Genomic DNA, 70,905 nt, shown 5'->3' with positions numbered 1-70,905 from the left:
AATCGGTCTTCATATTTTTCCCTTTTTTCCCATTTATTTATTATTTTTTTAATAATTAAAATAATTAAATAAATATTTTTTAAATTAATAATTAATAACAATTATTTTAATTAAAATAATTAAATTAATCGTGTGATTTTGAGGCGACGTGAAAATTTTTATGCTGCGGCCGCCCAAGGCGCGCGGGCGCACAGCGGCAGTGCCCGAGCAGGCGCGGGCCCACGCCGGCAGTGCCCGCGCTGGCGCGCGCGCGGGCGCCCGTCGGCAGTGCCCGCGCGGGGGCGCCCGTCGGCAGTGCCCGCACGGGCGCGCGCGCGGGGGCTCCCGTCGGCAGTGCCCGAGCGGGCGCAGGCGCGGGCGCCCGACCGCCCTGCCTGTGCCCGCGCAGGCGCGCGCGCGCGGGCGCCCGTCCGCCCTGCCTGTGCCCGCGCAGGCGCGCGCGCGCGGGCGCCCGACCGCCCTGCCTGTGCCCGCGCAGGCGCGCGCGCGCGGGCGCCTGTCCGCCCTGCCTGTGCCCGCGCAGGCGCGCGCGCGCGGGCGCCCGTCCGCCCTGCCTGTCAGGCGCGCGCGCGCGGGCGCCCGTCCGCCCTGCCTGTACCCGCGCGGGCGCCCTTCGGCCCTACCTGTGCCCGCGCAGGCGCGCGCGCGCGGGCGCCAGTCGGCCCTGCCTGTGCCCGCGCAGGCGCGCGCTCGCGGGCGCCAGTCGGCCCTGCCTGTTCCCGCGCAGGCGAGCGCGCGCGGGCGCCAGTCGGCCATGCCTGTGCACGCGTAGGCGCGCGCGCGGCCGCCGGCCGGCCGGCGGGTTCTTCCGGCCGGCGGCGTCTTCCGGCCGGCGGCGGTTTTTTCCCAAATTTTTTTCAAACTTTTGCGACGCATAATATAACTGAATATAATAAAATAAATATTTCGCGATACAAATACGATGCGTAAAAAATTAAAAAATTATTCTAATGTGACATCATATTTTTCCCTTTTTTCCCTTTTATTTATTATTTTTTTAATAATTAAAATAATTAAATAAATATTTTCATAACTCAAAAATAAATTATTTCGACAAAAATTAATTAGTCATGTGATTTTGCGGTGACGTGCAAATTTTCGGCAGCGTCCGCAAAGGCGCGCGCGCGCACGTCGGCAGCATCCGCAAAGGCGCGCGCTCGCACGCGGGGCTGTTTCCGCAAAGCCGCGCGCGCGCACGCGGGGTTGTTTCCGCACCGGCGCGCTCGCGCACGCGGTGCTGTTTCCGCACACGCGCCGGCAGCGTCCGCACAGGCGCGCGCGCGCACGTCGGCAGTGGCTTCCTACACGGGCGCCCGTCTGCTGCCGACAGGCCTGCGCGCGCGCACGTCGGCAGAAGTCGGGCAGGCGGCGTCTGCCGCCGTCGGCAGTTTTTTCCCGATGCTTCTTAAATCTTCTGGGAAGCATAATATAACATAATATAATAAAATAAATATTTCGCGATTCAAATACGATGCGTAAAAAATTAAAATATTATTCTAATCGGTCTTCATATTTTTCCCTTTTTTCCCATTTATTTATTATTTTTTTAATAATTAAAATAATTAAATAAATATTTTTTAAATTAATAATTAATAACAATTATTTTAATTAAAATAATTAAATTAATCGTGTGATTTTGAGGCGACGTGAAAATTTTTATGCTGCGGCCGCCCAAGGCGCGCGGGCGCACAGCGGCAGTGCCCGAGCAGGCGCGGGCCCACGCCGGCAGTGCCCGCGCTGGCGCGCGCGCGGGCGCCCGTCGGCAGTGCCCGCGCGGGGGCGCCCGTCGGCAGTGCCCGCACGGGCGCGCGCGCGGGGGCTCCCGTCGGCAGTGCCCGAGCGGGCGCAGGCGCGGGCGCCCGACCGCCCTGCCTGTGCCCGCGCAGGCGCGCGCGCGCGGGCGCCCGTCCGCCCTGCCTGTGCCCGCGCAGGCGCGCGCGCGCGGGCGCCCGACCGCCCTGCCTGTGCCCGCGCAGGCGCGCGCGCGCGGGCGCCTGTCCGCCCTGCCTGTGCCCGCGCAGGCGCGCGCGCGCGGGCGCCCGTCCGCCCTGCCTGTCAGGCGCGCGCGCGCGGGCGCCCGTCCGCCCTGCCTGTACCCGCGCGGGCGCCCTTCGGCCCTACCTGTGCCCGCGCAGGCGCGCGCGCGCGGGCGCCAGTCGGCCCTGCCTGTGCCCGCGCAGGCGCGCGCTCGCGGGCGCCAGTCGGCCCTGCCTGTTCCCGCGCAGGCGAGCGCGCGCGGGCGCCAGTCGGCCATGCCTGTGCACGCGTAGGCGCGCGCGCGGCCGCCGGCCGGCCGGCGGGTTCTTCCGGCCGGCGGCGTCTTCCGGCCGGCGGCGGTTTTTTCCCAAATTTTTTTCAAACTTTTGCGACGCATAATATAACTGAATATAATAAAATAAATATTTCGCGATACAAATACGATGCGTAAAAAATTAAAAAATTATTCTAATGTGACATCATATTTTTCCCTTTTTTCCCTTTTATTTATTATTTTTTTAATAATTAAAATAATTAAATAAATATTTTCATAACTCAAAAATAAATTATTTCGACAAAAATTAATTAGTCATGTGATTTTGCGGTGACGTGCAAATTTTCGGCAGCGTCCGCAAAGGCGCGCGCGCGCACGTCGGCAGCATCCGCAAAGGCGCGCGCTCGCACGCGGGGCTGTTTCCGCAAAGCCGCGCGCGCGCACGCGGGGTTGTTTCCGCACCGGCGCGCTCGCGCACGCGGTGCTGTTTCCGCACACGCGCCGGCAGCGTCCGCACAGGCGCGCGCGCGCACGTCGGCAGTGGCTTCCTACACGGGCGCCCGTCTGCTGCCGACAGGCCTGCGCGCGCGCACGTCGGCAGAAGTCGGGCAGGCGGCGTCTGCCGCCGTCGGCAGTTTTTTCCCGATGCTTCTTCAATCTTCTGGGACGCGATTCAAATACGATGCGTAAAAAATTAAAATATTATTCTAATCTGTCTTCATATTTTTCCCTTTTTTCCCATTTATTTATTATTTTTTTAATAATTAAAATAATTTAATAAATATTTTAAATTAATAATTAATAATAATTATTTTAATTAAAATAATTAAATTAATCGTGTGATTTTGAGGCGACGTGAAAATTTTTATGCTGCGGCCGCCCAAGCCGCGCGCGCGCACGGCGGCAGTGCCCGAGCAGGCGCGGGCGCACGCCGGCAGTGCCCGCGCTGGCGCGCGGGCGCGCGCGCGGGGGCGCCCCTCGGCAGTGCCCGCGCGGGCGCGCGCGCGGGGGCGCCCGACCGCCCTGCCTGTGCCCGCGCAGGCGCGGGCGCCCGACCGCCCTGCCTGTACCCGCGCAGGCGCGGGCGCCCGACCGCCCTGCCTGTGCCCGCGCAGGCGCGCGCGCCCGACCGCCCTGCCTGCGCCCGCGCAGGCGCGCGCGCTTGGGCGCCCGTCCGCCCTGCCTGTGCCCGCGCAGGCGCGCGCGCGCGGGCGCCCGACCGCCCTGCCTGTGCCCGCGCAGGCGCGCGCGTGCGGGCGCCCGTCCGCCCTGCCTGTGCCCGCGCAGGCGCGCGCGCGCGGGCGCCAGTCGGCCATGCATGTGCCCGCGCGGGCGCCAGTCGGCCCTGCCTGTTCCCGCGCAGGCGAGCGCGCGCGGGCGCCAGTCGGCCATGCCTGAGCCCGCGCAGACGCGCGCGCGCGGGCGCCCGTCTGCCGTGCGCGCGCGGCGGCCGGCCGGCGTGGTGTGCCGGCCGGCGGCGGCGGCGGCCGGCGGGGTCTTCCGGCCGGCGGCATCTTCCGGGTGGCCGGCGGGGTCTGCCGGCCGGCGGCGGTTTTTTCCCAAATTTTTTTCAAACTTTTGCGACGCATAATATAATTGAATATAATAAAATAAATATTTCGCGATACAAATACGATGCGTAAAAAATTAAAAAATTATTCTAATGTGACATCATATTTTTCCCTTTTTTCCTTTTATTTATTATTTTTTTAATAATTAAAATAATTAAATAAATATTTTCATAACTCAAAAATAAATTATTTCGACAAAAATTAATTAGTCATGTAATTTTGCGGTGACGTGCAAATTTTCGGCAGCGTCCGCAAAGGCGCGCGCGCGCACGTCGGCAGCGTCCGCAAAGGCGCGCGCGCGCACGCTGGGCTGTTTCCGCACCGGCGCGCTCGCGCCGGCGGGGCTGTTTCCGCAAAGCCGCGTGCGCGCACGCGGGGCTATTTCCGCCCCGGCGCGCTCGCGCAGGCGGGGCTGTTTCCGCACACGCGCCGGCAGCGTCCGCACAGGCGCGCGCGCGCACGTCGGCAGTGGCTTCCTACACGGGCGCCCGTCTGCTGCCGACAGGCCTGCGCGCGCGCACGTCGGCAGTAGTCGGGCAGGCGGCGTCTGGCGCCGTCGGCAGTTTTTTCCCGATGCTTCTTCAATCTTCTGGGACGCATAATATAACATAATATAATAAAATAAATATTTCGCGATTCAAATACGATACGTAAAAAATTAAAATATTATTCTAATCTGTCTTCATATTTTTCCCTTTTTTCCCATTTATTTATTATTTTTTTAATAATTAAAATAATTAAATAAATATTTTAAATTAATAATAATTATTTTAATTAAAATAATTAAATTAATCGTGTGATTTTGAGGCGACGTGAAAATTTTTATACTGCGGCCGCCCAAGGCCCGCGCGCGCACGGCGGCAGTGCCCGAGAAGGCGCGGGCGCCCGTCGGCAGTGCCCGCGCGGGCGCACGAGCGGGGGCGCCCGTCGGCAGTGCCCGCGCGGGGGCGCCCGTCGGCAGTGCCCGAGCGGGCGCAGGCGCGGGCGCCCGACCGCCCTGCCTGTGCCCGCGCAGGCGCGGGTGCCCGACCGCCCTGCCTGTGCCCGCGCAGGCGCGCGCGCGCGGGCACCCGTCCGCCCTGCCTGTGCCCGCGTAGGCGCGGGCGCCCCGCCGGCCTGCCGGTGCCCGCGCAGGCGCGCGCGCGCGGGCGCCCGACCGCCCTGCCTGTGCCCGCGCAGGCGCGCGCGCGCGGGCGCCCGTCCGCCCTGCCTGTGCCCGCGCGGGCGCCCGTCGGCCCTACCTGTGCCCGCGCAGACGCGCGCGCGCGGGCGCCAGTCGGCCCTGCCTGTGCCCGCGCAGGCGAGCGCGCGCGGGCTCCAGTCGGCCATGCCTGTGCCCGCGCAGGCGCGCGCGCGCTGGCGCCCCCTGCCGTGCGCGAGCGGCCGCCGGCCGGCGGCGTCTGCCGGCCGGCGGCGGCGGCGTCTTCCGGCGGCGGCGGCCGGCGGCATCTGCCGGCCGGCGGCGGTTTTTTCCCAAATTTTTTTCAAACTTTTGCGACGCATAATATAACTGAATATAATAAAATAAATATTTCGCGATACAAATACGATGCGTAAAAAATTAAAAAATTATTCTAATGTGACTTCATATTTTTCCCTTTTTTCCGTTTTATTTATTATTTTTTTAATAATTAAAATAATTAAATAAATATTTTCATAACTCAAAAATAAATTACTTCGACAAAAATTAATTAGTCATGTGACTTTGCGGTGACGTGCAAATTTTCGGCAGCGTCCGCAAAGGCGCGCGCGCGCACGTCGGCAGCGTCCGCAAAGGCGCGCGCGCGCACGCGGGGCTGTTTCCGCAAAGGCGCGTGCGCGCACGCGGGGCTGTTTCCGCACCGGCGCGCTCGCGCCGGCGGGGCTGTTTCCGCAAAGCCGCGCGCGCGCACGCGGGGCTGTTTCCGCAACGGCGCGCTCGCGCAGGCGGGGCTGTTTCCGCACACGCGCCGGCAGCGTCCGCACAGGCGCGCGCGTCGGCAGTGGCTTCCTACACGGGCGCCCGTCTGCTGCCGACAGGCCTGCGCGCGCGCACGTCGGCAGTATTCGAGCAGTCGGCGTCTGCCGCCGTCGGCAGTTTTTTCCCGATGCTTCTTAAATCTTCTGGGACGCATAATATAACATAATATAATAAAATAAATATTTCGCGATTCAAATACGATGCGTAAAAAATTAAAATATTATTCTAATCGGTCTTCATATTTTTCCCTTTTTTCCCATTTATTTATTATTTTTTTTAATAATTAAAATAATTAAATAAATATTTTAAATTAATAATTAATAATAATTATTTTAATTAAAATAATTAAATTAATCGTGTGATTTTGAGGCGACGTGAAAATTTTTATGCTGCGGCCGCCCAAGGCGCGCGCGCGCACGGCGGCAGTGCCCGAGCAGGCGCGGGCGCACGCCGGCAGTGCCCGCGCTGGCGCGCGGGCGCGCGCGCGGGGGCGCCCGTCGGCAGTGCCCGCGCGGGCGCGCGCGCGGGGGCGCCCGACCGCCCTGCCTGTGCCCGCGCAGGCGCGGGCGCCCGACCGCCCTGCCTGTGCCCGCGCAGGCGCGCGCGCGCGGGCGCCCGACCGACCACCCTGCCTGTGCCCGCGCAGGCGCGCGCGCGCGGGCGCCCGACCGCCCTGCCTGTCCCCGCGCAGGCGCGCGCGCGCGGGCGCCCGTCCGCCCTGCCTGTGCCCGCGCAGGCGCGCGCGCCCGGGCGCCCGACCGCCCTGCCTGTGCCCGCGCAGGCGCGCGCGCGGGCGCCCGTCGGCCCTGCCTGTGCCCGCGCAGGCGCGCGCGCGCGGGCGCCCGTCCGCCCTGCCTGTCCCCGCGCAGGCGCGCGCGCGCGGGCGCCCGTCCGCCCTGCCTGTGCCCGCGCAGGCGCGCGCGCGCGGGCGCCCTTCGGCCCTGCTTGTGCCCGCGCAGGCGCGCGCGCGCGGGCGCCAGTCGGCCATGCCTGTGCCCGCGCAGGCGCGCGCGCGGGCGCCAGTCGGCCCTGCCTGTTCCCGCGCAGGCGAGCGCGCGCGGGCGCCAGTCGGCCATGCCTGAGCCCGCGCAGGCGCGCGCGCGCGGGCGCCCGTCTGCCGTGCGCGCGCGGCGGCCGGCCGGCGGCGGCGGCCGGCCGGCGTGGTCTGCCGGCCGGCGGGGTCTTCCGGCCGGCGGGGTCTGCCGGCCGGCGGCGGTTTTTTCCCAAATTTTTTTCAAACTTTTGCGACGCATAATATAACTGAATATAATAAAATAAATATTTCGCGATACAAATACGATGCGTAAAAAATTAAAAAATTATTCTAATGTGACATCATATTTTTCCCTTTTTCCCTTTTATTTATTATTTTTTTAATAATTAAAATAATTAAATAAATATTTTCATAACTCAAAAATAAATTATTTCGACAAAAAATAATTAGTCATGTGATTTTGCGGTGACGTGCAAATTTTCGGCACCGTCCGCAAAGGCGCGCGCGCGCACGCTGGGCTGTTTCCGCACCGGCGCGCTCGCGCCGGCGGGGCTGTTTCCGCAAAGCCGCGCGCGCGCACTCGGGGCTGTTTCCGCCCCGGCGCGCTCGCGCAGGCGGGGCTGTTTCCGCACTCGCGCCGGCAGCGTCCGCACAGGCGCGCGCGCGCACGTCGGCAGTGGCTTCCTACACGGGCGCCCGTCTGCTGCCGACAGGCCTGCGCGCGCGCACGTCGGCAGTAGTCGGGCAGGCGGCGTCTGCCGGCGTCGGCAGTTTTTTCCCGATGCTTCTTCAATCTTCTGGGACGCATAATATAACATAATATAATAAAATAAATATTTCGCGATTCAAATACGATGCGTAAAAAATTAAAATATTATTCTAATCTGTCTTCATATTTTTCCCTTTTTTCCCATTTATTTATTATTTTTTTTAATAATTAAAATAATTAAATAAATATTTTAAATTAATAATTAATAATAATTATTTTAATTAAAATAATTAAATTAATCGTGTGATTTTGAGGCGACGTGAAAATTTTTATGCTGCGGCCGCCCAAGGCGCGCGCGCGCACGGCGGCAGTGCCCGAGCAGGCGCGGGCGCACGCCGGCAGTGCCCGCGCTGGCGCGCGCGCGGGCGCGCGCGCGGCGCCCGTCGGCAGTGCCCGCGCGGGCGCGCGCGCGGGGGCGCCCGTCGGCAGTGCCCGAGCGGGCGCAGGCGCGGGCGCCCGACCGCCCTGCCTGTGCCCGCGCAGGCGCGGGCGCCCGTCCGCCCTGCCTGTGCCCGCGCAGGCGCGCGCGCGCGGGCGCCCGACCGCCCTGCCTGTGCCCGCGCAGGCGCGCGCGCCGGCGCCCGTCTGCCGTGCGCGCGCGGCGGCCGGCGGGGGTATCACGAGGCGCCTATCACACAGCGCGTCGTGTGGCTAGTAGTCCGCTGACTACGTCCGCCAATACCTCCGCTCGGCACAAATGCAGCGCGCCGAATATATCAGAGTCGGGAGGAACAAATCACAAAACAGTAAATTGCGCACGCGGATTCAGAAAATCAAATTGCATTGAACTGAAAATGCGTATACAATGATCAACGATGCTAGAGCAAGGGGTTCGACTTGAGGGGGACTCCAACACGTCACTAAACCAAGCTTCTTGAACTCATTCCCCCCTATAATAGGCTTAAAAAAATAAATCCTATCGTCTAAACTAGACACTAGGAAAGCTGAAATTTGCAACTCAAGAGGCGTAACGTCCCCTTGAGGAATCTAAACAACAGAAAGCAAATAACAAAGCAGTAACAAAGCAATAAAAGGCCTACACCTAGGACTCTAAGACTAGTTGGTTGTCCAGCGTCTGTCGATGAAGGCTGAGTGGTCGGCCATGTAGAACGGTTGAGTGGCCGAAGTGCGCGTCACGGGGCCTAGTGAACGGGCAGCCCGTGACATTCTCCCCCACCTGAGATAGCGACGTCCCCGGCGCTACGGAAGCCTGGTACGCTTCGACAAGAGGTAGAGTTTGCCTTTAGGTTCATCACTCGCTCCCAAGTGTTCTCCTCGCTGCTGCATCCCCTCCATTTCACCAAGTACTCTGTGTGGTCTTTCTTCACGGTACTCGTCACTCGGTGATCTAGGATTGTTTCAGCCACCTTCTCCTTCGTCTTCTTCAATTCGAGTTGTGGGCGGCTGGGTTGATTGCGGGTATCGTCTTCCTTGTCTGCTGAATACTTCTTCACTTGGCTGACATGGAAAACGTTGTGGATCTTCCACCACGGCAGCAACTCCACCTTATACGCCACCGTCGCAATACGCCTAATGATAGGCAAAGGACCAACATATTTCTGCATCAACCGAGGATCTCTCCACCTTGATGACTTTGACAATTTCGGATTCGGGACCTTCATCAGCACCAGGTCTCCCGCATTGAACTCAATGAAGCGGCGATTCTGATCTGCATACTTCTTCATCCGCTTCTGAGCTGTCTCCAGGCAACTTCTAACGATATCAACATTCTTCTTCCACTCCTGGGAGAAACTTCGAGTAAGAGGGGATCTCACACTTTGGGGAATGTCAAGAGTGTGAGGAAGGAGCGGCTGCTGCCCAGTAATGATTTCAAAAGCGCTCTTGTTGGTGGTGGAAGAGCTCTTTTGAACATTGAAATATAGCTGAGCGACATCCAAGAGCTTCACCCAATCCTTCTGCGTACCTCGCACATAGTGCCGAAGGTAGTCCTGCAACGTAGAATTAAAACGTTCTGTCTGACCATCGGACTGTGGATGATAGCTCGAGCTCATGGAAGGTGTGGACCCGAGAAGTTTGAACAACTCGGTCCGGAAGATGCCAGTGAATCGGGAGTCACGATCACTGACAATATCTTTTGGCAGTCCCCAATGCTTGACGATGTGCTTGAAAAAGAGATGAGCTATCCCTTCTGCTGTAACGTGTTTGGGTGCTGCGATAAATGTAGCATATTTTGATAAACGATCTACCACGACGATGATAGAGCCTAAGTTCTCGACCTTAGGCAATCCAGAGATGTAATCCATGGAGACGCTCTCCCATGGACGCTTTGGGATGGGAAGTGGTTGCAGCAGACCGACCTTCTTCTGATGGTCTGCCTTGTCCTGCTGACAAATCAAACAAGTGCGGACATGCGTCTCGACATCGTCCCGCAGCTGTGGCCAATGATAGGCCCTCCGCACCGAAGCAAACGTGCGCTCCTGTCCTTGGTGTCCCGCCCAAAGTGTGTCGTGGCATTCGGAAAGAAGTGATTTCCGTAGGTCCCCGCCTCTCGGAACGTATACGCGGTTTCCCTTGGTCATCAGCAATCCATCCTCGATCCAAAAGTGTCGAGCCTTGCCCTGCTCGACAAGCCGAATCAGGCGTCGCGCCGCGGGATCTCTTGGTAGTAACTCCCGCACCTGATCCTTCGTAGAGATAGCAGCCGCGCTAGAAGAGAGCGCTGCTATCGACTCCAAGTTCGCCAAGTCCGCCCTGCGGCTCAAGGCATCTGCTAACTGCTTCCTAAGCTCCACAAGCTTAGGTTGCGGCATTCTGTACGGTGCCCTAGCGGGCGGTCTCGTGCCAGGCACCAACTCAATCTCGTGATCCACTGCCCTCTTCGGTGGTAGCTTCCGAGGCAGCTCATCTGGCATCACGTCTTCAGACTCCCCCAACAGTTCCTTACTACCGCCCGGGGTGGGCCCTGACACCTCTTCCATCTCTTCAAAACAAAGGGTACCCAAGTAGGAGATCTCATCCTGCTTGTGCCCCTTCTCAAACTGCATGGCCGACAAGTTCTTCTCTCCAGTACGTCCGGCCACGGTAGGAATGACACACGGCTTCGCCCCCAACATCATCAGCGAATCGGCATGAGGTAAGACAGCAGTGCGTGTATCCCGTAGAAATTCAAGCCCAAGGATAAGCTTGAAGTCGTCCATTGCCACAACAGAAAGATTGGTCTTGCCCTCATAAGCACCAACCTTAATCAGCACAGACTTGGCTACACCGGCAATGGGTTGTGCAGCCGAGTTGATCGCCTTCACACGCCCAACTCCCTTCTCCAGCACGAGCCCGAGTCTCGCCACTTCGGCGCTCGCAAGGTAGTTGTGAGAGGCTCCAGTGTCGATCATGGCTCAAATCGGCTTGCCATGAATCTTCACATCAACGAACATCAACCCTTTCTTCCTAGGAATCCGGGGCTGAACTTCTTCTTCTTTCTTCTCCGGCTGTTCCACAGTAAGAGCCGGGATGGTCTTTTTCGCAAGGGGTGGCACAACTCTCTTTGCCGCCACCGTAGAGAATGTGTTGCACCATTGGTTTACGGCCCCCAAGTTGTCCTCATCCTCCTCCGTGTCGTTCTCACCACCTGCCTCTGCTTGTGGCTCCACACTCTTTGAGGACGACACCTTGTCGGTAAAGGTCGTTGCCAATGCGTTCAACACCTGTCTTTTCGGGCAATCCCGATACATATGCGGACCATCGCAGATCAAACACCCTCTCCTCCTCTCGGGTGCTCCCTGCCTGTTCTCCTGGGGCTTGTTCCTGTCTGAACCGCCCTGTGAACCATTCTGAGCATGGGGCCTCTGGTCCCCCCCACCTCTGTTAAAGTTATTCCTGAACCATCTCGTCCCATTCGACTTATCCCGCTCAGGACTAGGCGTTGCCTGCCTATCCTTCTTAGTCTCCAGGTTGAAATCTGCCAGGCGCTCGGCCGCTATAATAGCCGAACTCAAATCAGTCACTCGTTGCCTCTGCAACTCATTTCTCGCCCACTGTTTCAAGCCTTCCATGAAAGTGAACAGCTTGTCTGCCTCCGACATGTCTCGGATGTTCAGCATCAGCGCTGAGAAAGCTTTGACATATTCCCGTACGGAACCTGTATGTTCAAGCTTTCGCAATGCCCTCCTGGCATTGTACTCCACATTCTCGGGGAAGAACTGCTCTCTGATCGCCTCCCGTAGAAGAGCCCATGTGTCGAGCTGTATTTGATGTGCCTGGATCTCCGCAAACTTGGTCCGCCACCACAGCTTTGCGTCACCAGTCAGGTACATGGTCGCAGTCGCAACCTTCCTTGCCTCGTCCCGCACGTCTGCCGCAAGGAAGTACTGCTCCATGTCGAAGAGGAAGTTCTCGACCTCCTTCGCATCACGCTCACCGCTATAGGCCTTCGGTTCTGGTATTCGAAGCCTAGCACCGGGGTCGTGAGCAACCATAGGCGTGCTACCCACTGCACGCTGGAGCAGCCCAATCTGAATGGACATCTGCTCCATGTCACGCCGCATATCGGCAATGCTGTCGTTTCCGAATACGCCAGCCATCTCCTGAATCACCTGCCGACATTCGTCCAACTCCGAATTCAGCACCGTGATCTCAGATTCTAGGGAAGAGACCTTCGTCTCCAATTCCACCAACCGGGAGTGTCCGTCCTCCGGGTTCTCAGCTCTCTCGCTGGATGAGGCTGCGGCATGTCGCGGGCTTTCCGAATCTTGCCCCGATGCCTTCGCAGCAGTAGCGGTGCGCCTCGGAGCCATATCGGCAACGAGGCTCTGATACCACCTCTCACGAGGCGCCTATCACACAGCGCGTCGTGTGGCTAGTAGTCCGCTGACTACGTCCGCCAATACCTCCGCTCGGCACAAATGCAGCGCGCCGACTATATCAGAGTCGGGAGGAACAAATCACAAAACAGTAAATTGCGCACGCGGATTCAGAAAACCAAATTGCATTGAACTGAAAATGCGTATACAATGATCAACGATGCTAGAGCAAGGGGTTCGCCTTGAGGGGGACTCCAACACGTCACTAAACCAAGCTTCTTGAACTCATTCCCCCCTATAATAGGCTTAAAAAAATAAATCCTATCGTCTACACTAGACACTAGGAAAGCTGAAATTTGCAACTCAAGAGGCGTAACGTCCCCTTGAGGAATCTAAACAACAGAAAGCAAATAACAAAGCAGTAACAAAGCAATAAAAGGCCTACACCTAGGACTCTAAGACTAGTTGGTTGTCCAGCGTCTGTCGATGAAGGCTGAGTGGTCGGCCATGTAGAACGGTTGAGTGGCCGAAGTGCGCGTCACGGGGCCTAGTGAACGGGCAGCCCGTGACACTGTGCCCGCGCAGGAGCGCGCGCGCGGGCGCCCGTCTGCCGTGCGCGCGCGGCCGGCGGCCGGCGGGGTCTTCCGGCGGCGGTTTTTTCCCAAATTTTTTTCAAACTTTTGCGACGCATAATATAACTGAATATAATAAAATAAATATTTCGCGATACAAATACGATGCGTAAAAAATTAAAAAATTATTCTAATGTGACTTCATATTTTTCCCTTTTTTCCCTTTTATTTATTATTTTTTTAGTAATTAAAATAATTAAATAAATATTTTCATAACTCAAAAATAAATTATTTCGACAAAAATTAATTAGTCATGTGATTTTGCGGTGACGTGCAAATTTTCGGCAGCGTCCGCAAAGGCGCGCGCGCGCACGAGGGGAAAATTCCGCAAAGGCGCGCGCGCGCACGCGGGGCTGTTTCCGCACCGGCGCGCTCGCGCCGGCGGGGCTGTTTCCGCAAAGCCTTGCGCGCGCACGCGGGGCTGTTTCCGCACCGGCGCGCTCGTGCAGGCGGGGCTGTTTCCGCAAAGGCGCGCGCGCGCACGCGGGGCTGTTTCCGCACCGGCGCGCTCGCGCCGGCGGGGCTGTTTCCGCAAAGCCGCGCGCGCGCACGCGGGGCTTTTTCCGCTCCGGCGCGCTCGCGCCGGCGGGGCTGCTTCCGCAAAGCCGCGCGCGCGCACGCGGGGCTGTTTCCGCACCGGCGCGCTCGCGCAGGCGGGGCTGTTTCCGCACACGCGCCGGCAGCGTCCGCACAGTCGCGCGCGCGCACGTCGGCAGTGGCTTCCTACACGGGCGCCCGTCTGCTGCCGACAGGCCTGCGCGCGCGCACGTCGGCAGTAGTCGGGCAGGCAGCGTCTGCCGCCGTCGGCAGTTTTTTCCCGATGCTTCTTCAATCTTCTAGGACGCATAATATAACATAATATAATAAAATAAATATTTCGCGATTCAAATACGATGCGTAAGAAATTAAAATTTTATTCTAATCTGTCTTCATATTTTTCCCTTTTTTCCCATTTATTTATTATTTTTTTTAATAATTAAAATAATTAAATAAATATTTTAAATTAATAATTAATAATAATTATTTTAATTAAAATAATTAAATTAATCGTGTGATTTTGAGTCGACGTGAAAATTTTTATGCTGCGGCCGCCCAAGGCGCTCGCGCGCACGGCGGCAGTGCCCGAGCAGGCGCGGGCGCACGCCGGCAGTGCCCGCGCTGGCGCGCGCGCGGGCGCCCGTCGGCAGTGCCCGCGCGGGCGCGCGCGCGGGGGCGCCCGTCGGCAGTGCCCGAGCGGGCGCAGGCGCGGGCGCCCGACCGCCATGCCTGTGCCCGCGCAGGCGCGGGCGCCCGACCGCCCTGCCTGTGCCCGCGCAGGCGCGCGCGCGCGGGCGCCCGTCCGCCCTGCCTGTGCCCGCGCAGGCGCGCGCGCACGGGCGCCCGTCCGCCCTGCCTGTGCCCGCGCAGGCGCGCGCGCCCTGCCTGTGCCCGCGCAGGCGCGCGCGCGCGGGCGCCCCGCCGCCCTGCCTGTGCCCGCGCAGGCGCGCGCGCGCGGGCGCCCGACCGCCCTGCCTGTGCCCGCGCAGGCGCGCGCGCGCGGGCGCCCGTCCGCCCTGCCTGTGCCCGCGCAGGCGCGGGCGCCCGACCGCCCTGCCTTTGCCCGCGCAGGCGCGCGCGCGCGGGCTCCCGTCCGCCCTGCCTATGCCCGCGCAGGCGCGCGCGCGCGGGCGCCCGACCGCCCTGCCTGTGCCCGCGCAGGCGCCAGTCGGCCATGCCTGTGCCCGCGCAGGCGCGCGCGCGCGGGCGCCCGTCTGCCGTGCGCGCGCGGCCGCCGGCCGGCGGCGTCTGCCGGCCGGCGGGGTCTGCCGGAGGGCGGCGTCTTCCGGCGGCGGCGGCGGCCGGCGGGGTCTGCCTGCCGGCGGCGGTTTTTTCCCAAATTTTTTTCAAACTTTTGCGACGCATAATATAACTGAATAAAATAAAATAAATATTTCGCGATACAAATACGATGCGTAAAAAATTAAAAAATTATTCTAATGTGACTTCATATTTTTCCCTTTTTTCCCTTTTATTTATTATTTTTTAAATAATTAAAATAATTAAATAAATATTTTCATAACTCAAAAATAAATTATTTCGACAAAAATTAATTGGTCATGTGATTTTGCGGTGACGTGCAAATTTTCGGCAGCGTCCGCAAAGGCGCGCGCGCGCACGCGGGGCTGCTTCCGCAAAGGCGCGCGCGCGCACGCGGGGCTGCTTCCGCACCGGCGCGCTCGCGCCGGCGGGGCTGTTTCCGCAAAGCCGCGCGCGCGCACGCGGGGCTGTTTCCGCACCGGCGCGCTCGCGCAGGCGGGGCTGTTTCCGCACACGCGCCGGCAGCGTCCGCACAGGCGCGCGCGCGCACGTCGGCGGTGGCTTCCTACACGGGCGCCCGTCTGCTGCCGACAGGCCTGCGCGCGCGCACGTCGGCAGTAGTCGGGCAGGCGGCGTCTGCCGCCGTCGGCAGTTTTTTCCCGATGCTTCTTCAATTTTCTGGGACGCATAATATAACATAATATAATAAAATAAATATTTCGTGATTCAAATACAATGCGCAAAAAATTAAAATTTTATTCTAATTTGTCTTCATATTTTTCCCTTTTTTCCCATTTATTTATTATTTTTTTTTAATAATTAAAATAATTAAATAAATATTTTAAATTAATAATTAATAATAATTATTTTAATTAAAATAATTAAATTAATCGTGTGATTTTGAGGCGACGTGAAAATTTTTATGTTGCGGCCGCCCAAGGCGCGCGCGCGCACGGCGGCAGTGCCCGAGCAGGCGCGGGCGCACGCCGGCAGTGCCCGCGCTGGCGCGCGCGCGGGCGCCCGTCGGCAGTGCCCGCGCGGGCGCGCGCGCGGGGGCGCCCGTCGGCAGTGCCCGAGCGGGCGCAGGCGCGGGCGCCCGACCGCCCTGCCTGTGCCCGCGCAGGCGCGGGCGCCCGACCGCCCTGCCTGTGCCCGCGCAGCCGCGCGCGCGCGGGTGCCCGTCCGCCCTGCCTGTGCCCGCGCAGGCGCGCGCGCGCGGGCGCCCGACCGCCCTGCCTGTGCCCGCGCAGGCGCGCGCGCGCGGGCGCCCGTCCGCCCAGCCTGTGCCCGCGCAGGCGCGCGCGCGCGGGCGCCGGTCTGCCGTGCGTCCGTCTGCCGGGCGCCCGTCTGCCGTGCGCGCACGGCCGCCGGCCGGCGGGGTGTGCCGGCCGGCGGCGTCTTCCGGCGGCGGCGTCTTCCGGCCGCCGGCGGTTTTTTCCCAAATTTTTTTCAAACTTTTGCGACGCATAATATAACTGAATATAATAAAATAAATATTTCGCGATCCAAATACGATGCGTAAAAAATTAAAAAAATATTCTAATGTGACTTCATATTTTTCCCTTTTTTCCCTTTTATTTATTATTTTTTTAATAATTAAAATAATTAAATAAATATTATCATAACTCAAAAATAAATTATTTCGACAAAAATTAATTAGTCATGTGATTTTGCGGTGACGTGCAAATTTTCGGCAGCGACAGCAAAGGCGCGCGCGCGCACGTCGGCATCGTCCGCAAAGGCGCGCGCGCGCGCGCGGGGCTGTTTCCGCAAAGGCGCGCGCGCGCAGGCGGGGCTGTTTCCGCAAAGCCGCGCGCGCGCACGCGGGGCTGTTTCCGCACCGGCGCGCTCGCGCAGGCGGGGCTGTTTCCGCACACGCGCCGGCAGCGTCCGCACAGGCGCGCGCGCGCACGTCAGCAGTGGCTTCCTACACGGGCGCCCGTCTGCTGCCGACAGGCCTGCGCGCGCGCACGTCGGCAGTAGTCGGGCAGGCGGCGTCTGCTGCCGTCGGCAGTTTTTTCCCGATGCTTCTTCAATCTTCTCTGACGCATAATATAACATAATATAATAAAATAAATATTTCGCTATTCAAATACGATGCGTAAAAAATTAAAATATTATTCTAATCTGTCTTCATATTTTTCCCTTTTCTCCCATTTATTTATTATTTTTTTTAATAATTAAAATAATTAAATAAATATTTTAAATTAATAATTAATAATAATTATTTTAATTAAAATAATTAAATTAATCGTGTGATTTTGAGGCGACGTGAAAATTTTTATGCTGCGGCCACCCAAGGCGCGCTAGCGCACGGCGGCAGTGCCCGAGCAGGCGCGGGCGCACGCCGGCAGTGCCCGCGCTGGCGCGCGCGCGGGCGCCCGTCGGCAGTGCCCGCGCGGGCGCGCGGGCTGGGCGCCCGTCGGCAGTGCCCCAGCGGGCGCAGGCGCGGGCGCCCGACCGCCCTGCCTGTGCCCGCGCAGGCGCGCGCGCGCGGGCGCCCCGCCGCCCTGCTTGTGCCCGGGCAGGCGCGCGCGCGCGGGCGCCCGTCCGCCCTGCCTGTGCCCGAGCAGGCGCGCGCGCGCGGGCGCCCGACCGCCCTGCCTGTGCCCGCGCAGGCGCGCGCGCGCGGGCGCCAGTAAGCCCTGCCTGTGCCCGCGCAGGCGCGCGCGCGCGGGCGCCCGTCGGCCCTGCCTGTGCCCGCGCAGGCGCGCGCGCGCGGGCGCCAGTCGGCCATGCCTGTGCCCGCGCAGGCGCGCGCGCGGGCGCCCGTCTGCTGCCGACAGGCCTGCGCGCGCGCACGTCGGCAGTAGTCGGGCAGGCGGCGTCTGCTGCCGTCGGCAGTTTTTTCCCGATGCTTCTTCAATCTTCTGTGACGCATAATATAACATAATATAATAAAATAAATATTTCGCGATTCAAATACGATGCGTAAAAAATTAAAATATTATTCTAATCTGTCTTCATATTTTTCCCTTTTTTCCCATTTATTTATTATTTTTTTAATAATTAAAATAATTAAATAAATATTTTAAATTAATAATTAATAATAATTATTTTAATTAAAATAATTAAATTAATCGTGTGATTTTGAGGCGACGTGAAAATTTTTATGCTGCGGCCGCCCAAGGCGCGCGCGCGCACGGCGGCAGTGCCCGAGCAGGCGCGGGCGCATGCCGGCAGTGCCCGTGCTGTCGCGCGCGCGGGCGCGCGCGCGGGGGCGCCCGTCGGCTGTGCCCGAGCAGGCGCAGGCGCGGGCGCCCGACCGCCCTGCCTGTGCCCGCGCGCGCGCGGGCGCCCGACCGCCCTGCCTGTGCCCGCGCAGGCGCGCGCGCGCGGGCGCCCGACCGCCCTGCCTGTGCCCATGGAGGCGCGCGCGCGCGGGCGCCCCGCCGCCCTGCCTGTGCCCGCGCAGGCGCGCGCGCGCGGGCGCCCGTCCGCCCTGCCAGTGCCCGCGCAGGCGCGCGCGCGCGGGCGCCCGACCGCCCTGCTTGTGTGTCACGGGCTGCCCATTCACTAGGCCCCGTGACGCGCACTTCGGCCACTCAACCGTTCTACATGGCCGACCACTCAGCCTTCATCGACAGACGCTGGACAACCAACTAGTCTTAGAGTCCTAGGTGTAGGCCTTTTATTGCTTTGTTACTGCTTTGTTATTTGCTTTATGTTGTTTAGATTCCTCAAGGGGACGTTACGCCTCTTGAGTTGCAAATTTCAGCTTTCCTAGTGTCTAGTGTAGGCGATAGGATTTATTTTTTTAAGCCTATTATAGGGGGGAATGAGTTCAAGAAGCTTGGTATAGTGACGTGTTGGAGTCCCCCTCAAGGCGAACCCCTTGCTCTAGCATCGTTGATCATTGTATACGCATTTTCAGTTGAATGCAATTTGGTTTTCTGAATCCGCGTGCGCAATTTACTATTTTGTGATTTGTTCCTCCCGACTCTGATATATTCGGCGCGCTGCATTTGTGCCTAGCGGAGGTATTGGCGGACGTAGTCAGCGGACTACTAGCCACACGACGCGCTGTGTGATAGGCGCTTCGTGAGAGGTGGTATCAGAGCCTCGTGCCACGATGGGGCCGAGGCGCACCGCTACTGCTGCGAAGGCATCGGGGCAAGATCCGGAAAGCCCGCGACATGCCGCAGCTTCAACCAGCGAGAGAGCTGAGAACCCGGAGGACGGACACTCCCCGTTGGTGGAATTGGAGACGAAGGTCTCTTCCCTAGAATCTGAGATCACGGTGCTGAATTCGGAGTTGGACGAATGTCGGCAGGTGATTCAGGAGATAGCTGGCGTATTCGGAAACGACAGCATTGCCGATATGCGGCGTGACATGGAGCAGATGGCCATTCAGATTGGGCTGCTCCAGCGTGCGGTGGGTAGCACGCCTATGGTTGCTCACGACCCCGGTGCTAGGCTTCGAATACCAGAACCGAAGGCCTATAGCGGTGAGCGTGATGCGAAGGAGGTCGAGAACTTCCTCTTCGACATGGACCAGTACTTCCTTGCGGCAGACGTGCGGGACGAGGCAAGGAAGGTTGCAATTGGGACCATGTACCTGACTGGTGACGCAAAGCTGTGGTGGCGGACCAAGTTTGCGGAGATCCAGGCACATCAGATACAACTCGACACGTGGGCTCTTCTACGGGAGGCGATCAGAGAGCAGTTCTTCCCCGAGAATGTGGAGTACAATGCCAGGAGGGCATTGCGAAAGCTTGAACATACAGGTTCCGTGCGGGAATATGTCAAAGCTTTCTCAGCGCTGATGCTGAACATCCGAGACATGTCGGAGGCGGACAAGCTATTCACTTTCATGGAAGGCTTGAAACAGTGGGCGAGAAACGAGTTGCAGAGGCAACGAGTGACTGATTTGAGTTCGGCTATCATTGCGGCCAAACGCCTGGCCGATTTCAACCTAGAGACTCAAAAGGATAGGCAGGCGACGCCTAGTCCTGAGCGGGAGAAGTCGAATGGGACGAGATGGTTCAGGAATAACTTCAACAGAGGTGGGGGAGACCAGAGGCCCCATGCTCAGAATGGTTCACAGGGCGGTTCGGAAAGGAACAGGCCCCAGGAGAACAGGCAGGGAGCACCCGAGAGGAGGAGAGGGTGTTTGATCTGCGATGGTCCGCATATGTATCGGGATTGCCCGAAGAGACAGGTGTTGAATGCATTAGCAACGACCTTTACCGACAAGGCGTCGTCCTCAAAGAGTGTGGAGCCACAAGCAGAGGCAGGTGGTGAGAATGACACGGAGGAGGATGAGGACAACTTGGGGGCCGTGAACCAATGGTGCAACACATTCTCTATGGTGGCGGCGAAGAGAGTTGCGCCATCCCTTGCGAAAAGGACCATCCCGGCGCTTACTGTGGAGCAGCCGGAAAAGGAAGAAGAAGTTCAGCCCCGGATTCCTAGGAAGAAAGGGTTGATGTTCGTTGATGTGAAGATTCATGGCAAGCCGATTCGAGCCATGATCGACACTGGAGCCTCTCACAACTACCTTGCGAGCGCCGAAGTGGCGAGACTCGGGCTCGTGCTGGAGAAGGGAGTTGGGCGTGTGAAGGCGATCAACTCGGCTGCACAACCCATTGCCGGTGTAGCCAAGTCTCTGCTGATTAAGGTTGGTGCTTATGAGGGCAAGACCAATCTTTCTGTTGTGGCAATGGACGACTTCAAGCTTATCCTTGGGCTTGAATTTCTACGGGATACACGCACTGCTGTCTTACCTCATGCCGATTCGCTGATGATGTTGGGGGCGAAGCCGTGTGTCATTCCTACCTTGGCCGGACGTACTGGAGGGAAGAACTTGTCGGCCATGCAGTTTGAGAAGGGGCACAAGCAGGATGAGATCTCCTACTTGGGTACCCTTTGTTTTGAAGAGATGGAAGAGGTGTCAGGGCCCACCCCGGGCGGTAGTAAGGAACTGTTGGGGGAGTCTGAAGACGTGATGCCAGATGAGCTGCCTCGGAAGCTACCACCGAAGAGGGCAGTGGATCACGAGATTGAGTTGGTGCCTGGCACGAAACCGCCCGCTAGGGCACTGTACAGAATACCGCAACCTAAGCTTGTGGAGCTTAGGAAGCAGTCAGCAGACGCCTTGAGCCGCAGGGCGGACTTGGCAAACTTGGAGTCGATAGCAGCGCTCTCTTCTAGCGCGGCTGCTATCTCTACGAAGGATCAGGTGCGGGAGTTACTACCGAGAGATCCCGCGGCGCGACGCCTGATTCGGCTTGTCGAGCAGGGCAAGGCTCGACACTTTTGGATCGAGGATGGATTGTTGATGACCAAGGGAAACCGCGTATACGTTCCGAGAGGCGGGGACCTACGGAAATCACTTCTTTCCGAATGCCACGACACACTTTGGGCGGGACACCAAGAACAGGAGCGCACGTTTGCTTCGGTGCGCAGGGCCTATCATTGGCCACAGATGCGGGACGATGTCGAGACACATGTCCGCACTTGTTTGATTTGTCAGCAGGACAAGGCAGACCATCAGAAGAAGGCCGGTCTGCTGCAACCACTTCCCATCCCAAAGCGTCCATGGGAGAGCGTCTCCATGGATTACATCTCTGAATTGCCTAAGGTCGGGAACTTAGGCTCTATCATCGTCGTGGTAGATCATTTTTCAAAATATGCTACATTCATCGCAGCACCCAAACACGTTACAGCAGAAGGGACAGCTTATCTCTTTTCCAAGCACATCGTTAAGCATTGGGGACTGCCAAAAGATATTGTCAGTGATCGTGACTCCCGATTCACTGGCGTCTTCCAGACCGAGTTGTTCAAACTTCTCGGGTCCACACGTTCCATGAGCTCGAGCTATCATCCACAGTCCGATGGTCAGACAGATACGTTGGAGGACTACCTTCGGCACTTTGTGCGAGGTACGCAGAAGGATTGGGTGAAGCTCTTGGATGTCGCTCAGCTATATTTCAATGTTCAAAAGAGCTCTTCCACCACCAACAAGAGCGCTTTTGAAATCGTTACTGGGCAGCAGCCGCTCCTTCCTCACACTCTTGACATCCCACAAAGTGTGAGATCCCCTCTTGCTCGAAGTTTCTCCCAGGAGTGGAAGAAGAATGTTGATATCGTTAGAAGTTGCCTGGAGACAGCTCAGAAGCGGATGAAGAAGTATGCAGATCAGAATCGCCGCTTCATTGAGTTCAATGCGGGAGACCTGGTGCTGGTGAAGGTCCCGAATCCGAAATTGTCAAAGTCATCAAGGTGGAGAGATCCTCGGTTGATGCAGAAATATGTTGGTCCTTTGCCTGTCCTTAGGCGTATTAGGACGGTGGCGTACAAGGTGGAGTTGCCGCCGTGGTGGATGAACCACAACGTTTTCCATGTCAGCCAATTGAAGAAGTATTCAGCAGACAAGGAAGACGATACTCGCAATCAACCTAGCCGCCCACAACTCGAATTGAAGAAGACGAAGGAGAAGGTGGCTGAAGCAATCCTAGATCACCGAGTGACGAGTACCGCGAAGAAAGACCACACAGAGTACTTGGTGAAATGGAGGGGATGCAGCAGCGAGGAGAATACTTGGGAGGGAGTGACAAACCTAAAGGCGTTTCTACCTCTTGTCGAAGCGTACCATGCTTCCGTAGCGCCGGAGACGTCGCTATCTCAGGTGGGGGAGAATATCACGGGCTGCCCATTCACTAGGCCCCGTGACGCGCACTTCGGCCACTCAACCGTTCTACATGGCCGACCACTCAGCCTTCATCGACAGACGCTGGACAACCAACTAGTCTTAGAGTCCTAGGTGTAGGCCTTTTATTGCTTTGTTACTGCTTTGTTATTTGCTTTATGTTGTTTAGATTCCTCAAGGGGACGTTACGCCTCTTGAGTTGCAAATTTCAGCTTTCCTAGTGTCTAGTGTAGGCGATAGGATTTATTTTTTTAAGCCTATTATAGGGGGGAATGAGTTCAAGAAGCTTGGTATAGTGACGTGTTGGAGTCCCCCTCAAGGCGAACCCCTTGCTCTAGCATCGTTGATCATTGTATACGCATTTTCAGTTGAATGCAATTTGGTTTTCTGAATCCGCGTGCGCAATTTACTGTTTTGTGATTTGTTCCTCCCGACTCTGATATATTCGGCGCGCTGCATTTGTGCCGAGCGGAGGTATTGGCGGACGTAGTCAGCGGACTACTAGCCACACGACGCGCTGTGTGATAGGCGCCTCGTGAGAGTGTGCGCGCGCAGGCACGCGCGCGCGGGCGCCCGTCCGCCCTGCCTGTGCCCGCGCAGGCGCGCGTGCGGGGGCGCCAGTCGGCCCTGCCTGTGCCCGCGCAGGCGCGCGCGGGCGGGCGCCAGTCGGCCATGCCTGTGCCCGCGCAGGCGCGCGCGCGCGGGCGCCCGACCGCCCTGCCTGTGCCCGCGCAGGCTCGCGCGCGCGGGCGCCCGTCCGCCCAGCCTGTGCCCGCGCAGGCGCGGGCGCCCGTCGGCCCTGCCTGTTCCCGCGCAGGCGCGCGCGCGCGGGCGCCCGACCGCCCAGCCTGTGCCCGCGCAGGCGCGCGCGCGCGGCCATGCCTGTGCCCGCGCAGACGCGCGCGCGCGGGCGCCCGTCGGCCGTGCGCGAGCGGCGGCGTCTTCCGGCCGGCGGCGGTTTTTTCCCAAATTTTTTTCAAACTTTTGCGACGCATCATGTAACTGAATATAATAAAATAAATATTTCGCGATACAAATACGATGCGTAAAAAATTAAAAAATTATTCTAATGTGACTTCATATTTTTCCCTTTTTTCCCTTTTATTTATTATTTTTTTAATAATTAAAATAATTAAATAAATATTTTCATAACTCAAAAATAAATTATTTCGACAAAAATTAATTAGTCATGTGATTTTGCGGTGACGTGCAAATTTTCGGCAGCGTCCGCAAAGGCGCGCGCGCGCACGCGGGGCTGTTTCTGCAAAGGCGCGCGCGCGCACGCGGGGCTGTTTCCGCAAAGCCGCGCGCGCGCACGCGGGGCTGTTTCCGGAAAACCGCGCGCGCACGCGGGACTGTTTCCGCACACGCGCCGGCAGCGTCCGCACAGGCGCGCGCGCGCCCGTCGGCAGTGACTTCCTACACGGGCGCCCGTCTGCTGTCGACAGGCCTGCGCGCGCGCACGTCGGCAGTAGTCGGGCAGGCGGCGTCTGCCGCCGTCGGCAGTTTTTTCCCGATGCTTCTTCAATCTTCTGGGACGCATAATATAACATAATATAATAAAATAAATATTTCGCGATTCAAATACGATGCGTAAAAAATTAAAATATTATTCTAATCTGTCTTCATATTTTTCCCTTTTTTCCCATTTATTTATTATTTTTTTAATAATTAAAATAATTAAATAAATATTTTAAATTAATAATTAATAATAATTATTTTAATTAAAATAATTAAATTAATCGTGTGATTTTGAGGCGACGTGAAAATTTTTATGCTGCGGCCGCCCAAGGCGCGCGCGCGCACGGCGGCAGTGCCCGAGCAGGCGCGGGCGCACGCCGGCAGTGCCCGCGCTGGCGCGCGCGGGGGCGCCCGTCGGCAGTGCCCGCGCGGGCGCGCGCGCGGGGGACGCCCGTCGGCAGTGCGCGAGCGGGCGCAGGCGCGGGCGCCCGACCGCCCTGCCTGTGCCCGCGCAGGCGCGGGCTCCCGACCGCCCTGCCTGTGCCCGGGCAGGCGCGGGCGCCCGACCGCCCTGCCTGTGCCCGCGCGGGCGCGCGCGCGCGGGCGCCCGGCCGCCCTGCCTGTGCCCGCACAGGCGCGCGCGTGCAGGTGCCCGACCGCCCTGCCTGTGCCCGCGCAGGCGCGCGCGTGCAGGCGCCCGACCGCCCTGCCTGTGCCTGCGCAGGCGCGCGCGCTTGGGCGCCCCGCCGCCCTGCCTGTGCCCGCGCAGGCGCCAGTCGGCCATGCCTGTGCCCGCGCAGGCGCGCGCGCGCGGGCGCCCGTCTGCCGTGCGTGCGCGGCCGCCGGCCGGCGGGGTCTGCCGGAAGGCGGCGGCGGCGACCGGCGGGGTCTACCGGCCGGCGGCGGCGGCGGCTGGCGGGGTTTGCCGGCCGGCGGCGGTTTTTTCCCAAATTTTTTTCAAACTTTTGCGACGCATAATATAACTGAATATAATAAAATAAATATTTCGCGATACAAATACGATGCGTAAAAAATTAAAAAATTATTCTAATGTGACTTCATATTTTTCCCTTTTTTCCCTTTTATTTATTATTTTTTTAATAATTAAAATAATTAGATAAATATTTTCATAACTCAAAAATAAATTATTTCGACAAAAATTAATTAGTCATGTGATTTTGCGGTGACGTGCAAATTTTCGGCAGCGTCCGCAAAGGCGCGCGCGCGCACGCGGGGCTGTTTCCGCACCGGCGCGCTCGCGCCGGCGGGGCTGTTTCCGCACCGGCGCGCTCGCGCAGGCTGGGCTGTTTCCGCACACGCGCCGGCAGCGTTCGCACAGGCGCGCGCGCGCACGTCGGCAGTGGCTTCCTACACGGGCGCCCGTCTGCTGCCGACAGGCCTGCGCGCGCGCACGTCGGCAGTAGTCGGGCAGGCGGCGTCTGCCGCCGTCGGCAGTTTTTTCCCGATTCTTCTTCAATCTTCTGGGACGCATAATATAACATACTATAATAAAATAAATATTACGCGATTCAAATACGATGCGTAAAAAATTAAAATATTATTCTAATCTGTCTTCATATTTTTCCCTTTTTTCCCATTTATTTATTATTTTATTTAATAATTAAAATAATTAAAATATTTTAAATTAATAATTAATAATAATTATTTTAATTAAAATAATTAAATTAATCGTGTGATTTTGAGGCGACGTGAAAATTTTTATGCTGCGGCCGCCCAAGGCGCGCGCGCGCACGGCGGCAGTGCCCGAGCAGGCGCGGGCGCACGGCGGCAGTGCCCGCGCTGGCGCGGGCGCACGGCGGCAGTGCCCGCGCTGGCGCGCGCGGGGGCGCCGGTCGGCAGTGCCCGAGCGGGCGCAGGCGCGGGCGCCCGACCGCCCTGCCTGTGCCCGCGCAGGCGCCGGCGCCCGACCGCCCTGCCTGTGCCCGCGCAGGCGCGCGCGCGCGGGCGCCCGTCCGCCCTGCCTGTGCCCGCGCAGGCGCGCGCGCGCGGGCGCCAGTCGGCCCTGCTCGCGCGCGGGCGCCAGTCGGCCATGCCTGTGCCCTCGCAGGCCCGCGCGCGCGGGCGCCAGTCGGCCATGCCTGTGCCCGCGCAGGCGCGCGCGCGCGTGCGCCAGTCGGCCCTGCCTGTGCCCGCGCAGGCGCGCGCGCGCGGGCGCCAGGCGGCCATGCCTGTGCCCGCGCAGGCGCGCGCGCGGCTTTGCGGATTCTAGGGACGAGACCTTCGTCTCCAATTCCACCAACCGGGAGTGTCCGTCCTCCGGGTTCTCAGCTCTCTCGCTGGATGAAGCTGCGGCATGTCGCGGGCTTTCCGGATCTTGCCCCGATGCCTTCACAGCAGTAGCGGTACGCCTCGGCCCCATCGTGGCACGAGGCTCTGATACCACCTCTCACGAGGCGCCTATCACACAGCGCGTCGTGTGGCTAGTAGTCCGCTGACTACGTCCGCCAATACCTCCGCTCGGCACAAATGCAGCGCGCCGAATATATCAGAGTCGGGAGGAACAAATCACAAAACAGTAAATTGCGCACGCGGATTCAGAAAACCAAATTGCATTGAACTGAAAATGCGTATACAATCATCAACGATGCTAGAGCAAGGGGTTCGCCTTGAGGGGGACTCCAACACGTCACTAAACCAAGCTTCTTGAACTCATTCCCCCCTATAATAGGCTTAAAAAAATAAATCCTATTGTCTACACTAGACACTAGAAAAGCTGAAATTTGCAACTCAAGAGGTATAACGTCCCCTTGAGGAATCTAAACAACAGAAAGCAAATAACAAAGCAGTAACAAAGCAATAAAAGGCCTACACCTAGGACTCTAAGACTAGTTGGTTGTCCAGCGTCTGTCGATGAAGGCTGAGTGGTCGGCCATGTAGAACGGTTGAGTGGCCGAAGTGCGCGTCACGGGGCCTAGTGAATGGGCAGCCCGTGACATTCTCCCCCACCTGAGATAGCGACGTCCCCGGCGCTACGGAAGCATGGCACGCTTCGACAAGAGGTAGAAACGCCTTTAGGTTTGTCACTCGCTCCCAAGTGTTCTTCTCGCTGTTGCATCCCCTCCATTTCACCAAGTACTCTGTGTGGTCTTTCTTCGCGGTACTCGTCACTCGGTGATCTAGGATTACTTCAGCCACCTTCTCCTTCGTCTTCTTCAATTCGAGTTGTGGGCGGCTGGGTTGATTGCGGGTATCGTCTTCCTTGTCTGCTGAATACTTCTTCAATTGGCTGACATGGAAAACGTTGTGGATCTTCCACCACGGCGGCAACTCCACCTTGTACGCCACCGTCCCAATACGCCTAAGGACAGGCAAAGGACCAACATATTTCTGCATCAACCGAGGATCTCTCCACCTTGATGACTTTGACAATTTCGGATTCGGGACCTTCACCAGCACCAGGTCTCCCGCATTGAACCCAATGAAGCGGCGATTCTGATCTGCATACTTCTTCATCCGCTTCTGAGCTGTCTCCAGGCAACTTCTAACGATATCAACAGTCTTCTTCCACTCCTGGGAGAAACTTCGAGTAAGAGGGGATCTCACACTTTGGGGAATGTCAAGAGTGTGAGGAAGGAGCGGCTGCTGCCCAGTAACGATTTCAAAAGCGCTCTTGTTGGTGGTGGAAGAGCTCTTTTGAACATTGAAATATAGCTGAGCGACATCCAAGAGCTTCACCCAATCCTTCTGCGTACCTTGCACAAAGTGCCGAAGGTAGTCCTCCAACATAGAATTAAAGCGTTCTGTCTGACCATCGGACTGTGGATGATAGCTCGAGCTCATGGAAGGTGTGGACCCGAGAAGTTTGAACAACTCGGTCCGGAAGACGCCGGTAAATCGGGAGTCACGATCACTGACAATATCTTTTGGCAGTCCCCAATGCTTGACGATGTGCTTGGAAAAGAGATGAGCTGTCCCTTCTGCTGTAACGTGTTTGGGTGCTACGATAAATGTAGCATATTTTGACAAACGATCTACCACGACGATGATAGAGCCTAAGTTCTCGACCTTAGGCAATCCAGAGATGTAATCCATGGAGACGCTCTCCCATGGACGCTTTGGGATGGGAAGTGGTTGCAGCAGACCAGCCTTCTTCTGATGGTCTGCCTTGTCCTGCTGACAAATCAAACAAGTGCGGACATGCGTCTCGACATCGTCCCGCATCTGTGGCCAGTGATAGGCCCTCCGCACCGAAGCAACCGTGCGCTCCTGTCCTTGGTGTCCCGCCCAAAGTGTGTCGTGGCATTCGGAAAGAAGTGATTTCCGTAGGTCCCCGCCTCTCGGAACGTATACGCGGTTTCCCTTGGTCATCAGCAATCCATCCTCGATCCAAAAGTGTCGAGCCTTGCCCTGCTCGACAAGCCGAATCAGGCGTCGCGCCGCGGGATCTCTCGGTAGTAACTCCCGCACCTGATCCTTCGTAGAGATAGCAGCCGCGCTAGAAGAGAGCGCTGCTATCGACTCCAAGTTCGCCAAGTCCGCCCTGCGGCTCAAGGCGTCTGCTGACTGCTTCCTAAGCTCCACAAGCTTAGGTTGCGGCATTCTGTACGGTGCCCTAGCGGGCGGTCTCGTGCCAGGCACCAACTCGATCTCGTGATCCACTGCCCTCTTCGGTGGTAGCTTCCGAGGCAGCTCATCTGGCATCACGTCTTCAGACTCCCCCAACAGTTCCTTACTACCGCCCGGGGTGGGCCCTGACACCTCTTCCATCTCTTCGAAACAAAGGGTACCCAAGTAGGAGATCTCATCCTGCTTGTGCCCCTTCTCAAACTGCATGGCCGACAAGTTCTTCTCTCCAGTACGTCCGGCCAAGGTAGGAATGACACACGGCTTCGCCCCCAACATCATCAGCGAATCGGCATGAGGTAAGACAACAGTGCGTGTATCCCGTAGAAATTCAAGCCCAAGGATAAGCTTGAAGTCGTCCATTGCCACAACAGAAAGATTGGTCTTGCCCTCATAAGCACCAACCTTAATCAGCACAGACTTGGCTACACCGGCAATGGGTTGTGCAGCCGAGTTGATCGCCTTCACACGCCCAACTCCCTTCTCCAGCACGAGCCCGAGTCTCGCCACTTCGGCGCTCGCAAGGTAGTTGTGAGAGGCTCCAGTGTCGATCATGGCTCGAATCGGCTTGCCATGAATCTTCACATCCACGAACATCAACCCTTTCTTCCTAGGAATCCAGGGCTGAACTTCTTCTTCTTTCTTTTCCGGCTGCTCCACAGTAAGAGCCGGGATGGTCTTTTTCGCAAGGGGTGGCACAACTCTCTTCGCCGCCACCGTAGAGAATGTGTTGCACCATTGGTTCACGGCCCCCAAGTTGTCCTCATCCTCCTCCGTGTCATTCTCACCACCTGCCTCTGCTTGTGGCTCCACACTCTTTGAGGACGACGCCTTGTCGGTAAAGGTCGTTGCCAATGCATTCAACACCTGTCTCTTCGGGCAATCCCGATACATATGCGGACCATCGCAGATCAAACACCCTCTCCTCCTCTCGGGTGCTCCCTGCCTGTTCTCCTGGGGCCTGTTACTGTTTGAACTGCCCTGTGAGCCATTCTGAGAGTGGGGCCTCTGGTCTCCCCCACCTCTGTTGAAGTTATTCCTGAACCATCTCGTCCCATTCGACTTCTCCCGCCCAGGACTAGGCGTCGCCTGCCTATCCTTTTGAGTCTCTAGGTTGAAATCGGCCAGGCGTTCGGCCGCTATAATAGCCGAACTCAAATCGGTCACTCGTTGCCTCTGCAACTCGTTTCTCGCCCACTGTTTCAAGCCTTCCATGAAAGTGAACAGCTTGTCTGCCTCCGACATGTCTCGGATGTTCAGCATCAGCGCTGAGAAAGCTTTGACATATTCCCGCACGGAACCTGTATGCTCAAGCTTTCGCAATGCCCTCCTGGCATTGTACTCCACATTCTCGGGGAAGAACTGCTCTCTGATCGCCTCCCGTAGAAGAGCCCACGTGTCGAGCTGTATTTGATGAGCCTGGATTTCCGCAAACTTGGTCCGCCACCACAGCTTTGCGTCACCAGTCAGGTACATGGTCGCAGTCGCAACCTTCCTTGCCTCGTCCCGCACGTCTGCCGCAAGGAAGTACTGGTCCATGTCGAAGAGGAAGTTCTCGACCTCCTTCGTATCACGCTCACCGCTATAGGCCTTCGGTTCTGGTATTCGAAGCCTAGCACCGGGGTCGTGAGCAACCATAGGCGTGCTACCCACTGCACGCTGGAGCAATCCAATCTGAATGGACATCTGCTCCATGTCACGCCGCATATCGGCAATGCTGTCGTTTCCGAATACGCCAGCCATCTCCTGAATCACCTGCCGACATTCGTCCAACTCCGAATTCAGCACCGTGATCTCAGATTCTAGGGACGAGACCTTCGTCTCCAATTCCACCAACCGGGAGTGTCCGTCCTCCGGGTTCTCAGCTCTCTCGCTGGATGAAGCTGCGGCATGTCGCGGGCTTTCCGGATCTTGCCCCGATGCCTTCACAGCAGTAGCGGTACGCCTCGGCCCCATCGTGGCACGAGGCTCTGATACCACCTCTCACGAGGCGCCTATCACACAGCGCGTCGTGTGGCTAGTAGTCCGCTGACTACGTCCGCCAATACCTCCGCTCGGCACAAATGCAGCGCGCCGAATATATCAGAGTCGGGAGGAACAAATCACAAAACAGTAAATTGCGCACGCGGATTCAGAAAACCAAATTGCATTGAACTGAAAATGCGTATACAATCATCAACGATGCTAGAGCAAGGGGTTCGCCTTGAGGGGGACTCCAACACGTCACTAAACCAAGCTTCTTGAACTCATTCCCCCCTATAATAGGCTTAAAAAAATAAATCCTATTGTCTACACTAGACACTAGAAAAGCTGAAATTTGCAACTCAAGAGGTATAACGTCCCCTTGAGGAATCTAAACAACAGAAAGCAAATAACAAAGCAGTAACAAAGCAATAAAAGGCCTACACCTAGGACTCTAAGACTAGTTGGTTGTCCAGCGTCTGTCGATGAAGGCTGAGTGGTCGGCCATGTAGAACGGTTGAGTGGCCGAAGTGCGCGTCACGGGGCCTAGTGAATGGGCAGCCCGTGACACGGCGTCTGCCGCCGTCGGCAGTTTTTTCCTGATGCTTCTTCAATCTTCTGGGACGCATAATATAATATAATATAATAAAATAAATATTTCGCGATTCAAATACGATGCGTAAAAAATTAAAATATTATTCTAATTTGTCTTCATATTTTTCCCTTTTTTCCCATTTATTTATTATTATTTTTAATAATTAAAATAATTAAATAAATATTTTAAATTAATAATTAATAATAATTATTTTAATTAAAATAATTAAATTAATCGTGTGATTTTGAGGCGACGTGAAAATTTTTATGCTGCGGCCACCCAAGGCGCGCGCGCACACGGCGGCAGTGCCCGAGCAGGCGCGGGCGCACGCCGGCAGTGCACGCGCTGGCGCGCGCGCGGGCGCCCGTCGGCAGTGCCCGCGCGGGCGCGCGCGCGGGGGCGCCCGTCGGCAGTGCCCGCGCGGGCGCGCGCGCGGGGGCGCCCGTGGGCAGTGCACGAGCGGGCGCAGGCGCGGGCGCCCGACCGCCCTGCCTGTGCCCGCGCAGGCGCGGGCGCCCGACCGCCCTGCCTGTGCCCGCGCAGGCGCGCGCGCGCGGGCGCCCGTCCGCCCTGCCTGTGCTCGCGCAGGCGCGCGCGCGCGGGCGCCCGACCGCCCTGCCTGTGCCCGCGCAGGCGCGCGCGCGCGGGCTCCCCGCCGCCCTGCCTGTGCCCGCGCGCAGGCGCGCGCGCGCGGGCGCCCGTCCGCCCTGCCTGTGCCCGCGCAGGCGCGCGCGCGCGGGCGCCCGACCGCCCTGCCTGTGCCCGCGCAGGCGCGCGCGCGCGGGCGCCCGACGGCCCTGCCTGTGACCGCGCAGGCGCGCGCGCGCGGGCGCCAGTCGGCCATGCCTGTGCCCGCGCAGGCGCGCGCGCGCGGGCGCCGGCAGCGGCGGCAGCCGGCGGCGGCGGCCGGCGGGGTCTTCCGGCCGGCGGGGTCTGCCGGCCGGCGGCGTCTTCCGGCTGGCGGCGGTTTTTTCCCAAATTTTTTTCAAACTTTTGCGACGCATAATATAACTGAATATAATAAAATAAATATTTCGCGATACAAATACGATGCGTAAAAAATTAAAAAATTATTCTAATGTGACTTCATATTTTTCCCTTTTTTCCCTTTTATTTATTATTTTTTTAACAATTAAAATAATTAAATAAATATTTTCATAACTCAAAAATAAATTATTTCGACAAAAATTAATTAGTCATGTGATTTTGCGTTGAGGTGCAAATTTTCGGCAGCGTCCGCAAATGCGCTCGCGCGCACGTCGGCAGCGTCCGCAAAGGCGCCTGCGCGCACGCGGGGCTGTTTCCATAAAGGCGCGCGCGCGCACGCGGGGCTGTTTCCGCAAAGGCGCGCGCGCGCACGCAGGGCTGTTTCCGCACCGGCGCGCTCGCGCCGGCGGGGCTGTTTCCGCAAAGGCGCGCGCGCGCACGCGGGGCTGTTTCCGCACCGGCGCGATCGCGCCGGCGAAGCTGTTTCCGCAAAGCCGCGCGCGCGCACGCGGGGCTGTTTCCGCACACGCGCCGGCAGCGTCCGCACAGGCGCGCGCGCGCACGTCGGCAGTGGCTTCCTACACGGGCGCCCGTCTGCTGCCGACAGGCCTGCGCGCGCGCACGTCGGCAGTAGTCGGGCAGGCGACGTCTGCCGCCGTCGGCAGTTTTTTCCCGATGCTTCTTCAATCTTCTGGGACGCATAATATAACATAATATAATAAAATAAATATTTCGCGATTCAAATACGATGCGTAAAAAATTAAAATATTATTCTAATTTGTCTTCATATTTTTCCCTTTTTTCCCATTTATTTATTATTTTTTTTAATAATTAAAATAATTAAATAAATATTTTAAATTAATAATTAATAATAATAATTTTAATAAAAATAATTAAATTAATCGTGTGATTTTGAGGCGACGTGAAATTTTTTATGCTGCGGCCGCCCAAGGCGCGCGCGCGCACGGCGGCAGTGCCCGAGCAGGCGCGGGCGCACGCCGGCAGTGCCCGCGCTGGCGCGCGCGCGGGCGCCCGTCGGCAGTGCCCGCGCGGCCGCGCGCGCGGGGGCGCCCGTCGGCAGTGCCCGCGCGGGCGCGCGCGCGGGGGCGCCCGTGGGCAGTGCCCGAGCGGGCGCAGGCGCGGGCGCCCGACCGCCCTGCCTGTGCCCGCGCAGGCGCGCGCGCGCGGGCGCCCGTCCGCCCTGCCTGTGCCCGCGCAGGCGCGCGCGCGCGGGCGCCCGTCTGCCGTGCGCGCGCGGCCGCCGGCCGGCGGCGGCGGCGGCGGCCGGCGGGGTCTTCCGGCCGGCGGCGTCTTCCGGCCGGCGGCGGTTTTTTCCCAAATTTTTTTCAAACTTTTGCGACGCATAATATAACTGAATATAATAAAATAAATATTTCGCGATACAAATACGATGCGTAAAAAATTAAAAAATTATTCTAGTGTGACTTCATATTTTTCCCTTTTTTCCCTTTTATTTATTATTTTTTTAATAATTAAAATAATTAAATAAAAATTTTCACAACTCAAAAATAAATTATTTCAACAAAAATGAATTAATCATGTGATTTTGAGGTGACGCGAAAATTTTCATGCAGTGGACGCCCGAGGCGCGCGCGCGCACGTCAGCACGGGCTGCATGCGCGCGCACGTCGGCAGTGCCCGCACAGGCGCGCGCGCGGCCGTCGGCACTGTCCGTACAGGCGCGCGTGCGCACGTCGGCAGTGGCTGCCTGCGCGCGGCCGTCGGCGGTGGCTGCTGCGCGCGCACGTCGGCAGTGTCCGCGCGAACGTGAACTCTCCTGTTTTTTTTCCAATTATTTTTCAAACATTTGGGACGCACAATATAACTGAATATAATAAAATAAATATTTCGCGATACAAATACGATGCGTAAAAAATTAAAATATTATTCTATTGTGTCTTCATATTTTTCCCATTTTTTTCCTTTTATTTATTATTTTTTTAATAATTAAAATAATTAAATAAAAATTTTCACACCTCAAAAATTAATTATTTCAACAAAAATTAATTAATCATGTCGTTTTGAGGTGACGTGCAAATTTTCATGCAGTGGTCGGCCAAGGCGCGTGCGCGCGCGTCGGCACGTGCTGCCTGCGCGCGTGCGCGCGCGTCGGCACGGGCTGCCTGCGCGCGCGCAGGCCGGCACGGTCCGCACAGGCGCGCGCGCGCATGCGGGCACAGGCCGCGCAGGCGCGCGCGGGCAGGCCGGCGCAGGCCGCACAGGCCGCGCAGGCGCGCGCGCGCATGCCGGCACAGGCCGCGCAGGCGCGCGCGGGCAGGCCGGCGCAGGCCGCACAGGCCGCGCAGGGGCGCGCGCGCAGGCCGGTACAGTCCGCGCAGGAGTGCGCGCGCAGGCCGGCACATGCCGCGCAGGCGTTCGCGGGCAGGCCGGCACAGGCCGCGCAGGCGCGCGCGCGCAGGCCGGCACAGTCCGCGCAGGCGCCCGCGCGCCCGGCAGTGCCCGCACTGGCGCCCGCGCGCAGGCCGGCACAGTCCGCGCAGGCGCGCGCGCGCCCGCCCGAGTGCCCGCGCAGGCGCGCGCGCGCCCCGCCCGAGTGCCCGCGCAGGCGCGCGCGCGCCCCGCCCGGCAGTGCCCGCGCAGGCGCTCGCGGCCCCGCCCGGCAGTGCCCGCGCAGGCGCGCGCGCGCCCGCCCGGCAGTGCCCGCGCAGGCGCGCGCGGCCCCGCCCGGCACTGACCGCGCAGGCGCGCGCGCGCCCGCCCGGCAGTGCCCGCGCAGGCGCGCGCGCGCCCGCCCTGCAGTGCCCGCGCAGGCGCGCGCGGCCCCGCCCGGCAGTGCCCGCCTGCGCGCGCGCGCCGGCAGCGTCCGCGCAAGCGCTTTTTTTTTTTTTTTTTTAATAATTAAAATAATTAAATAAAAATTTTCATAACTCAAAAATAAATTATTTCAACAAAAATGAATTAATCATGTGATTTTGAGGTGACGCGAAAATTTTCATGCAGTGGACGCCCGAGGCGCGCGCGCGCACGTCGGCACGGGCTGCCTGCGCGCGCACGTCGGCAGTGCCCGCACAGGCGCGCGCGCGGCCGTCGGCACTGTCCGCACAGGCGCGCGCGCGGCCGTCGGCAGTGGCTGCCTGCGCGCGGCCGTCGGCAGTGGCTGCTGCGCACGCCCGCCCGGCAGTGCCCGCCTGCGCGCGCGCCGGCAGCGTCCGCGCAAGCGTTTTTTTTTTTTTTTTAATAATTAAAATAATTAAATAAAAATTTTCATAACTCAAAAATAAATTATTTTAACAAAAATGAATTAATCGTGTGATTTTGAGGTGACGCGAAAATTTTCATGCAGTGGTCGCCCGAGGCGCGCGCGCGCCCACGTCGGCACGTGCTGCCTGCGCGCGCACGTCGGCAGTGCCCGCACAGGCGCGCGCGCGGCCGTCGGCACTGTCCGTACAGGCGCGCGCGCGCACGTCGGCAGTGGCTGCCTGCGCGCGGCCGTCGGCAGTGGCTGCTGCGCGCGCACGTCGGCAGTGTCCGCGCGAACGTGAACTCTCCAGTTTTTTTTCCAATTATTTTTCAAACATTTTGGACGCACAATATAACTGAATATAATAAAATAAATATTTCGCGATACAAATACGATGCGTAAAAAATTAAAATATTATTCTATTGTGTCTTCATATTTTTCCCATTTTTTTCCTTTTATTTATTATTTTTTTAATAATTAAAATAATTAAATAAAAATTTTCACACCACAAAAATTAATTATTTCAACAAAAATTAATTAATCATGTCATTTTGAGGTGACGTGCAAATTTTCATGCAGTGGTCGGCCAAGGCGCGCGCGCGCGCGTCGGCACGGGCTGCCTGTGCGCGCGCGCAGGCCGGCACGGGCCGCGCAGGCACGCGCCCGCAGGCCGGCGCAGGCGCGCGCGGGCCGCGAAGGCGCGTGCGCAGGCCGGCACGGTCCGCGCAGGCGCGCGCGCGCAGGCCGGCACGGGCCGCGCAGAGGCGCGCGCGCTGGCCGCCCAGGCCGCGCAGGCGCGCGCGCGCAGGCCGGCACATGCCGCGCAGGCGCGCGCGCGCAGGCCGGCACAGTCCGCGCAGGCGCGCGCGCGCCCGCCCGAGTGCCCGCTGTTAGGAAATGGATCGGGTTAAGATGGATAACAGGTGGAATATGAAGGCGATAAAAGACACACGAATTTGTTAACCCAGTTTGGATATAAATTCTACGTCTGGGGGCGATACCAAGCCAGGAGAAAAAACACTCAAAGAGGAGGGAAATTGAGGAGTACAACACACACACACTTGTATGCAAGTCTTCACCACACGTGAAAGACAACACTCACCCTCGTCTCAACTCTTTCTTTTCTCTCTACTCTATTCTACTTTGCTCTACAAAACAATGCTAATAAGAGTAGTATATATAGCCATGACTTATCCTTTTTCCAACTCAACTTGGGATTTCTAAGTTGAATGGGGTTATCCTTCTCCAACTCAACTTTGAATCGGATTATCCTTCTCCAACTCAACTTGGGAATTCTAAGTTGAATCAGGTTATCCTTTTCTTCTTCAAATCAATCTTCACAACTTAACAATCTCCCACTTGAAGATTGATTAGCTTTTCTCCACTTCTTTCTTGGTACCGCCGGGTTTGTCCACTCTAGTCATCAAGGCCAGTCGAAGCCGTACACAGCTTCAACTTCTCCATCGCAACCGCCTTGGTCAGCATGTCCGCAGGATTCTTTTCTCCTTGGATCTTCTCCAGCTGCAGTGCCTTCTTCTCCAGAAGTTGTCGGATGAAATGGTACTTGATCTCGATGTGCTTTGTCCGCGAATGGAACGCGGGATTCTTTGCCAGATGGATCGCACTCTGGCTATCGCTATGAAGAATCACATCTGCCTGAGGTTTCCCTAATTCACCCAACAAGTGTTGCAGCCAAATGAGCTCCTTAGCTGCCTCAGTAACTGCCACGTACTCAGCTTCCGTCGTGGACAGTGTGACAACCTTCTGCAACTTTGAGACCCAGGATACGGCTGTACCGCCATATGTGAACACGTACCCTGTAGTGCTCCTCCTTTTGTCATAGTCACTCCCTGCAAAATCAGCGTCAACAAACCCAAACAAGGTAAGCTTGCCCTTACCAAACACCAATGCTCGGTCCTTAGTACCCCTTAGGTACCTAAGAATCCATTTCACAGCTTCCCAGTGCATCACTCCTGGATTGCTCATAAAACGGCTAACTACTCCCACTGCATGTGCTATATCCGGTCGAGTACAGATCATAGCATACATCAGGCTCCCAATTGCTGAGGCATACGGTGTGACTCTCATCTTTGCACGTTCGGAGTCAGTCTGGGGCGAATCACTGTTGGATAGTTTGAACTGATTTCCCAATGGCGTTCCAACCGGTTTTGCATTTTCCATCTTGAATCTGCATAATACCTTCTCAATATAATCAGATTGAGATAACCATAATTTACCAATACCTTTGTCCCTTGTGATTTTCATGCCAAATATCTGTCTTGCTTCGCCAAGATCTTTCATGTCAAACTTCCTCGATAACTGATCCTTGAGCCTATTGATATCCTTGACATTTGATCCTGCTATCAACATGTCATCAACATACAGGAGTAGAATGATAAAAAACTCATCGAACCTCTTCACGTAGCAGCAATGATCAACATTGCATCTAGAGAAACCTATCTCTAGCATGAAGTTGTCAAACTTCCTGTACCACTGCCGCGGAGCCTGTTTCAATCCATACAGGCTTTTCTTCAGGCGACACACCTGCTGATCATCTCCATTATACCCCTCTGGTTGTACCATGTATATCTCCTCCTCAAGATCCCCGTGTAGGAAGGCTGTCTTTACATCCATCTGTTGTAACTCCAAGTTCTCTGCCGCTACCATGCTCAACACAAGACGAATAGTAGTTAACTTGACAACAGGTGTAAAAACATCAGTAAAGTCAATACCGTATCTTTGTTGGAATCCCTTTACTACGAGTCTTGCCTTGTACCGCTTCTTCCCGTCTGATTCTTCCTTAACCCGATAGACCCATCTGTTCTGTAGGGCCTTCTTTCCTTTTGGGAGCTGACACAATTCCCATGTGTTGTTTTTCTTCAACGAGTTCATCTCGTCGTTCATCGCAAGCTCCCACTTGCTCTTGTGGACATCATTGACTGCCTCTGCGTAACATTCGGGTTCTCCACAATCAGACAAAAGCAAGTAATAAAGAGAGGGGGAGTACCTATCTGGGGCCCTTCTCAGCCTCGGTTCTCGACCTAGTGCCAAGGGTGTGCTGCTTTCAGTAATCGGTTCCTCCGATACTGGTTCTGGCTCTATCTCCGTTTGTTCGGTTTCGTCCGTCTGAACTCCCACTGAATCCGTATCTGCTGGTCTCATGATCCCGGAATTTGAAATATCGAGATCAACAAATTCCCTTTCCTTCTTGTCATCGTCCGGGCTTACCTTCCTGTCGTTGTACATTACATCCTCATTGAATATAACATTCCTGCTACGAATTATTTTCCGGTTTTGATCATCCCAGAATCTATACCCAAATTCGTCAGTCCCATACCCAATGAATGTACATTTAATCGACTTAGCATCCAGCTTAGTCCGATCATCGTTCAAAATATAGGCTGAACAACCAAACGTACGTAAGAAAGAAAGATCCACTTTCTTACCACTCCATACCTCTTCTGGTATCCTGTTGTTCAACGGGACAGAAGGCCCTCGATTGATCAAGAAAGCAGCCGTGTTGACTGCATCTGCCCAAAACATCTTTGGTAGTCCGCTCTTCAATCGCATGCATCTCGCACGCTCATTCAGTGTTCTGTTCATCCTCTCAGCAACGCCATTTTGCTGAGGTGTCCCCGGGATTGTTTTCTGCATTCGGATTCCATGGTCGGCGCAGTAATTCTTGATACCTTCACTGTTGTACTCGCCACCGTTATCCGATCTGAGACATTTCACTTGTAGACCTGTCTCATTTTCTACTAGTGCCCTCCATCTCCTGAATGTATCAAAGGCATCAGATTTTCTTTTTAAGAAATACACCCATACCTTTCTAGTGGAGTCATCGACGAATGTCATGTAGTACGTTGATCCACCAAGAGATGACACTGGTGCTGGTCCCCACAAATCAGTGTGAACAAGCTCCAACTTTTCTTTCCTGGGAGTTCTTCCTGTGGTCAAGAAGCTCACCCGCTTCTGCTTTCCGAACACGCAGTGTTCACAATGACCCACCTCCACCGATTTTAACTCGGGCAATCGTCCTTTCGACTTCAGCACGTTCATTCCTTTCTCGCTCATGTGGCCCAAGCGATTGTGCCACAGGTTAGCCTGCGATACAGTTCCTGCAAAGGGGATGTTTGAACTGGATCCTCCCGCCATGTAGAGCGTTCCCGACTTTAGTCCTCGAGCCAAAGTCATTGCTCCCCGACTGATCTTCCACTTCGCGTCTCCAAACGTCGTGTGGAATCCATCACTATCCAGCTGTCCGACTGAGATCAAGTTCCTTTTCAGTCCTGGTATATGTCTCACATCATGTAGGGTCCAGCATGACCCATTCGTTGATTTGATCCGCACATCTCCCTTTCCTACAATCTTGAGGGGTTTGTTATCTGCAAGATAAACTAAGCCAAAATCACCTGAGGTGTATGGCTCCATGATGTCTTTGTTGCTGCATGAGTGGAATGAGGCCCCTGAATCCACAACCCAATCATCGGAAGAACTGCTCACACTCAACAAGAGTGCATCCGTGATCTCCTCCGTCGCGGCATTCGCTGTCCGGCCCTCCTTTTCCTTCTTTGGCGCCCGACATTCGCTTTTCATGTGTCCGGGCTTCTCGCAGTTCCAGCACACCATCTCCTTCTTGCCCTTGTTCTTCCCCCTGGACCTTGACCTTGACCTTCCACGGTATTTACCCCGTGTGTCAGGTCTCCCTCTGGACTCTGTATGTAGTGCAGAGCCAGATGATCCACCCGTTTGCTTTCTACGGGTTTCCTCGTTCAACATCATGTCCCTGATGTTGTCGAACTTCATCTTCTCCTTCCCAGACGAAGTGCTCACCGAAGTAACAACCACATCCCAACTGTCAGGTAAAGATGAAAGCAAAATTAACGCTTTTACCTCATCATCAAACACGATATCCACAGACGCCAGCTGTGTCGTGAGTTGGTTGAAGTCATTGAGGTGATCGGCCACCGACTTCCTCTCCTCCATCTGCAACCTGAATAGTTTTTTCATCAGCATAACCTTGTTCATTGCTGAGGGTTTCTCGTACATATCGGCAAGAGTATGTAGGACTTCCTTCGTGCTCTTTGCTCCCTTCACATGATAGGCGACATTTCGAGAGAGCGACAGGATTATTGCGCTCATCGCCTTTCGATCGAGCACCTTCCATTCTTCATCACTCGTCTTCTCGGACTTCTCTGCAAGTGGTTCGTACAAGTCCTTCCCGTACAGGTAGGCCTCCATCTGCATACGCCAAAACCCAAAGTCGGAACCATTGAACCGTTCGACTGGAAACTTTCCCTCCATCTTAACTCCTTGAACCAGGCTCTTGATACCAGTTGTTAGGAAATGGATCGGGTTAAAATGGATAACAGGTGGAATATGAAGGCGATAAAAGACACACGAATTTGTTAACCCAGTTTGGATATAAATCCTACGTCTGGGGGCGATACCAAGTCAGGAGAAAAAACACTCAAAGAGGAGGGAAATTGAAGAGTACAACACACACACACTTGTATGCAAGTCTTCACCACACGTGAAAGACAACACTCACCCTCGTCTCAACTCTTTCTTTTCTCTCTACTCTATTCTACTTTGCTCTACAAAACAATGCTAATAAGAGTAGTATATATAGCCATGACTTATCCTTTTTCCAACTCAACTTGGGATTTCTAAGTTGAATGGGGTTATCCTTCTCCAACTCAACTTTGAATCGGATTATCCTTCTCCAACTCAACTTGGGAATTCTAAGTTGAATCAGGTTATCCTTTTCTTCTTCAAATCAATCTTCACAACTTAACAATCTCCCACTTGAAGATTGATTAGCTTTTCTCCACTTCTTTCTTGGTACCGCCGGGTTTGTCCACTCTAGTCATCAAGGCCAGTCGAAGCCGTACACAGCTTCAACTTCTCCATCGCAACCGCCTTGGTCAGCATGTCCGCAGGATTCTTTTCTCCTTGGATCTTCTCCAGCTGCAGTGCCTTCTTCTCCAGAAGTTGTCGGATGAAATGGTACTTGATCTCGATGTGCTTTGTCCGCGAATGGAACGCGGGATTCTTTGCCAGATGGATCGCACTCTGGCTATCGCTATGAAGAATCACATCTGCCTGAGGTTTCCCTAATTCACCCAACAAGTGTTGCAGCCAAATGAGCTCCTTAGCTGCCTCAGTAACTGCCACGTACTCAGCTTCCGTCGTGGACAGTGTGACAACCTTCTGCAACTTTGAGACCCAGGATACGGCTGTACCGCCATATGTGAACACGTACCCTGTAGTGCTCCTCCTTTTGTCATAGTCACTCCCTGCAAAATCAGCGTCAACAAACCCAAACAAGGTAAGCTTGCCCTTACCAAACACCAATGCTCGGTCCTTAGTACCCCTTAGGTACCTAAGAATCCATTTCACAGCTTCCCAGTGCATCACTCCTGGATTGCTCATAAAACGGCTAACTACTCCCACTGCATGTGCTATATCCGGTCGAGTACAGATCATAGCATACATCAGGCTCCCAATTGCTGAGGCATACGGTGTGACTCTCATCTTTGCACGTTCGGAGTCAGTCTGGGGCGAATCACTGTTGGATAGTTTGAACTGATTTCCCAATGGCGTTCCAACCGGTTTTGCATTTTCCATCTTGAATCTGCATAATACCTTCTCAATATAATCAGATTGAGATAACCATAATTTACCAATACCTTTGTCCCTTGTGATTTTCATGCCAAATATCTGTCTTGCTTCGCCAAGATCTTTCATGTCAAACTTCCTCGATAACTGATCCTTGAGCCTATTGATATCCTTGACATTTGATCCTGCTATCAACATGTCATCAACATACAGGAGTAGAATGATAAAAAACTCATCGAACCTCTTCACGTAGCAGCAATGATCAACATTGCATCTAGAGAAACCTATCTCTAGCATGAAGTTGTCAAACTTCCTGTACCACTGCCGCGGAGCCTGTTTCAATCCATACAGGCTTTTCTTCAGGCGACACACCTGCTGATCATCTCCATTATACCCCTCTGGTTGTACCATGTATATCTCCTCCTCAAGATCCCCGTGTAGGAAGGCTGTCTTTACATCCATCTGTTGTAACTCCAAGTTCTCTGCCGCTACCATGCTCAACACAAGACGAATAGTAGTTAACTTGACAACAGGTGTAAAAACATCAGTAAAGTCAATACCGTATCTTTGTTGGAATCCCTTTACTACGAGTCTTGCCTTGTACCGCTTCTTCCCGTCTGATTCTTCCTTAACCCGATAGACCCATCTGTTCTGTAGGGCCTTCTTTCCTTTTGGGAGCTGACACAATTCCCATGTGTTGTTTTTCTTCAACGAGTTCATCTCGTCGTTCATCGCAAGCTCCCACTTGCTCTTGTGGACATCATTGACTGCCTCTGCGTAACATTCGGGTTCTCCACAATCAGACAAAAGCAAGTAATAAAGAGAGGGGGAGTACCTATCTGGGGCCCTTCTCAGCCTCGGTTCTCGACCTAGTGCCAAGGGTGTGCTGCTTTCAGTAATCGGTTCCTCCGATACTGGTTCTGGCTCTATCTCCGTTTGTTCGGTTTCGTCCGTCTGAACTCCCACTGAATCCGTATCTGCTGGTCTCATGATCCCGGAATTTGAAATATCGAGATCAACAAATTCCCTTTCCTTCTTGTCATCGTCCGGGCTTACCTTCCTGTCGTTGTACATTACATCCTCATTGAATATAACATTCCTGCTACGAATTATTTTCCGGTTTTGATCATCCCAGAATCTATACCCAAATTCGTCAGTCCCATACCCAATGAATGTACATTTAATCGACTTAGCATCCAGCTTAGTCCGATCATCGTTCAAAATATAGGCTGAACAACCAAACGTACGTAAGAAAGAAAGATCCACTTTCTTACCACTCCATACCTCTTCTGGTATCCTGTTGTTCAACGGGACAGAAGGCCCTCGATTGATCAAGAAAGCAGCCGTGTTGACTGCATCTGCCCAAAACATCTTTGGTAGTCCGCTCTTCAATCGCATGCATCTCGCACGCTCATTCAGTGTTCTGTTCATCCTCTCAGCAACGCCATTTTGCTGAGGTGTCCCCGGGATTGTTTTCTGCATTCGGATTCCATGGTCGGCGCAGTAATTCTTGATACCTTCACTGTTGTACTCGCCACCGTTATCCGATCTGAGACATTTCACTTGTAGACCTGTCTCATTTTCTACTAGTGCCCTCCATCTCCTGAATGTATCAAAGGCATCAGATTTTCTTTTTAAGAAATACACCCATACCTTTCTAGTGGAGTCATCGACGAATGTCATGTAGTACGTTGATCCACCAAGAGATGACACTGGTGCTGGTCCCCACAAATCAGTGTGAACAAGCTCCAACTTTTCTTTCCTGGGAGTTCTTCCTGTGGTCAAGAAGCTCACCCGCTTCTGCTTTCCGAACACGCAGTGTTCACAATGACCCACCTCCACCGATTTTAACTCGGGCAATCGTCCTTTCGACTTCAGCACGTTCATTCCTTTCTCGCTCATGTGGCCCAAGCGATTGTGCCACAGGTTAGCCTGCGATACAGTTCCTGCAAAGGGGATGTTTGAACTGGATCCTCCCGCCATGTAGAGCGTTCCCGACTTTAGTCCTCGAGCCAAAGTCATTGCTCCCCGACTGATCTTCCACTTCGCGTCTCCAAACGTCGTGTGGAATCCATCACTATCCAGCTGTCCGACTGAGATCAAGTTCCTTTTCAGTCCTGGTATATGTCTCACATCATGTAGGGTCCAGCATGACCCATTCGTTGATTTGATCCGCACATCTCCCTTTCCTACAATCTTGAGGGGTTTGTTATCTGCAAGATAAACTAAGCCAAAATCACCTGAGGTGTATGGCTCCATGATGTCTTTGTTGCTGCATGAGTGGAATGAGGCCCCTGAATCCACAACCCAATCATCGGAAGAACTGCTCACACTCAACAAGAGTGCATCCGTGATCTCCTCCGTCGCGGCATTCGCTGTCCGGCCCTCCTTTTCCTTCTTTGGCGCCCGACATTCGCTTTTCATGTGTCCGGGCTTCTCGCAGTTCCAGCACACCATCTCCTTCTTGCCCTTGTTCTTCCCCCTGGACCTTGACCTTGACCTTCCACGGTATTTACCCCGTGTGTCAGGTCTCCCTCTGGACTCTGTATGTAGTGCAGAGCCAGATGATCCACCCGTTTGCTTTCTACGGGTTTCCTCGTTCAACATCATGTCCCTGATGTTGTCGAACTTCATCTTCTCCTTCCCAGACGAAGTGCTCACCGAAGTAACAACCACATCCCAACTGTCAGGTAAAGATGAAAGCAAAATTAACGCTTTTACCTCATCATCAAACACGATATCCACAGACGCCAGCTGTGTCGTGAGTTGGTTGAAGTCATTGAGGTGATCGGCCACCGACTTCCTCTCCTCCATCTGCAACCTGAATAGTTTTTTCATCAGCATAACCTTGTTCATTGCTGAGGGTTTCTCGTACATATCGGCAAGAGTATGTAGGACTTCCTTCGTGCTCTTTGCTCCCTTCACATGATAGGCGACATTTCGAGAGAGCGACAGGATTATTGCGCTCATCGCCTTTCGATCGAGCACCTTCCATTCTTCATCACTCGTCTTCTCGGACTTCTCTGCAAGTGGTTCGTACAAGTCCTTCCCGTACAGGTAGGCCTCCATCTGCATACGCCAAAACCCAAAGTCGGAACCATTGAACCGTTCGACTGGAAACTTTCCCTCCATCTTAACTCCTTGAACCAGGCTCTTGATACCAGTTGTTAGGAAATGGATCGGGTTAAAATGGATAACAGGTGGAATATGAAGGCGATAAAAGACACACGAATTTGTTAACCCAGTTTGGATATAAATCCTACGTCTGGGGGCGATACCAAGTCAGGAGAAAAAACACTCAAAGAGGAGGGAAATTGAAGAGTACAACACACACACACTTGTATGCAAGTCTTCACCACACGTGAAAGACAACACTCACCCTCGTCTCAACTCTTTCTTTTCTCTCTACTCTATTCTACTTTGCTCTACAAAACAATGCTATTAAGAGTAGTATATATAGCCATGACTTATCCTTTTTCCAACTCAACTTGGGATTTCTAAGTTGAATGGGGTTATCCTTCTCCAACTCAACTTTGAATCGGGTTATCCTTCTCCAACTCAACTTGGGAATTCTAAGTTGAATCAGGTTATCCTTTTCTTCTTCAAATCAATCTTCACAACTTAACACCCGCGCAGGCGCGCGCGCGCCCCGCCCGGCAGTGCCCGCGCAGGCGCGCGCGCGGCCGCCCGGCAGTGCCCGCGCAGGCGCGCGCGGCCCCGCCCGGCACTGACCGCGCAGGCGCGCGCGCGCCCGCCCTGCAGTGCCCGCGCAGGCGCGCGCGGCCTCGCCCGGCAGTGCCCGCCTGCGCGCGCGCGCCGGCAGCGTCCTCGCAAGCGTTTTTTTTTTTTTTTTTAATAATTAAAATAATTAAATAAAAATTTTCATAACTCAAAAATAAATTATTTCAACAAAAATGAATTAATCATGTGATTTTGAGGTGACGCGAAAATTTTCATGCAGTAGACGCCCGAGGCGCGCGCGCGCACGTCGGCAGTGCCCGCACAGGCGCGCGAGCGGCCGTCGGCACTGTTCGCACAGGCGCGCGCGCGGCCGTCGGCAGTGGCTGCCTGCGCGCGGCCGTCGGCAGTGGCTGCTGCGCGCGCCCGCCCGGCAGTGCCCGCCTGCGCGCGCGCGCCGGCAGCGTCCGCGCAAGCGTTTTGTTTTTTTTTTTTTTTAATAATTAAAATAATTAAATAAAAATTTTCATAACTCAAAAATAAATTATTTTAACAAAAATGAATTAATCGTGTGATTTTGAGGTGACGCGAAAATTTTCATGCAGTGGTCGCCCGAGTCGCGCGCGCGCCCACGTCGGCACGGGCTGCCTGCGCGCGCACGTCGGCAGTGCCCGCACAGGCGCGCGCGCGGCCGTCGGCAGTGCCCGCACAGGCGCGCGTGCGGCCGTCGGCACTGTCCGGACAGGCGCGCGCGCGCACGTCGGCAGTGGCTGCCTGCGCGCGGCCCTCGGCAGTGGCTGCTGCGCGCGCACGTCGGCAGTGGCTGCCTACGCGCGCACGTCGGCAGTGTCCGCGCGAACGTGAACTCTCCAGTTTTTTTTCCAATTATTTTTCAAACATTTGGGACGAAAAATATAACTGAATATAATAAAATAAATATTTCGCGATACAAATACGATGCGTAAAAAATTAAAATATTATTCTATTGTGTCTTCATATTTTTACCATTTTTTTCCTTTTATTTATTATTTTTTTAATAATTAAAATAATTAAATAAAAATTTTCACACCTCAAAAATTAATTATTTCAACAAAAATTAATTAATCATGTCATTTTGAGGTGACGTGCAAATTTTCATGCAGTGGTCGGCCAAGGCGCGCGCGCGCGCGCGTCGGCACGGGCTGCCAGCGCGCGCGCGCTGGCCGGCACGGTCCGCGCAGGCGCGCACGGGCAGGCCGGCGCAGGCCTGCACAGGCCGCGCAGGCGCGCGCGCGCATGCCCGCACAGGCCGCGCAGGCGCGCGCGCGCATGCCCGCACAGGCCGCGCAGGCGCGCGCGCGCAGGCGCGCGCATGCCGCGCAGGCGCGCGCGCGCAGGCCGGCACATGCCGCGCAGGCGCGCGCGGGCAGGCCGGCACAGGCCGCGCAGGCGCGCGCGCGCAGGCCGGCACAGTCCGCGCAGGCGCCCGCGCGCCCGGCAGCGCCCGCACTGGCGCCCGCGCGCAGGCCGGCACAGTCCGCCCAGGCGCGCGCGCGCCCGCCCGAGTGACCGCGCAGGCGCGCGCGCGCCCCGCCCGGCAGTGCCCGCGCAGGCGCGCGCGCGGCCGCCCGGCAGTGCCCTCGCAGGCGCGCACGGCCCCGCCCGGCAGTGCCCGCGCAGGCGCGCGCGGCCCCGCCCGGCAGTGCTCGGGCAGGCGCGCGCGCGCCCGCCCGGCAGTGCCCGCGCAGTCGTGCGCGCGCCCGCCCGGCAGTGACCGCGCAGGTGCGCGCGGCCCCGCCCGGCAGTGCCCGCGCAGGCGCGCGCGGCCCCACCCGGCAGTGCCCGCGCAGGCGCGCGCACGCCCGCCCGGCAGTGCCCGCCTGCGCGCGCGCGCCGGCGGCGTCCGCGCAAGCGTTTTTTTTTTTTTTTTTTAATAATTAAAATAATTAAATAAAAATTTTCATAACTCAAAAATAAATTATTTTAACAAAAATGAATTAATCGTGTGATTTTGAGGTGACGCGAAAATTTTCATGCAGTGGTCGCCCGAGGCGCGCGCGCGCCCACGTCGGCACGGGCTGCCTGCGCGCGCACGTCGGCAGTGCCCGCACAGGCGCGCGCGCGGCCGTCGGCACTGTCCGTACAGGCGCGCGCGAGCACGTCAGCAGTGGCTGCCTGCGCGCGGCCGTCGGCAGAGGCTGCTGCGCGCGCACGTCGGCAGTGGCTGCCTGCGCGCGCACGTCGGCAGTGTCAGCGCGAACGTGAACTCTCCAGTTTTTTTTCCAATTATTTTTCAAACATTTGGGACGCACAATATAACTGAATATAATAAAATAAATATTTCGCGATACAAATACGATGCGTAAAAAATTAAAATATTATTCTATTGTGTCTTCATATTTTTCCCATTTTTTTCCTTTTATTTATTATTTTTTTAATAATTAAAATAATTAAATAAAAATTTTCACACCTCAAAAATTAATTATTTCAACAAAAATTAATTAATCATGTCATTTTGAGGTGACGTGCAAATTTTCATGCAGTGGTCGGCCAAGGCGCGCGCGCAGGCCGGCACGGGCCGCGCACGCGCGCGCGCGCAGGCCGGCGCAGGCGCGGGCGGGCCCGCCCGGCAGTGCCCGCGCAGGCGCGCGCAGCCACGCCCGGCAGTGCCCGCGCAGGCGCGCGCGCGCCCGCCCTGCAGTGCCCCCGCAGGCGCGCGCGCGCCCGCCCGGCAGTGACCGCGCAGGCGCGCGCGCGCCCGCCCGGCAGTGCCCGCGCAGGCGCGCGCGGCCCCGCCCGGCAGTGCCCGCGCAGGCGCGCGCGCGCCCGCCCGGCAGTGCCTGCCTGCGCGCGCGCCGGCAGCCTCCGCGCAAGCGTTTTTTTTTTTTTTAATAATTAAAATAATTAAATAAAGATTCTCATAACTCAAAAATAAATTATTTCAACAAAAATGAATTAATCATGTGATTTTTAGGTGACGCAAAAATTTTCATGCAGTGGACGCCCGAGGCGCGCTCGCGCACGTCGGCAGTGCCTGCACAGGCGCGCGCGCGGCCTTCGGCACTGTCCGCACAGGCGCGCGCGTGGCCGTCGGCAGTGGCTGCCTGCGCGCGGCCGTCGGCAGTGGCTGCTGCGCGCGCCCGTCCGGTAGTGCCCGCCTGCGCGCGCGCGCAAGCGTTTTTTTTTTTTTTAATAATTAAAATAATTAAATAAAAATTTTCATAACTCAAAAATAAATTATTTTAACAAAAATGAATTAATCGTGTGATTTTGAGGTGACGCGAAAATTTTCTTGCAGTGGTAGCCCGAGGCGCGCGCGCGCCCACGTCGGCACGGGCTGCCTGCGCGCGCACGTCGGCAGTGCCCGCGCAGGCGCGTGCGCGGCCGTCGGCACTGTCCGTACAGGCGCGCGCGCGCACGTCGGCAGTGGCTGCCTGCGCGCGGCCGTCGGCAGTGGCTGCTGCGCGCGCACGTCGGCAGTGGCTGCCTGCGCGTGCACGTCGGCAGTGTCCGCGCGAACGTGAACTCTCTAGTTTTTTTTCCAATTATTTTTCAAACATTTGGGACGCACAATATAACTGAATATAATAAAATAAATATTTCGCGATACAAATACGATGCGTAAAAAATTAAAATATTATTCTATTGTGTCTTCATATTTTTCCCATTTTTTTCCTTTTATTTATTATTTCTTTAATAATTAAAATAAATAAATAAAAATTTTCACACCTCAAAAATTAATTATTTCAAGAAAAATTAATTAATCATGTCATTTTGAGGTGACGTTCAAATTTTCATGCAGTGGTCGGACAAGGCGCGCGCGCGCGCGCGTCGGCACGGGCAGCCTGCGCGCGCGCGCAGGCCGGCACCGGCCGCGCAGGCGCGCGCGCGCATGCCGGCACAGGCCGCGCAGGCGCGCGCGCGCAGGCCGGCACAGGCCGCGCAGGCGCGCGCGGGCAGGCCGGCGCAGGCCGCACAGGCCGCGCAGGCGCGCGCGCAGGCCGGCACGGTCCGCGCAGGCGCGCGCGCGCATGCCGCCACCGTCCGCGCAGGCGCGCGCGCGCAGGCCGGCACAGTCCGCGCAGGAGCGCGCGCGCATGCCGGCCCAGGCCGCGCAGGCGCGCGCGCGCTCATGCCGGCACAGGTTGCGCAGGCGCGCGCGGGCAGGCCGGCGCAGGCCGCACAGGCCGCGCAGGCCGGTACAGTCCGCGCAGGCGCGCGCGCGCAGGCCGGCACATGCCGCGCAGGCGCGCGCGGGCAGGCCGCGCAGGCGCGCGCGCGCAGGCCGGCACAGTCCGCGCAGGCGCCCGCGCGCCCGGCAGTGCCCGCACTGGCGCCCGCGCGCAGGCCGGCACAGTCCGCGCAGGCGCGCGCGCGCCCCGCCCGGCAGTGCCCGCGCGCGGCCGCCCGGCAGTGCCCGCGCAGGCGCGCGCGGCCACGCCCGGCAGTTCCCGCGCAGGCGCGCGCGCGCCCGCCCTGCAGTGCCCCCGCAGGCGCGCGCGCGCCCGCCCGGCAGTGCCCGCGCAGGCGCGCGCGGCCCCGCCCGGCAGTGCCCGCGCAGGCGCGCGCGCGCCCGCCCGGCAGTGCCTGCCTGCGCGCGCGCGCCGGCAGCCTCCGCGCAAGCGTTTTTTTTTTTTTTTAATAATTAAAATAATTAAATAAAGATTCTCATAACTCAAAAATAAATTATTTCAACAAAAATGAATTAATCATGTGATTTTTAGGTGACGCAAAAATTTTCATGCAGTGGACGCCCGAGGCGCGCTCGCGCACGTCGGCAGTGTCCGCACAGGCGCGCGCGCGGCCTTCGGCACTGTCCGCACAGGCGCGCGCGCGGCCGTCGGCAGTGGCTGCCTGCGCGCGGCCGTCGGCAGTGGTTGCTGCGCGCGCCCGCCCGGCAGTGCCCGCCTGCGCGCGCCCGCAAGCGTTTTTTTTTTTTTTAATAATTAAAATAATTAAATAAAAATTTTCATAACTCAAAAATAAATTATTTTAACAAAAATGAATTAATCGTGTGATTTTGAGGTGACGCGAAAATTTTCTTGCAGTGGTAGCCCGAGGCGCGCGCGCGCCCACGTCGGCACGGGCTGCCTGCGCGCGCACGTCGGCAGTGCCCGCACAGGCGCGTGCGCGGCCGTCGGCACTGTCCGTACAGGCGCGCGCGCGCACGTCGGCAGTGGCTGCCTGCGCGCGCACGTCGGCAGTAGCTGCCTGCGCGCGGCCGTCGGCAGTGGCTGCTGCGCGCGCACGTCGGCAGTGGCTGCCTGCGCGTGCACGTCGGCAGTGTCCGCGCGAACGTGAACTCTCTAGTTTTTTTTCCAATTATTTTTCAAACATTTGGGACGCACAATATAACTGAATATAATAAAATAAATATTTCGCGATACAAATACGATGCGTAAAAAATTAAAATATTATTCTATTGTGTCTTCATATTTTTCCCATTTTTTTCCTTTTATTTATTATTTCTTTAATAATTAAAATAAATAAATAAAAAATTTCACACCTCAAAAATTAATTATTTCAAGAAAAATTAATTAATCATGTCATTTTGAGGTGACGTTCAAATTTTCATGCAGTGGTCGTGTAGCACCCCCTACTCGCTACACCTAATTATTACTATTTTATCCTTTCTTTAATCAAAATTCATTCTATAAGTAATTCTATTTCAATCAGTAAAATAAATTCTAATTTATCAATATAATATTATATGTCACAAAAGATAATATATACCGCCAAAAGTAATATCTACCCTCACTACATGTTCTCGTGTACATAACCTCAAGAAAAAACATACCACAACTTTAAATACAAATCTCGATAAAAGACCAGAATATTTACAACCCAATAATCAAAAACTTTGGCTTCAGAAGTCACGGCTGACCCACCTAATAAAGACAACGGCACCGCTCAAAGTCAATGTGGCTAGTCAGTGTGACCTATCTCCTGAAAAGTACGTGGCAAGGAATGAGCTGCCTACTCAATAAGTATAGCTGATCAGTTTATATATATACACAGGCAACAATTTCACGTACATGCAGTCACATCGACTAACAGTCATTATCAATAGCAACAACAAATATAAGCAGTAATACCTATTCACAATTATAAATCAAGCTATGACACAATATTCAACATTATTGTTTATTAGCTAAGGGCCCCACTTACTCTAATTGGTATACATCAGTCAATGGTTTCGCCGGCCATCATCATATCATATACAGCACAGGATACCCGTTGTGTGATATCCCCACACTCTTTTACTTCAGCTGTGTAGCAATATAGCACAGGACATCACAACAAACATGGTACCCCCACACCACCCCAGTGTGTAGCTAACAAGCACAGGATATTCCCTGCTGCCCCGGAATACCCCGGTACCCTACGCGCCATGGTACCTAGCTTAATTCACATATTTTTCATATCTCAATATCAATCACATTTTCATAAACCATTGACTGTGTTTCCAACTAGGTAAGCATCATCTTTTATTTCAACTCACGATCATCATTCTTTTCTTTATAATAATCACTTCCTCAACAACAACTCGCAATTTGATTTCATCAACAATCAATTATATGATTATCACATAATCATATCCCGCATATCTCTACATTACCATCACATACCACATAGTAACAATTTCACCGATATTCAAATAATCCACAACTAATTATGTAAACAATCAATATACGAAAGCCACGTATAATAATATAAAGCCAAATCCACGTTCGCATCCAAGAAACCAATATATATATTTTATACAATACTACACATATAAATATATATATATATAAATCCAATTAGCTATACTTACCTTATATCCCAAAATGCTTCTATTTTACGAGGGACTGCTCAACCCTCTACCTTGTCGTCACGTCCTATAATAAATTATAATACGTATAATCAATATATTTAATTTACCAAATAATTCATAAGAATTCACTTAATCAAACCCCTTATATATTTATAACTATCATTTTTAATAACATTCGTAAATTATATTACCACTGAAACCTCCTTTCCCTAATTAATAACATAATATTTCTAAAATATAACATCCGAAGTATTTCTATGAATTTTCCTGTCAATTTACCGTTGCTATACAATTTAATTAAGTAACAAGACATAGAATTACATATTTGGTTAATCATTCCGATGGAATTGTATAAATTAACTATAAGGATAATTAAATCTAACAAATCTAATATTTAATTACCCAACTATATCATTTTTATAGCAATTGTGATATTTAATACGACACTAATTTAAATAGCCAAAATCATAAAATACGAAGCCCCAGCATCGAATGACGTGATATCAGGTACGATATTGTTATATGACATTGCGGCTTATGTTTTGATTGATCCTGGATCTACACATTCATATATTTCATCCGAATTTGCATCTAAAATACCGGGAGAGAATAGTCCGTTGGGATGTAATTTGATAGTTTATTTGCCCGTGTCTCACGAGGCGCCTATCACACAGCGCGTCGTGTGGCTAGTAGTCCGCTGACTACGTCCGCCAATACCTCCGCTCGGCACAAATGCAGCGCGCCGAATATATCAGGGTCGGGAGGAGCAAATCACAAAACAGTAAATTGCGCACGCGGATTCAGAAAAACCAAATTGCATTGAACTGAAAATGCGTATACAATGATCAACGATGCTAGAGCAAGGGGATCGCCTTGAGGGGGACTCTAACACGTCACTAAACCAAGCTTCTTGAACTCATTCCCCCCTATAATAGGCTTAAAAAAATAAATCCTATTGTCTACACTAGACACTAGAAAAGCTGAAATTTGCAACTCAAGAGGCGTAACGTCCCCTTGAGGAATTTAAACAACATAAAGCAAATAACAAAGCAGTAACAAAGCAATAAAAGGCCTACACCTAAGACTCTAACACAGTTGGGTGTCCGTCGTCTGTCGATGAAGGCTGAGTGGTCGGCCATGTAGAACGGTTGAGTGGCCGAAGTGCGCGTCACGGGGGCCTAGTGTGCGGGCAGCCCGTGACATTCTCCCCCACCTGAGATAGCGACGTCCCCGGCGCTACGGAAGCATGGTACGCTTCGACAAGGGGTAGAAACGCCTTTAGGTTCGTCACTCGCTCCCAAGTGTTCTCCTCGCTGCTGCATCCCCTCCATTTCACCAAGTACTCTGTGTGGTCTTTCTTCGCGGTACTCGTCACTCGGTGATTTAGGATCGCTTCAGCCACCTTCGCTTTCGTCTTCTTCAATTCGAGTTGTGGGCGGCTGGGTTGATTGCGGGTATCGTCTTCCCTGTCTGCTGAATACTTCTTCAATTGGCTGACATGGAAGACGTTGTGGATCTTCCACCACGGCGGCAGCTCCACCTTGTATGCTACCGTCCCAATACGCCTAAGGACCGGCAAAGGACCAACATATTTCTGCATCAACCGAGGATCTCTCCCCCTTGATGACTTTGACAATCTCGGATCCGGGACCTTCACCAGCACCAGGTCTCCCGCATTGAACTCAACGAAGCGGCGATTCTGATCTGCATACTTCTTCATCCGCTTCTGAGCTGTCTCCAGGCAACTTTTAGCGATATCAACATTCTGCTTCCACTCCTGGGAGAAACTTCGAGCAAGAGGGGATCTCACACTTTGTGGGATGTCAAGAGTGTGAGGAAGGAGCGGCTGCTGCCCAGTGACGATTTCAAAAGCGCTCTTGTTAGTCGAAGAGCTCTTTTGAGCATTGAAACACAGCTGAGCGACATCCAGGAGCTTCACCCAATCCTTCTGCGTATCTCGCACAAAGTGCCGAAGGTAGTCCTCCAACATAGAATTAAAGCGTTCTGTCTGACCATCGGACTGTGGATGATAGCTCGAGCTCATGGAAAGTGTGGACCCGAGGAGTTTGAACAACTCGGTCCAGAAGACGCCAGTGAAACGGGAGTCACGATCACTGACAATATCTTTTGGCAGTCCCCAATGTTTGACGATGTGCTTGAAGAAGAGATGAGCCGTCCCTTCTGCTGTAACGTGTTTGGGTGCTGCGATGAATGTAGCATATTTTGACAAACGATCGACCACGACGATAATAGAGCCTAAGTCCCCGACTTTAGGCAATCCAGAGATGTAATCCATGGAGACGCTCTCCCATGGACGCTTTGGGATGGGAAGTGGTTGCAGCAAACCAGCCTTCTTCTGATGGTCTGCCTTGTCCTGCTGACAAATCAAGCAAGTGCGGACATACGTCTCGACATCGTCCCGCAGTTGTGGCCAATAGTAGGCCCTCTTCACCAAGGCAAACGTGCGCTCCTGTCCTTGGTGTCCCGCCCAAAGTGTGTCGTGGCATTCGGAAAGAAGTGATTTCCGTAGGTCCCCGCCTCTCGGAATATATACGCGGTTTCCCTTGGTCATCAACAATCCATCCTCGATCCAAAAGTGTCGAGCCTTGCCCTGCTCGACAAGCCGAATCAGGCCTTGCGCTGCGGGATCCCTCGGTAGTAACTCCCACACCTGATCCTTCACAGAGATAGCAGCCGCGCTAGAGGAGAGCGCTGCTATCGACTCCAAGTTCGCCAAGTCCGCCCTGCGGCTCAAGGCGTCAGCTGCGTGGTTGCTGGAGCCGGCCCGGTACTCCAACACGAAGTGAAACTCTGACAACAACTCCTGCCAACGTGCCTGCCTACTGGTCAGCTTCGGCTGCGACATGAAATGACTCACTGCAGTGTTATCCGTCCTGACCACGAAGGGAGAGCCTAACAAATAGTGTCGCCATAGTCGAACGCAATGAACTACGGCCAACAACTCCTTCTCGTGCACTGAATAACGTCGTTCAGCATCCTTCAACTTTCTGCTCTCAAAGGCAACTGGATGGCCATCTTGCATCAGAACTCCTCCTAAAGCAAAGTCTGAAGCGTCTGTCTCCACCAAGAATGGCTTTGACATATCTGGTAAGGCCAACACAGGATCTGTCATCATCGCTCTCTTCAAATCATCGAAGGCTACTTGGCATTGGGGTGTCCAATTCCAAGTCTCTGTCTTCTTCAGTAAGTCTGTCAAAGGCCGTGCGATCGCGGAGTAGTCCTTCACGAAACGCCGATAATAGTTCGCCAAGCCAAGGAATGAGCGCAAGTCATGAACATCGCTCGGCGGTCTCCACTCCTCGATAGCCTGTACTTTCTTGGGATCCATCCGAATGCGTCCTCTCTCCACGATGTGTCCCAAGAAACTGATAGTCTCCCGAGCAAACGAGCATTTCGACACCTTCACGTACAGCTCGTGCTCGCGGAGTCTCGTCAGAACCTGCCGCAAATGGTCCTCGTGCTCGGCCAAGGTTCTGCTGTATATCACAATGTCGTCCAAGTACACCACCACAAACTCGTCAAGAAAACCGTGGAGTACTTGGTTCATCAAGGTGCTGAAGGTTGCGGGAGCGTTAGTCAGGCCGAAAGGCATGACAAGAAACTCGAAAGCTCCGTACCTCGTGACAACTGTCGTCTTCGCCTCATCACCCTCCTTGACTCGGACCTGCCAATAGCCCGACCTCAAGTCTATCTTCGTGAAGTAGTTCGCTCCACTCAAACGGTCGAAGCAGTCTGCCACCAACGGTATCGGGTACTTGTTCTTCACAGTGATCTTGTTCAGTGCCCGATAGTCACAACACAGGCGTAGGGAGCCGTCGGCCTTCTTCTGAAACAGGACCGGCGCTCCATACGGTGACTTCGCGGGTTTGATGATTCCGCTCTCCAACATATCCTTCAACTGCTTCCTAAGCTCCACAAGCTCAGGTTGCGACATTCTGTATGGTGCCCTGGCGGGCGGCCTCGTGCCAGGCACCAACTCAATCTCGTGATCCACTGCCCTCTTCGGCGGTAGCTTCCGAGGCAGCTCGTCTGGCATCACGTCTTCAAACTCCATCAACAGTTTCTTAATGCCGCCCGGGATGGGCCCTGACACCTCTTCTATTTCATCAAGGCAAAGAGTGCACAAGTAGGATGGTTCATTCCGCTTGCGACCCTTCTCAAACTGCATGGCCGACAAATTCCTCTCTCCAGTACGTCCGGCCAAGGTAGGGATGACACACGGTTTTGCTCCCATCATCATCAGCGAGTCGACATGGGGTAGAACAGCTGTGCGTGTATCCCGTAGAAATTCAAGCCCGAGGATAAGCTTGAAATCGTCCATTACCACAACCGAAAGATTGGTCTTTCCTTCATAAGCACCAACCTTAATCTGCACAGACTTGGCTACACCGGCAATGGGTTGTGCAGCCGAGTTGATCGCCTTCACACGCCCAACTCCCTTCTCCAGCACGAGCCCGAGTCTCGCCACTTCGGCGCTCGCAAGGTAGTTGTGAGAGGCTCCAGTGTCGATCATGGCTCGAATCGGCTTGCCATGAATCTTCACATCAACGAACATCAACCCTTTCTTCCTAGGAATCCGGGGCTGAACATCTTCTTCTTTCTTCTCCGGCTGCTCCACAGTAAGAGCCGGGACAGTCTTTGTCGCAAGGGGTGGCACAACTCTCTTCGCCGCCACCATAGAGACTGTGTTGCACCATTGGGATACGGCCCCCAAGTTGTCCTCATCCTCCTCCGTGTCATGCTCACCACCTGCCTCTGCTTGTGGCTCCACACTCTTTGAGGATGACGCATTGTCGGCAAAGGTCGTTGCCAATGCATTCAACACCCGTCTCTTCGGGCAATCCCGATACCCATGCGGACCATCGCAGAAGAAACACCCTCTCCTCCTCTCGGGTGCTCCCTGTTTGTTCTCCTGGGGCCTGTTCCTGTCTAAACTGCCCTGTGAGCCATTCTGAGCGTGGGGCTTCTGGTCTCCCCCACCTCTGTTGAAGATATTCCTGAACGATTTCATCCCATTCGACTTATTCTGTGCAGGACCAGGCGTCGCCTGCCTATCCTTCCGAGTCTCTTGGTTGAAATCTGCCAGGCGTTCGGCCGCGATGATAGCCGAACTCAAATCAGTCACTCGTTGCCTCTGCAACTCGTTTCTCGCCCACTGTTTCAAGCCTTCCATGAAAGTGAACAGCTTGTCCGCCTCCGACATGTCTCGGATGTTCAGCATCAGCGCTGAGAAAGCTTTGACATATTCCCGCACGGAACCTGTATGTTCAAGCTTTCGCAATGCCCTCCTGGCATTGTACTCCACATTCTCGGGGAAGAACTGCTCTCTAATCGCCTCCCGTAGAAGAGCCCACGTGTCGAGCTGTATTTGATGAGCCTGGATTTCCGCAAACTTGGTCCGCCACCACAGCTTTGCGTCACCAGTCAGGTACATGGTCGCAGTCGCAACCTTCCTTGCCTCGTCCCGCACGTCTGCCGCAAGGAAGTACTGTTCCATGTCGAAGAGGAAGTTCTCGACCTCCTTCGCATCACGCTCACCGCTATAGGCCTTCGGTTCTGGTATTCGAAGCCTAGCACCGGGGTCGTGAGCAATCATAGGCGTGCTACCCACTGCACGCTGGAGCAATCCAATCTGAATGGACATCTGCTCCATGTCACGCCGCATATCGGCAATGCTGTCGTTTCCGAATACGCCAGCCATCTCCTGAATCACGTGCCGACACTCGTCCAACTCCGAATTCAGCACCGTGATCTCAGATTCTAGAGAAGAGACCTTCGTCTCCAATTCCACCAACCGGGAGTGTCCGTCCTCCGGGTTCTCAGCTCTCTCGCTGGTTGAAGCTGCGGCATGTCGCGGGCTTTCCGGATCTTGCCCCGATGCCCTCGCAGCAGTAGCGGTCCGCCTCGGCCCCATCGTGGCACGAGGCTCTGATACCACCTCTCACGAGGCGCCTATCACACAGCGCGTCGTGTGGCTAGTAGTCCGCTGACTACGTCCGCCAATACCTCCGCTCGGCACAAATGCAGCGCGCCGAATATATCAGGGTCGGGAGGAGCAAATCACAAAACAGTAAATTGCGCACGCGGATTCAGAAAAACCAAATTGCATTGAACTGAAAATGCGTATACAATGATCAACGATGCTAGAGCAAGGGGATCGCCTTGAGGGGGACTCTAACACGTCACTAAACCAAGCTTCTTGAACTCATTCCCCCCTATAATAGGCTTAAAAAAATAAATCCTATTGTCTACACTAGACACTAGAAAAGCTGAAATTTGCAACTCAAGAGGCGTAACGTCCCCTTGAGGAATTTAAACAACATAAAGCAAATAACAAAGCAGTAACAAAGCAATAAAAGGCCTACACCTAAGACTCTAACACAGTTGGGTGTCCGTCGTCTGTCGATGAAGGCTGAGTGGTCGGCCATGTAGAACGGTTGAGTGGCCGAAGTGCACGTCACGGGGGCCTAGTGTGCGGGCAGCCCGTGACACCGTGGGAGGGGGTGTGATAGTGAACAGTGTTAGAAAAGGGAGTTTAGTGAGAATCGGAGATGTAAATTTACCTGTAGACCTTATAGTGCTGGATTTGAAGGAGTTTGATGTGATTCTGGGGATGGATTGGTTAGCGCAACATAAAGCAATAGTTGACTGTTATAAAAAGGAAGTAATGATCGAATGTTCTGGCGAATCAAAAGTAATATTGGTGGGGGATCGTCAGGTAGTACCAGTTTGTGTAATATCAGCTATGGAGGCAAGACGATTGATGTTAGAGGGTTGTGAAGCATATCTAGCCCATGTGGTAGATACCGAAAAGGTTAATCCCACATTAGAGGAAATCCCAGTAGTGAGAGACTTCCCTGAAGTATTTCCTGATGACTTACCAGGATTGCCACCGCATAGGGAAGTTGATTTTGCCATAGAAACTCTTCCAGGAGTTGCCCCAATTTCTATTGCGCCGTACAGAATGGCTCCAGTGGAATTACACGAGCTCAAAAAGCAAATTGAAGAATTATTGGGGAAAGGATTTATCAGGCCGAGTACTTCGCCGTGGGGAGCACCAGTGCTGTTTGTGAAGAAGAAAGATGGGAGCATGAGGTTATGCATCGACTACCGGCAATTAAACAAAGTAACAGTGAAGAATAAATATCCATTGCCGAGGATTGATGACCTGCTAGACCAGCTAAAGGGAGCTACAATATTTTCAAAGATCGATTTGAGGTCTGGGTATTGGCAGTTGAGGATTGCAGAGAATGACATACCGAAGACAGCTTTCCGTACTCGTTATGGTCATTATGAGTTTCTGGTGATGCCTTTTGGGTTAACAAATGCACCAGCGGCATTCATGGCATTAATGAACCGTATATTTCAAGAATATCTGGATCACTTCGTTATTGTGTTTATAGATGACATTTTGGTATACTCGAAGGATAGAGATGAGCATGAGCAACATTTGAGGATAGTCTTACAGATTTTGAAAGAGAAGGAATTATATGCTAAGTTAAGCAAATGTGAATTTTGGGTAAATCAGGTGGTTTTCCTTGGGCATGTAGTATCTGGTGATGGGGTTATGCCTGATCCTTCAAAAGTAAAAGCTATTATGGAGTGGAGAGTGCCAAAGAATGCTACTGAAGTCCGAAGCTTCTTAGGGTTGGCTGGATATTACAGGAGATTTGTTGAGGGTTTCTCTATAATTGCCGGTCCTCTAACCAAGTTGCTAAGAAAGGGGGTAGAATTTCAGTGGACGGAACAGTGTTAACAAAGTTTTGATGAGTTGAAGAAGAGACTGACCTCCAATCCAATTTTGGTGTTGCCATCTGGTAGCGGTGGATATATAGTGTATACAGATGCTTCTAAACGGGGTTTGGGATGTGTGTTGATGCAAAACGGAAAGGTAATTGCTTATGCGTCCCGTCAATTAAAGAACCATGAATTAAATTTTTCTACACATGACTTAGAGTTAGCCGCGATTGTGCATGCCCTGAAGATCTGGAGACATTACTTGTACGGAGAAAAATTTCAGATCTTTACTGACCATAAAAGTTTGAAATATATCTTGACACAAAAGGAATTGAATTTGAGACAGAGAAGGTGGATAGAATTGCTGAAGGATTATGATTGCACTATTGACTTCCATCCAGGGAAAGCGAACGTGGTAGCAGATGCCTTGAGTAGAAAGAGTTCAAGTACATTAGCCAATCTGGGGAGTCACAATCAGACATTGCTACTGGAGATGAGGTCTATGAATACGAAACTAGAGGTTGATCAGGTAGCGGGTTTATTGGCAGCCTTGCAAATTAAGCCAGACTTTGTGGATCAGATCAAAGAAGCACAGACTCGAGATGCTTTCTTATTACGAATGTTGGAAAGAATAAGACTTGGTAAGAAAACAAATTTTTCAATAAGAGGTGATGGAGTACTAGTGAATGGGGGACGAGTTTGTGTGCCTGATACAGATGGGTTACGCGAAGCAATTTTGCAGGAAGCTCACAATTCACCATATGCGATGCACCCTGGTACTACAAAAATGTATCGAAATTTAAGACCTTACTACTGGTGGCAGACAATGAAGAAGGATGTGGCTGAATTTGTGGCTAAATGTATGACATGTCAGCAAGTAAAGGCAGAACATCAGGCACCAGCAGGTAAACTGCGACCTCTATCAATACCAGAATGGAAGTGGGAGAAGATCACTATGGATTTTGTCGTGGGGTTGCCACGTACGTTCAGGAAGCATGATGCTATTTGGGTAATTGTGGATAGATTGACAAAATCTGCTCATTTCTTGCCGGTACGAATAACTGATTCTCTGGATAAGTTAGCTGAATTATACATTTCTGAGATAGTGAGATTACATGGAATCCCTATATCAATTGTGTCAGACAGAGATCCCCGATTTACGTCACGCTTTTGGGAAAGTTTACAAAGGGCATTGGGCACAAAGTTACATTTCAGTACCGCATTTCATCCTCAAACAGATGGCCAATCAGAAAGAACGATACAAACCCTAGAAGATATGATGAGAGCTTGTACAATGGAGTTTAAGGGCAACTGGGATGATCATCTACCTCTAATGGAGTTTGCATATAATAACAGTTTCCACTCTAGTATCGGTATGGCTCCATATGAAGCTTTATATGGAAGAAGGTGTCGCAGTCCGATTTGCTGGGATATAGAAGGACTAAGACAACTAGAAGGTCCTGAACTGGTGCAGGAAACAGTGGAAAAGGTACAAGTGGTTAAGAAGTGTTTGAAGGCAGCACAAGATCGACAAAAAAGTTATGTTGATCAACACCGAAGAGAGATGGAGTACGAAGTAGGTGATAAGGTTTTCCTGAAAATATCTCCTTGGAGGGGAATTCTGAGGTTTGGCAGGCAAGGAAAGCTAAGTCCGAGATACGTTGGGCCATATGAAATTATTGAAAGAATCGGACCACTAGCGTATCGACTGGCATTACCGGCGGAGTTATCACAAATACATGATGTTTTCCATGTTTCGATGCTGCGACGATATCGGTCTGATCCTAGCCACATTATTCATGAGCCGGAGATAGAGATTTCTGAGGAGTTAACATATGTGGAGGAGCCTGCAGAGATTTTGGATAGAAATGTAAGGAAATTAAGAAATAAAGATATACCGATGGTAAAGGTAAGATGGAGTCATCATTCTCCGAGGGAGGCGACTTGGGAGGTTGAGGAGCATATGAAAGAGAAATATCCCTATTTATTCCATTGAGCGGGTAAGTTACTTAAATTTCGGGGACGAAATTTTCATTAGGAGGGGAGAATTGTGACGTCCGTAGAATTTTTTATGTAATTGGTAGACTAATTGGTAATTATTAGAAATCTAGATGTAATTAGTAAATAAATTATAGATTGAATTTGGAATATAATAACACTTGAACGGATTAAATTGGAGTTCGTTATAATATTTAGGGCAAATTATATTAATTAGAAAATTAGAAAGGACGTAATTGGTATTTTAAGAAAAGTTTAATTAAATATATAAAATAATAATAATAATATTATGTATATAATAATATAATATATATATATATAAAGTGAAGAGAGAGAGAGAGAGAGTTGTGAGTGTGAGGCGGTGGGCTTTTTGTTCTTTCTCATTATAAAATAAAACACATACACATTTTATACAAGCAAACACATATTCCAAGCACACACACACATAATACAAACTCACACACACACATTCATATACACACAGCGACGCACACACACATTTCGGAAAAACAGAGGTACGAAAATTGTAATTTAATTTCTATTAATTTATATAATTATATTATTATATACATAATATTATTATTATTATTTTATATATTTAATTAAACTTTTCTTAAAATACCAATTACGTCCTTTCTAATTTTCTAATTAATATAATTTGCCCTAAATATTATAACGAACTCCAATTTAATCCGTTCAAGTGTTATTATATTCCAAATTCAATCTATAATTTATTTACTAATTACATCTAGATTTCTAATAATTACCAATTAGTCTACCAATTACATAAAAAAATTCTACGGACGTCACAGGTCGGACAAGGCGCGCGCGCGCGCGCGTTGGCACGGGCAGCCTGCGCGCGCGCGCAGGCCGGCACCGGCCGCGCAGGCGCGCGCGCGCATGCCGGCACAGGCCGCGCAGGCGCGCGCGCGCAGGCCGGCACAGGCCGCGCAGGCGCGCGCGGGCAGGCCGGCGCAGGCCGCGCAGGCGCGCGCGGGCAGGCCGGCGCAGGCCGCGCAGGCGCGCGCGCAGGCCGGCACGGTCCGCGCAGGCGCGCGCGCGCAGGCCGGCACGGTCCGCGCAGGCGCGCGCGCGCAGGCCGGCACGGTCCGCGCAGGCGCGCGCGCGCAGGCCGGCGCAGGCCGCGCAGGCGCGCGCGGGCAGGCCGGCGCAGGCCGCGCAGGCGCGCGCGGGCAGGCCGGCGCAGGCCGCGCAGGCGCGCGCGCAGGCCGGCACCGGCCGCGCAGGCGCGCGCGCAGGCCGGCACGGTCCGCGCAGGCGCGCGCGCGCAGGCCGGCACAGTCCGCGCAGGCGCGTGCGCGCATGCCGGCCCAGGCCGCGCAGGCGCGCGCGCAGGCCGGCACGGTCCGCGCAGGCGCGCGCGCGCAGGCCGCACAGGCCGCGCAGGCCGGTACAGTCCGCGCAGGCGCGCGCGCGCAGGCCGGCACATGCCGCGCAGGCGCGCGCGCGCAGGCCGGCACATGCCGCGCAGGCGCGCGCGCGCAGGCCGGCACAGTCCGCGCAGGCGCCCGCGCGCCCGGCAGTGCCCGCACTGGCGCCCGCGCGCAGGCCGGCACAGTCCGCGCAGGCGCGCGCGCGCCCCGCCCGGCAGTGCCCGCGCGCGGCCGCCCGGCAGTGCCCGCGCAGGCGCGCGCGGCCCCGCCCGGCAGTGCCCGCGCAGGCGCGCGCGGCCACGCCCGGCAGTTCCCGCGCAGGCGCGCGCGCGCCCGCCCTGCAGTGCCCCCGCAGGCGCGCGCGCGCCCGCCCGGCAGTGACCGCGCAGGCGCGCGCGCGCCCGCCCTGCAGTGCCCGCGCAGGCGCGGGCGGCCCCGCCCGGCAGTGCCCGCGCAGGCGCGCGCGCGCCCGCCCGGCAGTGCCTGCCTGCGCGCGCGCGCCGGCAGCCTCCGCGCAAGCGTTTTTTTTTTTTTTTAATAATTAAAATAATTAAATAAAGATTCTCATAACTCAAAAATAAATTATTTCAACAAAAATGAATTAATCATGTGATTTTTAGGTGACGCAAAAATTTTCATGCAGTGGACGCCCGAGGCGCGCTCGCGCACGTCGGCAGTGCCCGCACAGGCGCGCGCGCGGCCGTCGGCACTGTCCGTACAGACGCGCGCGCGCACGTCGGCAGTGGCTGCCTGCGCGCGGCCGTCGGCAGTGGCTGCTGCGCGCGCCCGCCCGGCAGTGCCCGCCTGCGCGCGCGCGCCCGCCCGGCAGTGCCCGCCTGCGCGCGCGCGCCCGCCCGGCAGTGCCCGCCTGCGCGCGCGCGCCGGCAGCGTCCGCGCAAGCGTTTTTTTTTTTTTTTTTTTTTAATAATTAAAATAATTAAATAAAAATTTTCATAACTCAGAAATAAATTATTTCAACAAAATTGAATTAATCATGTGATTTTGAGGTGACGCGAAAATTTTCATGCAGTGGACGCCCGAGGCCCGGCGTCCGCGCAAGCTTTTTTTTTTTTTTTTTTTTTTTAATAATTAAAATAATTAAATAAAAATTTTCATAACTCAAAAGTAAATTATTTCAACAAAAATGAATTAATCATGTGATTTTGAGGTGACGCGACGCCCGAGGCGCGCGCGCGCGCACGTCGGCACGGGCTGCCTGCGCGCGCACGTCGGCAATGCCCGCACAGGCGCGCGCGCGGCCGTCGGCACTGTCCGTACAGGCGCGCGCGCGCACGTCGGCAGTGGCTGCCTGCGCGCGGCCGTCGGCAGTGGCTGCTGCGCGCGGCCGTCGGCAGTGGCTGCTGCGCGCGCACGTCGGCAGTGTCCGCGCGAACGTGAACTCTCCAGTTTTTTTCACAATTATTTTTCAAATATTTGGGACGCACAATATAACTGAATATAATAAAATAAATATTTCGCGATACAAATACGATACGTAAAAAATTAAAATATTATTCTATTGTGTCTTCATATTTTTCCCATTTTTTTCCTTTTATTTATTATTTTTTTAATAATTAAAATAATTAAATAAAAATTTTCACACCTCAAAAATTAATTATTTCAACAAAAATGAATTAATCATGTCATTTTGAGGTGACGTGCAAATTTTCATGCAGTGGTCGGCGAAGGCGCGCGCGCGCGCGCAGGCCGGCACTGGCCGCGCAGGCGCGCGCGCAGGCCGGCACGGGCCGCGCAGGCGCGCGGGGACAGGCCGGCGCAGGCCGCACAGGCCGCGCAGGTGCGCGCGCGCAGGCCGGCACAGACCGTGCAGGCGCGCGCGCGCAGGCCGGCACAGGCCGCGCAGGCGCGCGCGGGCAGGCCGGCGCAGGCCGCGCAGGCGCGCGAGCGCAGGCCGGTACAGTCCGCGCAGGCGCGCGCGCGCAGGCCGGCACAGGCCGCGCAGGCGCGCGCGGGCAGGCCGGCACACGCCGCGCAGGCATGCCGGCACAGGCCGCGCAGGCGCGCGCGGGCAGGCCGGCACACGCCGCGCAGGCCGTGCAGGCATGCCGGCACAGGCCGCGCAGGCGCGCGCGGGCAGGCCGGCGCAGGCCGCACAGGCCGCGCAGGCGGGCGCGCGCAGGCCGGCACAGGCCGCGCAGGCCGGCACAGGCCGCGCAGGCGCGCGCGGGCAGGCCGGCACACGCCGCGCAGGCCGCGCAGGCGCCCGGCAGTGTCCGCGCAGGCGCGCGCGCGCAGGCCGGCACAGTCCGCGCAGGCGCGCGCGCGCCCGCCCGAGTGCCCGCGCGGCCCCGCCCGGCAGTGCCCGCGCAGGCGCGCGCGCGCCCGCCCGGCAGTGCCCGCGCCTCTCACGAGGCGCCTATCACACAGCGCGTCGTGTGGCTAGTAGTCCGCTGACTACGTCCGCCAATACCTCCGCTCGGCACAAATGCAGCGCGCCGAATATATCAGAGTCGGGAGGAACAAATCACAAAACAGTAAATTGCGCACGCGGATTCAGAAAACCAAATTGCATTGAACTGAAAATGCGTATACAATGATCAACGATGCTAGAGCAAGGGGTTCGCCTTGAGGGGGACTCCAACACGTCACTAAACCAAGCTTCTTGAACTCATTCCCCCCTATAATAGGCTTAAAAAAATAAATCCCATTGCCTACACTAGACACTAGGAAAGCTGAAATTTGCAACTCAAGAGGCGTAACGTCCCCTTGAGGAATCTAAACAACATAAAGCAAATAACAAAGCAGTAACAAAGCAATAAAAGGCCTACACCTAAGACTCTAACACAGTTGGGTGTCCGTCGTCTGTCGATGAAGGCTGAGTGGTCGGCCATGTAGAACGGTTGAGTGGCCAAAGTGCGCGTCACGGGGGCCTAGTGTGCGGGCAGCCCGTGACATTCTCCCCCACCTGAGATAGCGACGTCCCCGGCGCTACGGAAGCACGGTACGCTTCGACAAGGGGTAGAAACGCCTTTAGGTTCGTCACTCGCTCCCAAGTGTTCTCCTCGCTGCTGCATCCCCTCCATTTCACCAAGTACTCTGTGTGGTCTTTCTTCGCGGTACTCGTCACTCGGTGATCTAGGATCGCTTCAGCCACCTTCTCCTTCATCTTCTTCAATTCGAGTTGTGGGCGGCTGGGTTGATTGCGGGTATCGTCTTCCCTGTCTGCTGAGTACTTCTTCAATTGGCTGACATGGAAGACGTTGTGGATCTTCCACCACGGCGGCAGCTCCACCTTGTATGCTACCGTCCCAATACGCCTAAGGACCGGCAAAGGACCAACATATTTCTGCATCAACCGAGGATCTCTCCCCCTTGATGACTTCGACAATCTCGGATCCGGGACCTTCACCAGCACCAGGTCTCCCGCATTGAACTCAACGAAGCGGCGATTCTGATCTGCATACTTCTTCATCCGCTTCTGAGCTGTCTCCAGGCAACTTTTAGCGATATCAACATTCTGCTTCCACTCCTGGGAGAAACTTCGAGCAAGAGGGGATCTCACACTTTGTGGGATGTCAAGAGTGTGAGGAAGGAGCGGCTGCTGCCCAGTGACGATTTCAAAAGCGCTCTTGTTAGTCGAAGAGCTCTTTTGAGCATTGAAACACAGCTGAGCGACATCCAGGAGCTTCACCCAATCCTTCTGCGTACCTCGCACAAAGTGCCGAAGGTAGTCCTCCAACATAGAATTAAAGCGTTCTGTCTGACCATCGAACTGTGGATGATAGCTCGAGCTCATGGAAAGTGTGGACCCGAGGAGTTTGAACAACTCGGTCCAGAAGACGCCAGTGAAACGGGAGTCACGATCACTGACAATATCTTTTGGCAGTCCCCAATGTTTGACGATGTGCTTGAAGAAGAGATGAGCCGTCCCTTCTGCTGTAACGTGTTTGGGTGCTGCGATGAATGTAGCATATTTTGACAAACGATCGACCACGACAATAATAGAGCCTAAGTCCCCGACTTTGGGCAATCCAGAGATGTAATCCATGGAGACGCTCTCCCATGGACGCTTTGGGATGGGAAGTGGTTGTAGCAAACCAGCCTTCTTCTGATGGTCTGCCTTGTCCTGCTGACAAATCAAGTAAGTGCGGACATACGTCTCGACATCGTCCCGCAGTTGTGGCCAATAGTAGGCCCTCTTCACCAAGGCAAACGTGCGCTCCTGTCCTTGGTGTCCCGCCCAAAGTGTGTCGTGGCATTCGGAAAGAAGTGATTTCCGTAGGTCCCCGCCTCTCGGAATATATATGCGGTTTCCCTTGGTCATCAACAATCCATCCTCAATCCAAAAGTGTCGAGCCTTGCCCTGCTCGACAAGCCGAATCAGGCCTTGCGCTGCGGGATCCCTCGGTAGTAACTCCCGCACCTGATCCTTCACAGAGATAGCAGCCGCGCTAGAGGAGAGCGCTACTATCGACTCCAAGTTCGCCAAGTCCGCCCTGCGGCTCAAGGCGTCAGCTGCGTGGTTGCTGGAGCCGGCCCGGTACTCCAACACGAAGTGAAACTCTGACAACAACTCCTGCCAACGTGCCTGCCTACTGGTCAGCTTCGGCTGCGACATGAAATGACTCACTGCAGTGTTATCCGTCCTGACCACGAAGGGAGAGCCTAACAAATAGTGTCGCCATAGTCGAACGCAATGAACTACGGCCAACAACTCCTTCTCGTGCACTGAATAACGTCGTTCAGCATCCTTCAACTTTCTGCTCTCAAAGGCAACTGGATGGCCATCTTGCATCAGAACTCCTCCTAAAGCAAAGTCTGAAGCGTCTGTCTCCACCAAGAATGGCTTTGACATATCTGGTAAGGCCAACACAGGATCTGTCATCATCGCTCTCTTCAAATCATCGAAGGCTACTTGGCATTGGGGTGTCCAATTCCAAGTCTCCGTCTTCTTCAGTAAGTCTGTCAAAGGCCGTGCGATCGCGGAGTAGTCTTTCACGAAACGCCGATAATAGTTCGCCAAGCCAAGAAATGAGCGCAAGTCATGAACATCGCTCGGCGGTCTCCACTCCTCGATAGCCTGTACTTTCTTGGGATCCATCCGAATGCGTTCTCTCTCCACGATGTGTCCCAAGAAACTGATAGTCTCCCGAGCAAACGAGCACTTCGACATCTTCACGTACAGCTCGTGCTCGCGGAGTCTCGTCAGAACCTGCCGCAAATGGTCCTCGTGCTCGGCCAAGGTTCTGCTGTATATCACAATGTCGTCCAGGTACACCACCACAAACTCATCAAGAAAACCGTGAAGTACCTGGTTCATCAAGGTGCTGAAGGTTGCGGGAGCGTTAGTCAGGCCGAAAGGCATGACAAGAAACTCGAAAGCTCCGTACCTCGTGACAACTGTCGTCTTCGCCTCATCACCCTCCTTGACTCGGACCTGCCAATAGCCCGACCTCAAGTCTATCTTCGTGAAGTAGTTCGCTCCACTCAACCGGTCGAAGCAGTCTGCCACCAACGGTATCGGGTACTTGTTCTTCACAGTGATCTTGTTCAGTGCCCGATAGTCACAACACAGGCGTAGGGAGCCGTCGGCCTTCTTCTGAAACAGGACCGGCGCTCCATACGGTGACTTCACGGGTTTGATGATTCCGCTCTCCAACATATCCTTCAACTGCTTCCTAAGCTCCACAAGCTCAGGTTGCGACATTCTGTACGGTGCCCTGGCGGGCGGCCTCGTGCCAGGCACCAACTCAATCTCGTGATCCACTGCCCTCTTCGGCGGTAGCTTCCGAGGCAGCTCGTCTGGCATCACGTCTTCAAACTCCATCAACAGTTTCTTAATGCCGCCCGGGATGGGCCCTGACACCTCTTCTATTTCATCAAGGCAAAGAGTGCACAAGTAGGATGGTTCATTCCGCTTGCGACCCTTCTCAAACTGCATGGCCGACAAATTCCTGTCTCCAGTACGTCCGGCCAAGGTAGGGATGACACACGGTTTCGCTCCCATCATCATCAGCGAGTCGACATGGGGTAGAACAGCTGTGCGTGTATCCCGTAGAAATTCAAGCCCGAGGATAAGCTTGAAATCGTCCATTACCACAACCGAAAGATTGGTCTTTCCTTCATAAGCACCAACCTTAATCTGCACAGACTTGGCTACACCGGCAATGGGTTGTGCAGCCGAGTTGATTGCCTTCACACGCCCAACTCCCTTCTCCAGCACGAGCCCGAGTCTCGCCACTTCGGCGCTCGCAAGGTAGTTGTGAGAGGCTCCAGTGTCGATCATGGCTCGAATCGGCTTGCCATGAATCTTCACATCAACGAACATCAACCCTTTCTTCCTAGGAATCCGGGGCTGAACTTCTTCTTCTTTCAGTTCCGGCTGTTCCACAGTAAGAGCCGGGACAGTCTTTTTCGCAAGGGGTGGCACAACTCTCTTCGCCGCCACCATAGAGACTGTGTTGCACCATTGGGATACGGCCCCCAAGTTGTCCTCATCCTCCTCCGTGTCATTCTCACCACCTGCCTCTGCCTGTGGCTCCACACTCTTTGAGGATGACGCATTGTCGGCAAAGGTCGTTGCCAATGCATTCAACACCCGTCTCTTCGGGCAGTCGCGATACCCATGCGGACCATCGCAGAAGAAACACCCTCTCCTCCTCTCGGGTGCTCCCTGTTTGTTCTCCTGGGGCCTGTTCCTGTCTGAACCGCCCTGTGAGCCATTCTGAGCGTGGGGTTTCTGGTCTCCCCCACCTCTGTTGAAGATATTCCTGAACGATTTCATCCCATTCGACTTATTCTGTGCAGGACCAGGCGTCGCCTGCCTATCCTTCCGAGTCTCTTGGTTGAAATCTGCCAGGCGTTCGGCCGCGATGATAGCCGAACTCAAATCAGTCACTCGTTGCCTCTGCAACTCATTTCTCGCCCACTGTTTCAAGCCTTCCATGAAAGTGAACAGCTTGTCCGCCTCCGACATGTCTCGGATGTTCAGCATCAGCGCTGAGAAAGCTTTGACATATTCCCGCACGGAACCTGTATGTTCAAGCTTTCGCAATGCCCTCCTGGCATTGTACTCCACATTCTCGGGGAAGAACTGCTCTCTAATCGCCTCCCGTAGAAGAGCCCACGTGTCGAGCTGTATTTGATGAGCCTGGATTTCCGCAAACTTGGTCCGCCACCACAGCTTTGCGTCACCAGTCAGGTACATGGTCGCAGTCGCAACCTTCCTTGCCTCGTCCCGCACGTCTGCCGCAAGGAAGTACTGTTCCATGTCGAAGAGGAAGTTCTCGACCTCCTTCGCATCACGCTCACCGCTATAGGCCTTCGGTTCTGGTATTCGAAGCCTAGCACCGGGGTCGTGAGCAACCATAGGCGTGCTACCCACTGCACGCTGGAGCAGTCCAATCTGAATGGACATCTGCTCCATGTCACGCCGCATATCGGCAATGCTGTCGTTTCCGAATACGCCAGCCATCTCCTGAATCACGTGCCGACACTCGTCCAAC

General features: G+C 54.6%; 2 protein-coding genes across 2 annotated transcripts; one reads left to right on the top strand and one right to left on the bottom strand.

Moving 5' to 3' along the window:
* Nucleotides 1-18,803: 18,803 nt before the first annotated feature.
* On the top strand, nt 18,804-26,204 carry LOC148787330 (uncharacterized). The gene is made up of 2 exons (XM_088883572.1): nt 18,804-22,361; nt 26,133-26,204. Exons 1-2 carry the CDS (start codon nt 18,804-18,806, stop codon nt 26,202-26,204), a joined length of 3,630 nt encoding a protein of 1,209 aa, XP_088739698.1.
* A 629-nt stretch (nt 26,205-26,833) lies between these two features.
* On the bottom strand, nt 26,834-30,383 carry LOC148787329 (uncharacterized). Its single transcript, XM_088883571.1, has 2 exons — nt 26,934-30,383; nt 26,834-26,851 (listed from the first exon to the last, which is right to left on the bottom strand). Exons 1-2 carry the CDS (start codon nt 30,381-30,383, stop codon nt 26,834-26,836), a joined length of 3,468 nt encoding a protein of 1,155 aa, XP_088739697.1.
* Between the last annotated feature and the right edge of the window lie 40,522 nt (nt 30,384-70,905).

Source organism: Sesamum indicum, linkage group LG8 (assembly GCF_026168435.1).
Source record: "Sesamum indicum cultivar Baizhima isolate 11 linkage group LG8, ASM2616843v1, whole genome shotgun sequence".
NCBI lineage: Eukaryota > Viridiplantae > Streptophyta > Magnoliopsida > Lamiales > Pedaliaceae > Sesamum > Sesamum indicum.
This window is presented reverse-complemented; position numbering and strand designations above follow the sequence as displayed.

Coding starts and splice junctions, on each gene's coding strand:
- LOC148787330 (XM_088883572.1), top strand. CDS start 18,804: ATGGGGCCGAGGCGCACCGCTACTGCTGCGAAGGCATCGGGGCAAGAT. Junction 22,362..26,132: donor CGGAGACGTCGCTATCTCAG/GTGGGGGAGAAT, acceptor CCGGGTTCTCAG/CTCTCTCGCTGGATGAAGCT.
- LOC148787329 (XM_088883571.1), bottom strand. CDS start 30,383: ATGGGGCCGAGGCGTACCGCTACTGCTGTGAAGGCATCGGGGCAAGAT.